General features: G+C 40.1%; 1 long non-coding RNA gene across 1 annotated transcript; it reads left to right on the forward strand.

Annotated features, from left to right (window-relative positions):
* The first annotated feature begins 16,768 nt into the window (after positions 1–16,768).
* On the forward strand, positions 16,769–31,018 carry LOC115945392 (uncharacterized). The gene is made up of 4 exons (XR_004079746.1): positions 16,769–17,210; positions 18,911–18,987; positions 27,543–27,671; positions 29,115–31,018. It is a non-coding gene; the product is annotated as an uncharacterized lncRNA (long non-coding RNA).
* Positions 31,019–72,089: the final 41,071 nt, after the last annotated feature.

A 72,089-nucleotide genomic window follows, 5' to 3' on the forward strand; every position in this document is an offset into this window, starting at 1 on the left:
ATAAAACCATTAAAAAGAAAACCTGTAAGGTGACAGATTGTGTTTTCTAGAAGTGGTTCTCTGGTCAAGCACTGCTGTGGAAGTCGGGGAGAGATTTACAATTCAACCAGGCCAACACTGATCAGTTTTGAAAACCCACTAGCACTGAGAAACATACATCCTACCTTGCCATTCTAATACAGGAAAAACTTGGAAACCGTGCAATTGTCAAGGTTTCTCCAAGGCTGTATCTAGAGCTGTTGAATGTAAATTTGGCAGCTCAGGATTTTGAAGAATGAGGCCCTTGTGAGAGGTCTCTGCCTGTTGCCGAGTGCTCTGTAATAGTGAATACTTTAATGGTGACTTTTAAACTTGGGTTTGGGAGTAAGTTTTTGTTGTTTTATCTTTGCCATCAAAAAATCCTGAAGCTGAATTAGTAGTGCATAGCACAGATAAAATGACTTTTTGGGAGCAGGATATAGCTACATTTCAGTTTAGGAGGACTGCAAAAACAAAGGATGGCTGCTCTGCTTTAAATGGGTTGGTGAATCCTGCCCAGTGTTAATGGTTAGACATTAAATTCGAGGCCAAGCCCATGAACCCATGCAGTGATGCTTATCAGGCTTTGTACATTAGTTTTACAATATCCTGGTTCTTTCACATACTTGCATTACAAAAGGCCTTGTGTTCCCCTTGAAACAAAAGCCAAAACAAGTGTGCATATCATCCTTCCTAGTGAATATGTGACCATTTTTTTTCATTTATTTAATTAGTTATTCTGCATTTTATTTGCAGGTAAAGAGAAAGGAAAACCCATGCACACTTCCTGTGCTCTGGTCTCATTAGTCGGATTTCCTCAAAATTCTTGTACTCCAGAGAAGTTTTGCCAAGTGGCTAAAAGAAATGCACACCATATGAATATTTATGCTGATTTAATGATGGGATTTTTGCAGCCATGAATAATAAAAGGTTTAAGAAGAATAGATAAAGAGATTGGTACAAAACAGTGAAGTGGTTAATATAGCAGGGGACTAAATTGACAACAGCAGGCAGTGCATGCCTCTCTACATTTCCATTTCCTTTACCACCAAAATTTGTCTGATGGGACATGCTTTCAGATAGCTTTGCATAAAGCAGGTGTTTTATCTATGCTTTGTGCTACAGACACCTCTTACATGCTTCATTTAAGGAAGCTCAAGGTTTTTGGCTAAGGACAGACCTTCAGCTTTTGAATACTGATAGTTAATTCAGATACACTCCAGCAATGTTTGCATTTAAATCTGAAGCTGCCACTTTGCTTTGTCTTTCCAGGACCAATTGACTGGCAAGTGTTTACAAGATATCAAGCCCTTGGGCTTTTTGCAAAGCAGCACGTTTTTCATGAGCTGAGGCAGGAAAGAACAATCCCCACTCCTTCGTGCTCCAGTTGAATGGTGCTGAAAGGAGATCACTTTAAGGTCTCACTTTTGGTGAGGTACAGGAAGCTGCAAAGTCCTGAAGACCAGAGACCTCTTTGCACTTGTCTATAGACACAACTACTAAAAGTCTACTATTTTTTAGTGTCAAAATGAGATGCTGAAAGGTCATGATAATGGCATGCCTATGAGGAACATTGAACATTTTACCCTCTGATGAATTCTAGAGCAAGGGTTTACGGCATGTTTACTATACCTAGGTGTGCTGGACCTGTGGGAGCAGGTGTCAGGCAATGCCCATGTAGATAAGCAATGTAAAACAAGTAAACAAAGAAACACTCACTTAAAAGACCTGTGTGCTCACCTTTTCTGTCTTAGCCAACAGCTCCCTGCACTGTCCTGTTGTGAGATTGCTGTCACTCTTCCAGTAAAAATATGCAGTTTGAGCATGGAGTGGGTCCTGAGTAGCTGCTATTCCTTTCATACTTTTTTTTCCACTTGCAGATTTCAAAATCCATTTGCCTGAATTTTGACCTTTGGCCAAACCTGTCTTTCAAGGCTGATATTCAGGGCTGTGCCCCACTACTCATTGTGATATCACATGCATTTCAGGCAAAATAAATGAATTTATTATAGTAAAACTGCTTTTCATTTAAAAAAGGAAATAAAAATTTAAACACAATAGTGATTTGAAAGAAGCCACAGTTGAGTTCTTTTACAAAGGTTTATTCTCTTTACTTGGATGGACAATCAGGAAAATAAAAGAAGACTGAATCTTCAGTGCACACTAAAATAAATGAACATAAAACTTATGTAGCTTTCTTGCTATCTTCATACGAAATTTTATTTGGTGTTGTGCCCAATACTGTGAAAGAAGAGAGGGAGAGGAGAGGGGAAGGAAAAAAGACGGGAGGGGAGAGGGGAAGGGAGGGGAGGAGAGATGGAAGGGGAAGCAAGGGGAGGGGAGAATAGAAACTCTTTCTGATTATAAACAACTCAACTATTTTTAAACTATTCTTAAAAAGTTCATTAAGGGATAATAACCTTGCTATGAAATTGGTAGATCCTTTTTTTTTGTGGTTTTATACATGACACATATCAGTATCATGGAGCAAGTTATCCCTGACAGGATTATACGAATGTCTTAAAATCATAGAATTGTAGAATAGTTAGGGTTGGAAAGGACCCTAAGAGCATCTAGTTCCAACCCCCCTGCCATGGGCAGGGACACCTCACACTAAACCATGTCACCCAAAGCTCTGTCCAGCCTGGCCTTGAACACCACCAGGGAGGGAGCATTCACACCTTCCTTGGGCAACCCATTCCAGTACCTCACCACCCTCACAATGAAGAACTTCCTGCTTGTATCCAATATAAACTTCTCGTGTTTAATTTTTAACCCGTTACCCCTTGTCCTATCACTACAGTCCCTAATGAAGAGTTCCTTCCCAGCATTGCTATAGACCCCTTCAGATACTGGAAGGTTGCTATGAAGGCTCCACATAGCCTTCTCTTCTCCAGGCTGAACAGCCCCAACTTTCTCAGCCTGTCTTCATACAGGAGGTGCTCCAGTCCCCTGATTGTCCTCAAGGCCCTCCATGTCCTTTTGATGTTGAAGACACCAGAACTGCACACAATACTCCAAGTGAGGTCTCACAAGACCAGAGTAGAGGGGCAGGATCATGTCCTTCAACCAGCTGGTCATGCTTCTTTTGATGCAGCCCAGAATACAGTGGCTTTCTGGGCTGTGAGCAGACATCGAAGCTGGCTCATGTTCATTTTCTCATTGACCAACACAGAATCACAGAATCACAGAAGCACAAGGGTTGGAAGGAACCTCAAAAGATCATCTAGCCCAACCCCCCTGCAAGAGCAGGGTAACCTAGAGTACATCACACAGGAACTTGTCCAGGCGGGCCCTGAATATCTCCAACGTAGGAGACCCCTCAACCTCCCTGGGCAACCTGTTCCGGTGCTCTGTCGCTCACACAGTAAAGAGGTTCTTCCTGATGTTAACGTGGAACCTCCTATGCTCCAGTTTACACCCATTGCCCCTTGTCCTATCACTGGATATCACTGAAAATCCTAGCTCCATCATCCTGACACCCAGCCTTTACATATTTGTAAACACTGATGAGGTCACCCCTCAGTCTCCTCCAAGCTAAAGAGACCCAGCTCCCTCAGCCTCTCCTCATAAGGGAGGTGTTCCACTCCCTTCATCATCTCTGTGGCTCTGCACTGGACTCTTTCAAGCAATTCCCTGTCCTTCTTGAACACACCGAAATCCTTCTCCGCAGGGCTGCTCTGAATCTCTTCTCTGCCCAGCCTATAGCTGTGCTTGAGATTGCCCCAACCCAGGTGTAGGACCTTGCACTTGGCATGGTTAAACTTCATAAGGTTGGCATCAACCCACCTCACAAGCATGTCAAGGTCCCTCTGGATGGCATTCCTTCCATCCAGTGTATCAACTAAACCACACAGCTTGGTGTCATCAGCAAACTTTCACTGTCTTGTCACTGTTTATTTCAACTGTTTGCTCTTTTTGCATCCTTCCTGTGAAAACTTATCCCAGAAGCCACCACAAAAGCTGTTTACTTTGTTTCAAACATAATTAAAACAAGAAAATCACAAAGGAATAAATTAAAGTTCACAGCCACTACTCTAGTTTCATCTCTCTCAGGCAACTGATAACTCTTTTCAATGTGTGGTTTAATACACTAAGGAATAATAAAACCCTTCTATTTTGAGATGTAATGCAGCTTGCTAGCTGCTTGTGCTTCAGAAGGCAGAGTACATTATAAGATCTCTGTATTTCCCTGTCCCTCTTCTGAATAAATTGTGAAGTTGCTTTTGATGAGTCCAGAATGAAAATACACACCTCTGCCTCGTGAAGCACCTGCTGTACCTGCAGGAGCAGGGACAGCTGTAATCCAGGGTAAGTCCCAGAATATATATCCAAGACACTAAATCTGTGGTTGAGGAGCTGGAAAACATGATGTTTTCAGAAATGGAAAAAGAAAATACTTGCAATCTTGCAACACAGTTTTGGGAAAACAAACAAACAAACAACCCAAAGGAAAGGAATGTCTTAATTGTGCATCCTACAGTGAAGTGAAAGAAGAAAACCATTCTTGTGGTTGAGCCTCAGTGTGTGGAGACTCCTGAGAAAAATATTCTGAAGGAGGGAGAAAACACAGAATGACTCACTGGGCAAGTAGTTTCCATTTGGAAAAATTAGGCAAGAAATATTAACACACTAGATCTGGGGGCTGTTTACGTCAACACAATACACTGCTTATTGCATATACAGACTGAGTGATACCAAGCCTGGAAACCAGCATGTGTCATCTAACCTCAGAGTATCCACTGTTTGTTGAATAAGGCAAGTAAGAAACAATGCAAGTGTTTGAAATGTAGGAATGACCAGAGAGAAACTTTATGAAGTAGGCACCTGGAGCCATGCCTGTGATCCCTGGTTTTTAATTTCTGGTCTGTCTCCAACTAAATTAAAAGAGAAGGTAGCATATCTAATAGCAATTTTGTGTGTAGGGCATGCTGGAAAGAACAGAATTTAAAACAGTATTATCACACAAAGTATGTCTTGTAGGCAGTCCTCTAATCCAGCTACTAACAAATATACTCACACACTCACATACTGTGTTTTATCTATCAAGCTCTGTAATTTGCTGATCTATTTTCAGGGTATTGTTAACTTCACCATTAAGAATAAAAACTAAAACCTAGGGGCAGAACTTGAATCTTTTGAAACAGAGTTATTGAATGGACTGGGAGGAGGAATGGGTAGGAAAACACAGTAGAATGGAGGAAATACGTCAGCTCTTCCTTGTGATCCAGGGTACTCTCTCTCTTTTGTCTAACCCTAGAAGCCAGTCATTTTTTAGTAAATAAACTTGTAAGCATTCCCTTTATTAGGTAGTACTGTATGATCAGTGGCCAGGAGAGATACTGTGACAAACGTGTTTGAGCAGAGGGCTAGGTATGGATACATACATGTGGTTGAAAAGCCTTTGCATAGGCAAAACTCCATATGATTGATATGTACTATTTTCAAGAGAGGAAGGTGACCATGACTATGATAAACTACGTATGCATGACTAAGACTGATCAAGGCCAGCAGGTGGGTTGGAACTACATGATCTTAAGGTCCTTTCCAACCCTAACTATTCTATGATTCTATGATAATGTTGTAAACAGATTGTCAGTCTGTGCTGAGGCTTGCTATTGAACACAGGAAACATCTTCATTTTGCTAAAATGCATTAACTGCGAAGGCTTTGGGTCCACTGACGATGTCCTGGCAGGGTAAGGACATAGGCAGCAGGCACTCTGGGGACTGCTGTGTTTTCAATACATTCCAACCTGAGATTTTCCCCTGTGAACCCTGCCTAGCCCTCCCTCCACACAGAAACTTGGAGGCAGGAAGGCCCCTAAGACAAATATATTTTAGCTTTGAAATCAGGGGTTGGCATTGCTCACTGGCTGTTCCCCAAACGTTTCTTAATATGCAATTCTCCTTCTCTTTCTCTTCTCCCCACCCAGCCCTGTTTCATTGGAACTCTTCATATACAGTAATTAACTCTGGCTTGGCCAGGCATTTGCAAGGTGGAAGGAAAGATGGAGCATATTATCTGTCAGGTAGCTAATTCCCAAATCATTAAGCTTTTTTTTGTAATACATATGTCACAGGGAGTAGAGGACAGACACTAGAAAAGGACAGTGACAAATAGTACGGTCTCTTTAGGTGGCCTCTAGACATTGTCTTTTGTCAATCCGAAGAGCTGTTGTTTTTTTCTCTTAACCAGAATTCATTGACCTCTCACTAAATTTGTTTACCCAGCGTGATTTCTATCAGATGGATAGTGACCTTGTTTTCTTCTTCAAACCTTTTCTCTTAAGTGTTGTTTCAAACTTAATTCTGTGTTGTCACAGCACATGCAGCTTTTGCCAGCTGAGAAAGACAGCTGGGAGGCAAAAAGTACTTGTGACGCCTCACATTCAAGAAACACTCATCTTAAAACAAATATCTCTAAAATATTCTGCCAAATGCCACCTTTGTATATCTCTCTGACATCACAGAAAGGCACACACACCAGAAGCTCTGTGGGCACAAGGAGAAGCAAACACTAGTTACCCACCTGAATCAAATCAGAAAAATTCTGTAGCTTGGAGTGCTTTACAGATCTGCCCACTTCTATTTTTATGTGGCAATATAAATCCATTTTCAATGGCTGTTAAAACTAAAAAATTTGGAGTAATAAGAATAGTGACAAAAATTAACTGAGAGTTTGAAAAATGCGACATAATTCTTCACTCATTCTGTAGGCAGTCAGATTGGGCTATTTTAAAATTACCTGTAATTTTCATAACATATTTTACTGTTATAATTCACTGTCTGTATTTATAGCTATGTCATAACAATGGAGGGTTTTCTTTTTATTTTTCCTTTTGGCTGGAGTTGACGATGTGTGTGAAAACTGAGTCTAAGAAGTCATGCACAGTTTGTTCCAAATACACTAGCCAGATGAACAGACATTGGGCTGTCGCAAGTTTAAGCACTGTTTGATATAATAATTCCAGCCTCCAAGATTTAGCCTCACTGACTTTGTTTTTTGCTTCTTAACTAAACAAAGCAAACATTTTGGAGTAACTGATAGTTTGAAATAGCCAACTATGCATGCACACTCCAGCTATAAATTAAGGCTGGGCAGAAATCTGGTCAAACAACATGACACTTTCGTCTTTACATATTCATCCAGAAACAACAGAAGGGACTGAATGCCAATGTTCTGCAGAAATAGTCAGCTATCAGGCCTGAAAATCACTACATACTACAAACAAAAGAAAAGGTTGTTATCACTGCATTTTTTATTTTGGGGGGATTTAAGTTTTCACAGTACATATAACAGAACTGCCATTTAGCAACAGTTTTGAAGCTTATATCAGCAAATATGACTGCACAGGAATTGCCAGAACAAAATTCTCAGAGGCCATGTATGGAGGCTTCAAACTGTAAAAGCTCTACTGGGGAGACATCTCTGCCTGTCAGGACAGGAAGCATAAGCATATGTTGCTGAGACATTAAAATAACACACTTCCATATGTTCAGCATGAGCTCAGCTTTTAATACACGTTTAACACAAATATGCTTTGTGAGTGGTGTCCCTCAGGGGCTGGTGTTGGGACTGGTCTTGTTCAACATCTTTGTGATCTTGACAGTAGGATTGCATGTGCTTTCAGCAAGTTTGCCTATGACACCAAGCTGTGTGGTTCGGTTGATATGCTGGAGGGAAGGAATGCCATCCAGAGGGACCTTGACACACTTGTGAGGTGGGCTGATGCCAACCTTATGAAGTTTAACCATGCCAAGTGCAAGGTCCTACACCTGGGTCAGAGCAATCCCAGGCACAGCTACAGGTTGGGCAGAGAAGAGATTCAGAGCAGCCCTGCGGAGAAGGACTTGGGGGTGTTCAATCAACGGCTAAAGGAAATCTCATGGGAAAGTGTACTATGTGGTAAAGGGGCTCAAGATAGTTGGTCAGCATTCAAAGGCCACTTCTTCCAAGCTCAGGATCAGAGCGTCCCAATGAGTAGGAAATTAAGTAAGGGAGCTAGGAGACCAGCATGGTTAAACAAGGAACTGCTGAGCAAAATCATGTGGAAAAAAGAGAATCTATGGATTATGGAAGGAGGGGCTGGCCACTTGAGAGGAATATAGGACAGTTGTTAGAGGATGTAGGGAGGCAATTAGGACAGCTAAGGCCTTCTTGGAACTTAGTCTTACAAGTCGGGTTAAGGACAATAGAAAGGGCTTCTTCAAATACATAGTGAATAAAACTAACACAAGAGGCAATATAGGCCCACTGCTGAACGAGGTGGGTGCCCTGAAGACAGGAGGGTATAAGGAAGGCAGAAGTGCTGAATGCCTTCTTTGCCTCTGTCTTTAGCCTGCAGACTCTCCCCGGGGGTCCCTGATTCCTATAGCCCCAGAAGGAGTCAGGATAAAGGAGGAGTTTGCTTTGGTAGATGAGGATTGGGTTAGGGATCAGCTACGCAATCTGGAAATCTATAAATCGATGGGTCCAGAAGGAATACACCCACGCGTGCTGAGGGAGCTGGTGGAGGTCATTGTTAGGCCACTCTCCATCATCTTTGGTAAGGCGTGGGAAAGAGGTGAGGATTGAAGGATGGCAAATGTCACACCAGTCTATAAGAAGGGCAAGAAGGAGGACCCGGGTAATTATAGACCGATCAGCCTTACCTCCGTCCCTGGAAAGGTGATGGAACAATTTATTCTTGACTCCATCTCTAGATATATCAAGGATGAGGGGGTCATTAAGAACAGCCAACAAGGTTTTACCAGGGGGAAGTCATGTTTGACCAACCTTAGAGCCTTCTATGAGGAAGTGAGTAGGTGGATAGATGATGGTAGAGTGGTAGATGTGGTAAGGCATTTGATACTGTTTCCCACAGCATCCTCGTAGATAAGCTAAAGAAGTGTGGGCTTAATGATCAGGTAGTGAGGTGGATCAAGAACTGGTTGAAAGGAAGAAGGCAGAGAGTTGTGGTCAATGGAGCAGAATCTAGCTGGAGGTCTGTGAGTAGTGGAGTCCCTCAGGGGTCGGTGCTGGGACCAATGATGTTTAATATTTTCGTCAACGACCTGGATGAGGGAACCAAGTGTGCCCTCAGCAAGTTCGCTGATGACACTAAACTGGGAGGAGTGACTGACACACCAGAAGGCTGTGTTGCCATTTAGCGAGACCTGGACAGGCTGGAGAGTTGGGCAGGGAGAAACTTGATGAAATTCAAGAAGGGCAAGTGTAGAGTCTTGCATCTGGGGAAGAACAACCCCATGTACCAGTACAGGTTGGGGGTTGACCTGCTGGAAAGTAGTGAAGGGGAAAGGGACATGGGGGTCCTGGTGGATAAGAGGATGACCATGAGCCAGCAATGTGCCCTTGTGGCCAAGAAGGCCAATGGCATCCTAGGGTGCATTAGAAAGGGTGTAGTTAGTAGGTCGAGAGAGGTTCTCCTCTCCCTCTACTCTGCCCTGGTGAGGCCACATCTGGAATACTGTGTCCAGTTCCGGGCCCCTCAGTTCAAGAAGGACAGGGAATTGCTTGAAAGAGTCCAGTGCAGAGCCACAGAGATGATGAAGGGAGTGGAACACCTCCCTTATGAGGAGAGGCTGAGGGAGCTGGGTCTCTTTAGCTTGGAGGAGACTGAGGGGTGACCTCATCAGTGTTTACAAATATGTAAAGGCTGGGTGTCAGGATGATGGAGCTAGGATTTTCAGTGATATCCAGTGATAGGACAAGGGGCAATGGGTGTAAACTGGAGCATAGGAGGTTCCACGTTAACATCAGGAAGAACCTCTTTACTGTGTGAGCGACAGAGCACCGGAACAGGTTGCCCAGGGAGGTTGAGGGGTCTCCTACGTTGGAGATATTCAGGGCCCGCCTGGACAAGTTCCTGTGTGATGTACTCTAGGTTACCCTGCTCTTGCAGGGGGGTTGGGCTAGATGATCTTTTGAGGTTCCTTCCAACCCTTGTGCTTCTGTGATTCTGTGTTGGTCAATGAGAAAATGAACATGAGCCAGCTTCGATGTCTGCTCACAGCCCAGAAAGCCACTGTATTCTGGGCTGCATCAAAAGAAGCATGACCAGCTGGTTGAAGGACATGATCCTGCCCCTCTACTCTGGTCTTGTGAGACCTCACTTGGAGTATTGTGTGCAGTTCTGGTGTCTTCAACATCAAAAGGACATGGAACTGTTGGAACAAGTCCAGAGGAGGGCCTTGAGGACAATCAGGGGACTGGAGCACCTCCCGTATGAAGACAGGCTGAGAAAGTTGGGGCTGTTCAGCCTGGAGAAGAGAAGGCTGTGTGGAGATCCCAAAGCATCCTTCCAGTATGTCCTGGGTTTAGCAGTAGCAATCATATTTTCTCCTTCTTAGTAGCTGGTGCAGCACTCTGTTTTTGACTTTTGGCCTGGGAACAGCACTGATAACACTGATGTTTTTAGTTACTGCTCAAATGCTTAGACTGACCAAGGACTTTGTGAGTCTCATGCTCTGCCAAGGAGGAAGGGAAACTGGGAGGAAGCAGAGACAGGACACCTGACCCAGACTAGCCAAAGAGGTATTTTTTATCACAGCATGTCATGCCCAGGATGTAACTGAGATTTAAACAGAAGGGCTAGGGGACTGGGGGTTGGACTAGGTAGGTATCAGTTGGTGTTTGGTTGGGCAGGGTGGGAAGAGTTATCGCTAGGCTGGTGATATTCTCTTCCCTTGTTATTTCCTTTATCATTATTATTATTGGTGGGAGCAGTAGTCATTTGTGTTATACCTGAGTTACTGGACTGTTCTTATCTCAATCCATGGGAGTTGTATTCTTTTGATTCTCCTCCCCATCCCTCCAGGAGCAGGGGAAGGGTAAGAGGGTGTGGGGGGGAAGTGAGAGAGAAACTGGGTGGCTGACTTGCCGACAGGGTTTAAACCATGACACAAAATTTGAAGGGGGCCTATAAGGATGCTGGGAAAGGACTCTTCGTTAGGGACTGTAGTGGTAGGACAAGGGGTAATGGCTTAAAACTTAAGCAGGGGAAGTTTAGATTGGGTATAAGGAAGAAGTTCTTTACTGTAAGGGTGTTGAGGCACTGGAATGGGTTGCCCAGGGAAGTTTTGAATGCTCCATCCTTGGCAGTTTTCAAGGCCAGGTTGGACAGAGCCTTGGGTGACATGGTTTAGTGTGAGGTGTCCCTGCCCATGGCAGGGTGATCGGAACTAGATGATCTTGAGGTCCTTTCCAACCCTAATGATTTTATCATTCTGTGCTTATTAACTTTTCCATAGTTTGCTGTTCTTCAGCATTCTTCTACCTGCCTAAAAAACATGTTGAAGGAGAAATGTGAAAATGCTCCTGAGAAGTTTTTGCTATGTCTTTCCTCCATTTTTCATAGAAATAAAGTTGAGAAAACTTCAGTGATGCAAGTGTGAAGTTAACAGTTTCATTTGCCCAACGGCAAAAGTACACATCAGGGTTGCTTCCTATGGAGAGAAATGTTCAGGAGGCAGACAGTCTTTCAGACTGTCTGATAAACACAGACTTTTGGTCTTATACTTCTTTGTTCCCTGTTGCCTTGATCATTCAAGAAACAGAGAATACGAAATAAAAGCAGACAGAATGACAAACTGAGATGAATACGCAGAACATTCTTATTTGGTCAGGCTTTGCCAGTATCTGACCAATTAACACTGATCCCTCTGATAATACTGATATTTGTGTGTTATGATTCCTGGCTCTCTGTTACTTGCCTGACTGGCAACAGCATAGCTGTGCTAGGGAAGAAAAAAAAAAAAAAATCACCTGAGCATACCTTCCCAACAGCCAAGTGTGTCAGACTGGCTGCTGTGTTAACACAGACGTGCTGCTGCCTAAAATTGTCTTGCTCACAGTTAGCTTTGGTGTTTTTTCATGACATTTTACTTCTATGAAGACATGCTCTTTGTTCTCTAAAGTCTGCCTTTTTTGGAAGAAGTTAGATTTGTTCTGGCAGATAAGCCTTTTGAAACCAGATGAACAAGGTTGCTTGCAGGTCATCATCCTGGTATGTCAGATGATCATTGACATGTACTAGGGTATATATGTTTTTGTGGAAGTAGTCAAGCAGGAGAGGAGATCATAGCCACCTCTAAGTCCTCCTTCAATACTCTTTTCTTACCTGAGTTATGTGGGAAGAAACATCAAGTCATTCCTAAAGTGCAATTCAAATACTGGCCCAATGGCCAACATTCTTCCTTCCTCCCTGGCTGACACACCCCACCCCCCCAATAAATAAATAACAAACCAAAACAAAATATACCTTTTCATACCAAGAGATCATTGGGTAAAATCTTAAAAAAAACCCACAAACAAACAAAACAAAACAAAAATATGCACCTCACCAAAAAAAAAACAACACAACAAAACAACCCCAAAACAAAAAATAAACAAAACCAAAACAAAAACCGACCAAACAAAACCCCAACAACAACAAAAACCGAGCATGCAGCACCCTGCCAAATTTGTAGAAGCCCAGCTGGGCATTAGCCAGTGGGTGCAGTGCAGCAGGTACTAGACCTTCTTAAGAACCTGGTGTCTCCTATGATACTGTTGTATCAAAACTCCCTCAGGATGATATTACCAGGTGTGGTGAGATGACAGTGGCTGGACCACCAAGCTGCTCTGTCATTCCCCTACTTCAGCTGGACATGGGAGAAAAATAAGATGAAAACCTCATGGGTTGACATAAGGACAGGGAGATCACTCACCAATTGCCATCACCATCACAGGCAAAACAGATTCAAATTAGGAAATTTATCAAAAGTTTAGCAGTCAGGTCAGAGTAAGGCAAAGCCAAACCTTGAAACACCTTCCCCTAACCCCTTACTTCTTCTTGGGCTCAACTTTACATTTCTCCACCTCTTACCCGTGAGCTGTGCAGGTGGATGGGAAATGCAGGTGGATGGAAAATGGGGATTGCCATCAGTTCACCACATTGTCTCTGCTGCTCCTTCCTTCTCACACTCCTTTCCTGCCCCAGTGGGGGATCCTCCCATGGGAGACAGTATTCCATTAACTTCCCTTTTGTGGATCCTTTCTAATGACTTCAGTTCTCCACAAACTGCTCCAGCGTGGGTCCCTTCCAAGGGATGCAGTTCTTCAAGACCAGACTGCTTCAGCATGGGTCCCTCAGATTCCTCCATACTCATGGTGACTTCTAGACATTATACCTTGATGTAATTCGGGATGAAACCCTCTCACTGCAACTGTGTTAATGGGCTTATAAAAGTCAGTTCAAGTATTGGGGTGGAGCCTTCTGTGAAATACAGTGTCTAGGGCACTAAATTGTTAACGCTGATCAATCTTGCAGATTTTGATTTGATCTCATGACCCCTGAACATTGGTTTGATCTTGATAATTTTGATTTGATTTCATGACCTCTGAACAGTCAAGCAAAGCACAACAGATGACATTAAGTCAAACGTGACCACTTCATCATTTGTTTGGACAGCACACATACTGACTGGGTAGAATATTCAGAAATTGGGGGTGGCTGGGAGTAGGAACAGTACAGTGTGTCAGTTCTGCATTGTTATGTGGGACACACTAAAAGATCTAAGGAGGTCATGTTTAAAAATAGAATAATAAAATTAGTACAGTGCTGTCTACCCTGAGGGGCTGACACGACCTGACTTGATGAAGCTGCACATGCAGAATGGCTTTTATTTTTAGGGCACTCTATCTGGGATTACAATGGCTCTGCTGATAGTGAAGCAGTGGTTATAGTTTGTCCTAATGACTAACACTTATGCTTGAAAAGAAAAAAATAGGGTATTTAAACTGTCAGGCCTTAATTGTTTTATTAGATGGTGGTATTTTTTACACAAAAGGAGCAAGGTAGCTGCTGAAAGAATGATGATCAGCTGTTGTCGAAGGGCACAAAGGTGCTGCAGGAGCTACTTCTCTTTCTTTATTTCTTCCCAGTTCACCTCTGACCCAAGGAGAGTTTAATTTTTTAACATAATGACTGTTACTAAAATCAGCTTGAAGAATTTCATGGGCACTGTGGTGTATATCACCCATAATTTTAGATACAAATGAAACTAAAAAAAAAAAAGTTCATGCATCTGAATTTGGCTTTTGTGTCTCCAGCTTCCAATTTATTGATGATAATGATGACTTGCATTTCTAAATGTCTCTTTTTTCCTGTAGGATCCCAAAGTGGTTTTAGAGACATAATATATATCCATGAATCACCTCACCTACCATGTGAAGTTTAGCAACTACTGGGGTGTGAACTGTGTGACTGTGCAAAGCAACACAAGAGAAAAATTTGAGCTAGAAAATAAAGAACACTAATCATACTCAAATGAAATTATTGCAGAGCACTCACACATCTGAGAGCCCTAATAACACAGGCACTAAGTGGGTGGTGGCAGCAGGAGTGACCATCAAAGCTCTGAATTTACATACTGTCAGAAAGGATAGTTTAAGAGTATACTTTAGGCTGCAAGCGGTCTGTACATATTTCCCCCTCCATTGCTGGAAGGTGTTCTGAGACAGAGAGATTTGAATCTTCCCCTCTGTAAAATAAACACAGCTAACTTTCCACTTACACACACACGGGGATTCAGAACCTCCCCAACAAAGAGGTAGTTATATTTCATAATGAAATCTGATCCCAAAGGTAGGTGTTTTTTTCTCAGTCATGTTATTCCCCCCACAGAGGGCTTTTTCCCTCAGATACAAAGGGTGAAATGTGATTAATGCCTTCTCAACTCCCACTCTTGCTACCCTGGAAAAACTGAAGGGAGGACTTTTCACAGATGTCCTTTTTTATCCCCTGGAAGGAGGATGGCAGTACTTTGGCTGCTTCTCCTGTGTGGGCTGGGCTTCTCTGCCTTTTAAGATGAGTTAGCTGATTTATTTTGCATTCCATTTTTTAATTAGCTCTCTTTAAGTAGGGAGGTATCTTCTCAGTCCAGTTTCACTCTTAGTGAAGTCAGTGCATGCAGATATATCCACAGCGGAGTTATGCAAGATTGAGAGTTCTCATCTATACTTGAAGGCTTGAATACATTGTTATGACAGTATAAACTGGTTAAAACTAACCCTAGCATTCATCCTACATATGCCAGAGCTCTGGAAAACACCTGGTTGTAGACAGAAGTTTGGTTCTTTAATTTTTGGAGGATAATTTTAAAATCGGTTGTGCTGCTTCTGGGTGGTATGGTGTGTTTCCAGCCTAGTTTCAATAGTAAGTCTCAAAAGACACACAAGCAAAGAAAATGTTCTGTTTTATAGAGTAAGTACAAGATCAGGGTGGAGGAAAGGTGGATTGATCCTGCAGCTTTCCACCAAATACCTGCTTTCCACAGAGTTAAATTCAGGGAATGTGTTTAACTCTGTTTTGTTGCTCACAATTTAAGATGAGAGAACTGAACACAGCGAGAGGGGAGGGTATCCTAGGGAAGTTTGGTCAAATGACTGAAGAATGATTTTGGAAGCCTCCTTTGACAGTGCTGGGCCTTAGAAACAGGAATTTTCAGGAAGCTGCTGCAGAAAGCAAAGCAAATAAAAGTGAAAAACTGCTGCAGAGAGAGAAACTGTTCACATACTGTAGTGGCATTAACTGTTGCATTTGCATTTACATTGAAAGAGAGCATAGGAAAAGAAGATGAGTTGCAAGAGTCTCTAGATTAGTAATACAAGATACTGGGCAGGGTAAGCTTTCTGTAATGAGCTTGCTACAATACAAAAGCTGACGTTAGTATTTTATGGCTTCCTCCACCCAGAGTTCCAAGCCACTAATTCTTGCTTTGAAGTTGAGTTGCAGTTTCTGCCAGGTGATTCATAATGATTCATTGTGTTGCCTAGACCAGTGTGATGCTCACTTACTAATTTAAAATCTTCACATCCCTTTAGATCTGCATTTTTAATGTATAAAGTATTGCACCTTATTAAGGTTTTAGGTTTCTGTCTAAATAGGTGTGAGCATTACATAGTAGTCAGGTTAATCCTAGTTAACAGAATGGTTCATGTTGTGCCATGATTAGGAAATGACATTGTTACATACCTGTATAGTTAGTGTGTGAATCAATCTATAGGCAGACCAAAAGAGCTGATAGGCTTATAGATGCAAACACATTGAAGTTCACAAACTGGAAAAGGTTGAGACATATGGTGAAAACTTGATCTTTATCAGGTTATGCTTTTTGTTGTTGTGTTCTCTCATTCTCCAGTGGCACATGGTTTGTTCTGTTTACTTCAGTAGTTTTGATTATTTATTATTTTCAGGCTGAAAAGTATTTATTTCATCTTGGACACATTCTGCGGTCTGAGTTCTCATGAGTTAGCTTCATATATTTCTGACTAAGTTCCTGTACATTAATCTCTACTGTCTTTGCACCTTTTTCTTTGCATATGTAGCTTGGGAACAATATCCATATTAAAATATCTTCATTTAGAAATCTGCGGCAGCTTTTCTACAGTAGATCTAACATAGGTGTCAACTTCAAAGTGCGTGTGTGGTTTTCTAGACTCTGCTGACTAGATCTTCATTGATTATAATGGAATTTGGGACAGTGAGGCTTCTGCATAGTTGTGACTCACATTTCGCTGTGTGTATGTACCTTCTGTCTTGGAGCCAAACTGCATTCTCAGGTGAATAAAGTTGAAAATTTGGGGGTTGATTGTGTTGTGTAATCATAGGTATTTAGACACCCTAAACATCTCCCTGCAGTGGTATATAAAACACATGATAAGGCTTGCATCCTTCTGGAAAGATAGATGGAAGCCAAATAGAATACAGCTTCACATATGAGGTGGCACCAGACATCTAAGTGATGGTAGCTGAATCAGGGACTTGGAGCCCATTGAAATAATCCCACTCAGCTGGCACTCTTTCTGGAGCTAAATGCTTTTGGTCTTCACATTTAGGTCCACCATTTACAACTCTTCCAGTGGTAGAAAAACGGACATTATTATTTTAAAAATACTTTATTCTAAGACTAAAGGCAGTCAGTGTAGCAGAGTGCTGTGTTAAAGACATTGCACAGACCATACTTCTATACAGATCATAACTCACAGCTGAATCACTCAATGGAGCCTGTCAAAATTTGAAGGCAAAAAACTGTAAACAGGTAGCTAATGAGCAATCAGCCTTGAACCTTACTTAAAGACACAAACCCTAAAAAGAATTTATTATCAGGAAAGTGGAATCACAGAAATATGTGAACTAGCTGCTTCAGGTAAGATTTTCCTTGTTGGGTGTTTTTAATAATGTATTTCTTATACATTGTATACATTTCTTATATACATTTCTTATACATACTATTTCAGTCACATATATAAAATATATGTGCATTAGAGTAAATGGGGTTTGGTTCCTCTCCAGCAAAACCACTTGTCAAGGCACATGGCACCATTTCACATGATGCAATAATTCCTTATTCCTTACATGTGAATTGCACCTGCCTTTCTGTAAACCACACCAGCTTGATCCCTGCCAATTTAAACAAAGTTTTTACCTTTAATACCAACATGAATAACCAGATACAGCCACTGTGAGACACAGAACACCCTCTGCACTGTGCGTTAAGGCTTTCAGAGTTTGGGGTTGACAACTTTCTCTGGGAAAGAGTACACCTGCTAGAGCTGCTCCATTGGGATTTCTCCCCATGTGAAATTATTTTGCAATCAGCTTCAGTTTTCTCTTTTCCTTCTTTAAATAGTCCTGAACTCCTAATTTATGGCTCCTTATATGCTGCTCTTAACCTGTTGTTCTCATCTTAATTTCACTGCCTCACTTTCAGTTTAAAAAATCTTTTCTTTCCTATATAGTCAATTAACCTTTTTCTCACTTTAAGTACTTCAACATGACATGCTGAAGTAGAAACCATCCTACAGCAATTCTGCATCTTTCAAAGCATCAGCCTTATTTTTTCTGTTTTCTCTAAGTTCTTACATCTGATCTCTACTTATCTATTTGTAAAGCACCATCTCTAGGGCTTGATAGAAATTGAATTTGACTCAGAATTTTGTAGCCTTGACAGATATTCATTGTTTAATGTGTACTTAGTGTTTTCTTTGACAGCTTAATTCTAGTTTGAAAGCAAAATTAAAAAAAAACCGAGAACATAAAAATTCAAAGTTAACCACAAGGACTGGTAAGAACTCAGGATTTTAAATAGATGAAGACATAGACATTAAGTTGAAAAGTTAAAACTGGCAAATGTGCAAAAAAGCATTTTGAGTGACGTTACAGGAGTACAATATTTTTAAAACACAACACATGGTGTTGAACTTAAACCTGATAGTTAATTACATTGTGGAGATGACCTGATACCTAAACAACTGGTTATATATGCAGAAGAGAATTGCTCTTCATTATTCTTTTGCTTTTTTAAAGTCAGAAGAAGATAGCAGTTCAAAAGAGAGCAAAAACAGAAAAAAAATATTAGAAGTTCTTTGAGTTTTTTAAAAATTTGGATGAGATGGCATGTTGCAATACATTTTTTTTCTTGTGGTTGTTTGTGATGTGTCTGTGTGTATGCATTATATATATACACTTTTCTACACAGTGCTCTGTGGTCATAGAATATTAAATCCAAGATGGTTAAAGGTCAATGAAACAAGGCCTGTTGCTTAACTGTACATGTAAATTACTGTGTTCAATGTACTTTTAAAAGTCCTCTCATACAATTGCTGATCTGATAAATTTTATAAATGTTGAGTTGAACTAGAACTCTCATGGGAATTCAGAAGCAGACAATGGGACAGCTTATTTTAGGATGGTAGAAGTGTTAGAAAACGATATGATTTTTTTGACAATGCATTTATTTCATTCTCTAAATTGTCTTCTTCCTTCTAAGAGGTAACTAAGGAGTAGCAGAGGTAGACTTCCTCTTTCTGTAATACAAAATGAAAGAAAATGTCATGCTTCCTCTAGGGTTAGGCCACCTGGAAGAGACAAGCAAGGGACACCAGTTTATGGCAGAGAAACCCAAGACTGGATTCTTGGATCACGTAAGTGCCCCATCTCTGCCTTACCTGGCAGTGAATGCTTAGCTTTTTTCAGCCATTGAAGCATTGCTGACTCCTTTGAGGCATCTAACAAGACTCCAAGATTGTATAGCTGAAATTAATGTCTGTGTTTTTCATAGTAGCTTAAGATGGACTTGCCAGATTTAATATCCAGCATTCATATTTTTCTCATGTTTGGTCAAAGTTTTCTCTTGTTTTTCATTTATTATTTTCTGCACTGAACTACTCATAGATTACTGAACACTTTGACTCCAGAAGAATAAAAAATTTAAAACACCTTTGTGGTGGAATATTTATGAAAAAAAGAGACCTCTCAGCCACAGTATACTATGCATTGCTCTTTATGTTTTAGTCCAGATTTCATACCACCCTTTTTGTCAAATCAAACTGGTCTGAAAACTGGATGGTATCAAGATTCTTTGCCTTTTCGGACTGTATGAGCTTGGCTGAAGCACTAAAATAGCACCATGCCAAATTGAAACCTTTCCCTAGGTCTTCAGCAAATAAAATTCATAGTTACCTGGAAGGATTTTTGTCTTAATGAGAGCTACATGAAGATCTTGAGTTTTGGCTCTTAATCAACACAGAGAATTACAGGTAACAGTAATTAAGTTCCTGGCTGTCTGAGTTTAATTTGTGACATTCAGTTGCTTTGGCCTCCCAGTGATTCAAACTGGAAGAGAAAAACCAGCTCTTCCAATACTAAAATGCTGCAAGCATAAGTTCATTTCCCATAAGATCTATCTGCAGTTATGAAGAGGAATACTAACTGAAGAATTTTAATGCAGCCAGCAGCAGAACTGTTGAAACACACCTACAAAATAAAGGCTGAGGCAGTAAAGCCCTGTAATAACAAAAATAATGTTACTGTGAAGAAACATTTATATTAATGCAAATAGTAGTGCTTTCTCAAGTAGCAAAATCAGTAGAAAAAAGATCTTTCTTCTCTATTATTATTTGTTTTTTTCCTAGCAGTATCTTCTTAGCAGTAGTAAATGAAAATTCAAAAATGTGCTTTAAAGACTTTTCTGTCTATACTGTCATCTGCAGGAAGCTATTAACCAGCCTATACAGGCAGCTAAGCAATGATAATGATCAGATAAGGTAAACTTATCACCCAATTGTGAAAATTCATCATATGGATGTGATATGAATCTCCACAACAGATTAGATAAGCTTATTTTTTTTCCTCCCTTGCTTCTTAAAAATTAAAGAAATCAGGCTGAAATTAAAACCAAACCAGCAAAGAGTTCAGACTAAAACATCTAACTGCCCCATGATAAAACTTCCCTTCATGAACTTTTATTTTTTTTTGTTTCTTCAAATACTTCTTGATTGTATTGGGCAAGAAAAAAACTCAATATCATCTCTTTGTAAGGAAAGATAAGCACATAGCTCCAAAAGATGCCATTTTATTGGATTATTGCATACTGTGTTGCTGAGGTGTACTTCTAGCGTGTTATTGCTAAACATGAAACTGTCTTAAAACACAAATAAGAAAAAAACAGATGTGTGTAGACCACAAAGAGAATTCTACACAGAAGAAGCTTCTAAAATGTGATCTGTTCCAGGTCTGACAGTATGGTTCTAATTTTCAGAATTTTCTCATGTTAAGCCTCAGGTAAACAATAATTTTCTTCCCTGCCTATTCATTCATGCACCCTGAAATTCTCTGGTATTTAGGTATCATAACTTCATTTGAAAGCTTCTTGTGATTGAACATTTAAGTGCTCAGAGACCTGAAAAGCATTTAAATGTTGTAATGATTCCTTATAATTAGATTTATTATTTTTAATCAAAGATGTAAAAGAGTATGCCTTGCTCTCAATGAGGCTTCTGTTGAGACAGCAAATGTGTAAACACAACTGAATTTGATTTTACTCATTAGAAGCTCTGCATCTCACTTGAGTAGTTCTTATTATTCCCTAACATTCTTCTTGGTGAATTACTATTTTTAGGGATTATTAAACACCTACCTACATACACACACAAACACACACGCACACATGCACACACACATATTTTTGTGTATGAAAATCTCCTAACTAAAATTTCAGCTAAGAAGAATGTCAGCAGAGCAACAATGTGACTGTGTAACATGAAGAAAATTATGTTTAAGCAAGCAAAAACTGTGCGGAAAATGTTGGCAAGAAGAGCAACATGATTCTTTTCAGAAATTTGGAGCAGCTTCTAGCCATTGAATTTGCAAGATTCAACACCAGTAACAAGGAATGCAGCAAAAGCAGGATATTAGAATGCAAAATTTTTGTTTCTTTTAGAGCTGTTATAGACTCAGTGTCTTTCCTAAAAATATTTATTTTAGCTAAAATGAATTTGTCAGTTTCAGAAACCAGTTTCCAGCTCCAGAAGAAAAATAATCTTGTTTTGATTTATGTATTTAATATTTCACACTGAAAATGTAAAACTGCAGCAGTTGTTTTGTAATGACTGGAATCAGGAAATATTTGGGTACTTTATTATATTTATTATTTTGCTTTATAAAACTATAAATCAACATTATTGAAAATTAAATGTACGTGTAGGTATAATGATGTTTTACATATGACTTTTGAAGTTATGATGTTTATCTGAATTATTCATGGAAATCTTAGATTTTCCTTTGACTTAATCAAATTAATAAAATAATTCCACTTCTGCACCATATTAATGTGCTGCAGGAGGAAAGCAACAGTAATAAATTTCTCTTTACTATGTTTGCTGTATTTTGTTTTGTGTAGGATTGTACACAAACAAAGGAAAATGCAGTAATCATAAGGACTTTATACTTTCCTTTGTAGTAGAACCCAATCATAGGGCTATTGTTCAAGATCTGTCACTGGTCATGTTATAAGCTCTAGAGTTTAGGAATTATTTCAGCTGTCAAAATTCATCTGGACAGAAAGTGCAATGGAAGTCTCAGATCAAGAGAAATTTTAAAATTTTTAAAATCAACTGATAAAATCCACATTCATTTACAAATGTCACTATCAAACTACAAGAGTTGCTTGGTTGGTTCAAGTGTTCCACTGCTCTTTTTTTTTTGTTTGTTTTGTGTTAAACTGTGAGAGTGTTTTACTATCTTAGTAAAGAAGCAATATAAGTTACCAAACCAGCTCATCCTGTGCTGTCCCAGACTTAAATGAAATATTGCCAATATGTTTTCAAATCTGGCCTGCAACACTCAGGCCATTCCAGTAGTAAGTTTCTTATTCTTATGTACTCAGACACGCTATTTTTCTTCCCTGTACATTCTATACTGAAGTTAGGTCGAATTTGAAACTCTTTAAAATGGACCTCTAAAAATCTCTGCAGATGGAACTTTGCTGCATTGCCTCTTTCATATGTTATCCTGCAAAAGAAAGGCATATCCAGGAGTATAGCACATGATATTTTTAGCCCATTTTAATTTAGTAGTCTACGTTTGGGTATTCTATATTTTAAAAAATACTAATACAATGAAAAGGATCACAAGTATGATTAGAAGAAAGATGTCCAAAAAAAAAAAAAGTGTCCCACATTAAACTTCAAAGTTTACACTTTGACTTCAGGACGTATATTTACCTAAATAAGAGAGCTGCTGGGGATTTAAATACTGGGAAAAAAAAAAAAAAAAAAACCAGACTGCTCATTTAGATGCTTTAGATTCAGTTTTGCAACCTCACTGAGAAAACCAGGCTGAGCAAGAAATGGATTCTTCAAATACCTTCCTGTGCTCTAATTGACTTCAGTAGAAGAGAAATTATTCCTCAGTCATTTTGTCAGCTCTCCTTCATCACATCATCGGTTGTACTCAAATGTAAGGTTCCTTTTGGCACAAGATCTGTACTGCAATCTCTGAACCAATAATTAAACTTGCATTACCAAAAAAAATCCACTAGTTGCAGCATGTTTTGTAGTTTTAAGGGACTTATTTCAACTTCTGATCTTGTCGTGGCTGCTGGAAAACATAAGGAAATGGATGATTAGCTACAGTCTTCCCAGTAATTTAAAAGCATTGATGAACACTAGCTTAAATTTAGTGAGTACTAGAGGAAGTGTAATATATTGAAAACTTGACTGTTACTTTCAGTGCATGTTAGAAAAACCGTAAGTCTTCTAGGCTAGCTTCTAGAAGTTGTTTAGATTAATCATCTAGAATGAATGATTAATGAATGAATGAATGAATGTTAATCATCTAGAATGATGCTGGAGGGGAACTCCTCATCATAGACAGTAATGATAGGACAAGTAATGGGTTCTATCTAACAAGTTATGGGTAATGTGTTTGAACTTACACAGGGAAAGTTCAAATGGTCTGTCTTTTTATATAAATCAAGTTTCTAATACTTAAAAAGTTTTTGTATTTCTGTGCAAAAAAAAAGAAATCATAACATTATATTTAGAGCAGCCTATGTAATCCACCTCTACAACCCTCCTGTGGAATCTTGAAGGGGAATGGTGACAAGCAGAAGTTAGTCTAGGTTTGCTGGGTTATGGGCAAACCTGAGTTCTGGAGAGGTACAATGTGTAAGGGACAGTCTTTGGAAGCGCACTTGGTTCTGGAGTAAAGTGGTGGAGAAACAGCTGGCTTTGACTCTTCTGATCTTTTCCTTTCACATACAGTTGGTGGCTTGTGTGCTGCCCCAAGTAGAGTTGTAGGAGTTCAGGCTGAGACACAACTCTTGGTTTTCTCTCACATCTATCTCCTGTTTCAGCACTAGTGAAGAAGGCAAGAGCTTGTGCCTTTACTGGGGTTATCTTGCCTCTGCTGGCAATATGCTGCCTAAACAACTTAATTTGCCTGCAATTTTACCTTTTTTCATTCTTCACTGAAAACAAAACTCTTTCCTCTGTCTTGTGGAATCAGCTCTCATTACCACAGGATACTGTTGAGACCCAGAATTCAGAGACAATTTGGGATTAAACACCTAATCTGATACAAATACTAAATACAAATCAAAAGGCAGGGACTTAATGGTAATAGAAAATTTTATGTATCAGATTTTATTTCTGGGTATCAAGGTTAGAATATAATCTTGATTGCCAGGAGGAGGTGAAGAAGATACTCTGTTATGGGGGAGATACTCTGACAGCTGCCTGCCTCTGAAGTTTCTGATATTGACCACTGCTGGAGACAGAATACAGGGGTAGATGGACCACATTTCGATTTTTTTTTTATGTGAAAGTTCCTAAATTCTTCTGATATGACAGAGGAAAATTTAATTATCTAAATACAGCTGTATCTGAATAAATATTCAGCATAAAACCAAAATGTACTTTCATACAGTTCTTTGAATAACACTTTTTGTCCTTTTTCTTCTCCTAAATACGATGAGATAAATAAACCCATTTGGTTAACTATTACCACTAGTCACTGTTACAATGGAAGAACTATTTTGTCAGTGACATGCCCTGAAGTAAGATCACGGGTGGAGTCCTTCTGTATACTGTAATGCTACTATTATCATAATAGTAATGTCACAGAATATTTTCCTATTGATGAGTTGCAGACATATTTCTATGCATTCTAGTACTAAGTCTTTGCTTTTTTCTCAAAACCAGGGAATTGATGACTCTTGCAAATGGCTTCTGGAATTAGTCAGCATTTTCGAAGTAAGGGTATTTCATACTTTCATTCTGTAGGAAAAAAAAACAACCCAACTAGCCAAAGAACAAAGCAAATGAATGGCAAATTCCTTCAAAGTGCTTGATGAAGAAACAAAGTGAGGAAACTCCTAATTGCCTCTCTCAGCTAGTCCAAGCATGCTTTGAAATTATAGCATGCAGATTGTATTAAGCATGGTTCCAAGATTTCAGACTACATGGAGGGAGTCTCAAGATCTTTGTGTGTACATATGCTTTACAAGCAAATGTTGAGCAGCTTTGTTGTGGTTTCAGGCCCCTGTTATAGCAAAGAAAATATTTTCAAGTACACGCTGAAATAGAGTGACTAGCTGTAAAAGCTACAAGTGGATTTTTTTTTAATCATTTTGCTCACAGAGTAGTTTTCTAGTTTGATTTTAATGAAGGTGACAGCACAACAGGATTTGCATGGCTGTGCTGCCTTAAGGCTTGTGGAAAAAGAAATTCAGAACAAGGTTTGGAGGCTGAGGTTCTGCTATGCACCTCGTTCATTCAGGCTCCTGAAAGATTGCTTGTGGGGAGATTCCTAGTGACTGCATTCTGCATCTATATGGCTGTTTTTCTCCCTAGAATTTCCCTGCTGAATACTGACCTGAGACAGCTACTCGGATTTGCAGTGCAAATGAATGGAGAATGTTATTCCTGCTACTATCCTTTACCCTACATTATGTAGTTCAAATGAAAAGGAGAACTTGCTACTGACTTTCTGAACTAGATAATTTTGACTCTTTAAATATCCAAAGAAGAAAAAGCATGTGAATTTCCCCAAAAAACAGGCCATTCTTTTTGACTGAAACTCTGGATAAACTGCCAGCCATGGAAATAACACTAAGGGAGGCAAATTTAACTGCAGCCTAGGTGAGAGGTGAGCTATGTAGGGTCTGAACAAATCCCCTAGCCAATAACCCTAATCATGGTTTATCCATGCCTCCGTTTGCTTGTTCTTCATTATTTATATTACATGCCCTAGTCCCATGGCAGTGGGATAATGAAATCCTTGTATTGGATTGACTGGTGCAAGGGAAGCATGAGAGAGCATCTAAAAATGCTCTTAATCAGAGATTTAAGACAGATAACCTCCGAACTTCTATTGCTTCTCACAGGCTTCCTGTGATCTCTTCACCAGGATACTCTGGTACATACCAGTGCCTCTTCTCGCACATTAGATACATTTGAATGAAGTTGACCTGCTGCAACAATGTAACCACCTACCTGGTATAGTACTAACCAGATAAATACAATTATAGCAGATTTAGAACACTTATTTTCCCCTCAGAGATACATATTTTTTTAAGCAAAATGCTAGAGTATGGAGAAATCTATCTTAAGCCATGCCAAACAATACCAAGAAGAAAAATGTGATAGATCAGCTATCAAGCAAAATGTTGCACAATGAATTATTCTTTTCTTTCAGGCCAATCTGACTCCCTCTAATTCATCTCATGTTCATGCGGTGCTGAACTTTTAGGCCTGATTTTCAGTTTCCTCTAATCACAGTAAGCACATGGTGATTTAAGCCAAAACATCTGGTCTTCTTGGTCTATATAATTTAGTCATCAAACAACTGATACTGAATCATCTTCTTTAAGAAATCAATGGATTTGGGAAAAGCCAGGGCAGAGCACTGGCAGTTCTTGGAAAAGTATTTCTTAAACAGACAGAGACAATTTGCTAGCTGATACACCTCCACTGAAGAAAGATGCAGTGTTATTGACTAAACCCCAAGAATATTAAAAAGTCCAAGTATATTAAAGTCCCCAACATAAAATGTCAGGGAGCTGTTGGAGCAAGTCCAGAGGAGAGCCATAAGGATGACTGTGGGGCTGGAGCACCTGCCATACGAAGGCAAACTAAGAAAATTAGGTCTGTTCATCCTGGAAGAGAGAAGGTTGTGTGGAGACCTCATAGCAGCCTTCTGGTATCTGAAGAGTGCCTACAAGGATGCTGGAGGGGAACTCCTCATCAGGGACAGTAATGATAGGACAAGTAATGGGTTCTATCTAACAAGTTATGGGTAATGGGTTTGAACTTACACAGGGAAAGTTCAAGTTAGATATAAGAAATAAGCTCTTTACTGTGAGGGTGGTGAGGTACTGGAAGAGGAAGTTCAAAGCTATTCAAAGAACTGCATGAAAGTGCATCTTTGTTTTATGCCTGAGAAAGTTGTGAATATCCCATACCTGGCAGTGCTCAAGGCCAGGTTGGAGAGAGCCTTGAGCAGTCTTGTCTAGTGATAAGTGTCCCTTGCCTGTGGGACTAGATGATCTTAAGGTCTTTTCCAATCCAGACCATTCTATGATTCTATAATATACTTGACTGTATCTTTTGTAAGTTTCACTGCTCTTTTGTTTCACTTTAGCCTTAGGAGGATATACAAAAAAATACTCTTTTTAGGGACATTGTTTGTTCCCTAAGGGTACAAAAAGAAAGCCCTCTTCTTTAACCTGATCATGTATTTCCAGAGGGGTATATTTTCATCTGCTCTGCCAGATTAAATTATTGATAATCCATTATATTATTAAGCAAATAATCAAATGCCTCAAGTAAAAGCTTGACTGTGTTTATTGCCTTCTGAGTTCAGTAAGCCTGTTTTATTTGTGTCATGTACAAAAATATTTGGTCAATAAGTAACTGCTAAATAATATTTTAGGAACAAGTAACATCTCTAACTATTTTCCAAAGCCAGGCTCCTTTACTTACTTCCGGAGTTGGTGCCAGGAAAGGCAGGCTGATCAGGGGAATGGGTGGGTGTATGTCATTAGTAGTAACAAATAGGCTGCCAGAGCTGATCCACCTTTGTCAAATCTGTACTTGTTCATGATGGGCAAGGTACTGGCTCTTTGAGAATATATGGTGAAAAATGGCAGAGAATATAATCTTCCCTTCTCTATGGTCTCTTTTTTTTTATTTTACAGATTTGAGCTGCAGTGGACTGGCAAGGCAGATACAACTATGCAGCCTGTAAGACTCAGGACTGCTGCAGAAGGAGGAGGAGAGAGGAGTCCTGTTTTTCTTTCATTTAGATTCACTGCATGTTTACCAAGGTGAAAGGATTAGTGTCTTGGAGATCATTTGCTTTCATAAGCTTTAAACTAGAGTAGAAAAAGTTTCATGTCTTGATTCTCTTCCAACAGCTCTCTCTCAGCAAGGCATATAAGAGCAAGCTGAGACATATTGATTGCCAGCAGGCTCTTCCAACAAAATTGCCCTGTTTGAATCAGTTAAACTGGGTGGGAAGAGATAACTTCTGCCAGTTTTCTCCCATCATCACTCCTAGTATGTGGTGAAGCACCCAGGGCATTATTTAGTGCTTTATAATCAAGACAAAATGCCCAAAATTTCTCTATCCAAACAATGTCAAAACTTCAACCTAACTGTAGCCCTACTTACATAGCTTGTAGCCTGTTTGTGTTTTATACAGACTTGCTGTGAAATATTGATTATTTTCGTGTTTCATGGATGAAAAAAGGTTTAAAACCAGACAGGAAATAGGAACTTTTATTTTCATATTGTTCTTTTTTAAAACAAATTTTAAGGTTAAGTAATGATATATAAAACTTTGTTCTCCTGAAATATATTTCTGGTGGGATGTCCTTGTGTTCTGTGTGATCAAGATCGATGCAAAAAACACAAAACAACAAACCCAATTCACAAAATCTATCTGACTCATGAAACTAACTCCATCCAGACCACACTGACCCCCAGAGCAGAAAACTTTAAACTAGCTAAACTTAACCAGAATGCTTTCTCAAACGTTTTCAGAAAATTAACAGAATGTATTTTCCGTTATGATAATTTTAAAGCAACAGTCAGTAATGAAGATTTATTTACTGATTTGGAACAAAATACCATGGAGGCATTTAAGAGACAATGAGAGGAATCTCCTGCTTTACTAGAGAATAATCCAATTTCCAGTTCCAAAGTGGATTAACTACCAGCATGAAGGTCAGATATTTCACCTAAGCAAGGTTAATTGATCACTGCTGAGGAAATCAAAGCCATCTTTCTGCTTTTGATCCTGAGGATATCTGAGCTGCCTTTCTGATCTCGGCACAGTATAGTGGCTCAAATTCTTCTTATTAAAAACAAAATTAAGATTCCTTGCAATCAGTTTGCCTATTGCACTTAAAATACTCAATGATAAAACTAATTTGGTTTTTCATCCACTGTGGCAGAGGGAAAACCCCAAGACAAGGGATCTGGAGCAAGAAACAACTTTTTTAAAACAAGCCATCACAGAGTGCTGTTCATTAGGCAGTTTGGTCCTGGCAGCAGGGAGATAGGAGTTTCCAAGTCCTGATTATAATTTTGCTACTAACTTGCTGGGTGCCCTGAGCAAGTCATTGCCTCTCTGCTGCTCTCTGTGCCTCTCTAGAATAACAATGACAATGCTTAATTGTCCCTCTATAATGTTAAGTAGATTAATTAAATGCTGTATTAATCTGTTGCAATGACTCAGTCTGACCAGCTCTTTCTTGTACCAACAGTTCCAAATCACTACCTGATTCAAACCTGGAGAAGTATACTGAAAAATCTTGATCTCTGTAAGAGACCTGTGCTACCATCTGGTAGATTCTCACAGGGATGAAGGATACCTGCCTCCTACTTTCTTGAGTAAAGGAAAGAGAGTATTGTAGAAATTAATGAAAATTATTTTTCTAATTAACTCTATAATAATGATGGAGCACCTTTTCCTATGAGTGCATTCATGAGCTGGAGATTGCCCAAAGACAGAATTTGAGTGGTGTCTTTTTTCCTGTTTTGTTCCTTATTTGTAATTTTTTAGAGAATTCTGCTTTAAATGTGATCATGGGAGAGTTTCCACAGCTTGCCAGGTCAAAGAGTATTGACTTTTTATCTAGTATGTAGTTTAGCTTCTTCATTACTGTAGAAACCCCAGAATTAGACTTGTGTAGAAAGATTCTTTCAAAAGCCCATGTAAATTACATTAATGCTGAGCAAGACTAATGTAGCCAGGACAAAGCACATTACTGTAGACAAAATATGGTTTTATTTAAAATTACTCATTGCAAAGACCTCCCCTGCCACTTAATTCTAACTAGTTTGTTGTGTATCAGTTCTGCATTCTGAATAGAGAAATACAATAGGGATTACATTATTGTTTTATGTATAAGAATAGGTACTAGAGTCAGCAGATATTTAAACCCAGGGAGATGTTTTCTCTACAGAGAAGTTAGATGCTGCAAATACTTCTTTAATTTCTCTTAAGAAGATGTTAATGGAAACTTCATGCTGACAATTATTTGCATCACGGTTTAAACTCTGCTAGACACATTAGTGGTTTAAATGTCATTGACTTATTACTAAAGTGGCAATGGTGTTGAAATTTCAGGATGCTGGATTACCCAGAGTTATTCAGCCAATATTGAAGCATAGCTCTGTATTTAAACCTTTATATATTTTTCTTAAATGATTATGAAGGTAGTATTACTGTGTAAATCAATATGCTCTGGTTTTGTTGATTCCACAGTCAGAAGAATGAAACAAAAGGTGTGAATTTACCCTATTCATCTTAACAGGTTGTTAATGACTTCAAAGGCTGGTTGTGACCATTTAAATGTGAATGCTATTAATCAACAGGATAAAACACAAACACCCAGTTTAAGTCTTGGAAATGTAATTGCATAGGGCAGAGGGGTCCAATTTTGGTTACTAAATGAAGATGCATGTTTAGAAATAGAAAAAGGAGAGAGCTGGCAACCCCTGCTTCTCTGCTTTGACAAAATTAAAGGGAAAGCTAATGCTTCACTGAGGTCCTAGAAATCTATTTCTACCACAATCACAAACTAGGTAGTCTGCAGGAAATTATTAACTCTCAGCAGTGCTGTCATTTTGATTATTGCTACAAGACAGCAACTTACAAAATTAAATTTCTTTCCAAACAGTTCTCCTGTGTACTTTGACTGTAAAGTTCATTGTAATACCTGCCTTCCCCAGAGCCCTCCTTTTGGGATTGGTAACGAAGGCTTTACAACCCATTATTTGTGTGGTAAATTTTTATGCCATACAGTCCCAGCCGCTCCAACCTGTACTACGCTTGTGACACCATATGATTTGGGAGAAGGGGCTGGTTCTGATATTTTCTCTTTGTGAATTTGGATATGCAGGGTGTACCACTTTTCAAAGGCAGCAGTATTTGGAAAGTTTTGAGGAGGGCAGCCGAAGTCAGCAACTATGCTGACACAGTTGCTTAATGCATTTACTGGGGCTATTCCATTCTCTTCTGTGGTCCCTGCTTCTGATTCTACTTCTTGGCCTGTCCCTGCTTTGTCCCTGTGACACTGTTCACTGGCACAGAGGGGAGAGAGCTAACTGGTCATTGTGAGCTCCACAACAGTGTGATTAATAAAAACAACTATACGTTTCATCCTTCTTTTTCTTGCCTATATTCCTTTGTTGTGTAAGCTTGGTTAAATCATGCAACTATTTCAACTTTGTTTTTCTTTAAGCATAACACATCTGTCACAGTTTCAGTATTCTGCAGAAGCACAGCCTTTTTAAAGGAACAGAATTGCAATTTTTAAGTGGTAAGGTGTGTATTCTGCTTGCAATTTAGGAAAAAGACTAAGAAAAGGCAGAGTCACGTACTCTGCACAGATTCTAAGGCAGGGTTGCTACATGAAGAGTAGGGTAGACCAAGGTCCTGCTTTATCTTCCTCACAGGCTTGTTTGAAAGTGAGATAATCTGTTGCAATGCAGAGCCATGAGTCTTCTGCACGAACAGTTCCTACCTTTTCCTTTTATTTTTCTCATGGACAGGATTTACTTTGCGAACACTCTGCCTGAGCTCCTCAGTTCACAATGTAGCTGACCTATGCACAACTGTCCTCAACATGGGCACTCAGAGCCTCTGCTCCTCTCTATGATTACTTATGCACCCTGTTTAGTGGGTGCCCTCTCAGTCCCCCTCTGTTCCCTTTACCTGGGATTTTGCTCAGCCTCTATATGAGGTTTCTAGCACCAGTTTTACCAAGACACTTCCATTCTGACATGCTTCTTGTTTCTCTCACTAATGTACCACTCCTGAACAAACATTTAGTATTATTTTTGGTCTGGAGCCAGGGGTATTGCAAGAGAGATTTGCCTGAGAACTCTGGCATCATCTTCCTCTTGTCAGGTTTACACCACTGTCAATATTTATCTCCATTAATGTAGAAGTCCAAAATCTATTGACATGCTTTTTTTTTTTTGTTTCTGTTAACTGAATCTCAGTTTCAATCTTATCAAATATTATACTGATCTGTCTGTAGTACTAAATGAATTTTCCATTAATGCTTCCTACATTGTTATATTGAACTACATAAAACTGGGAGGCAGTTCTCCCTATTCCTTTCATTAAATAGTTTGCCAAATCCATTAGGTGCTACTGTGGGGTATATTGGACATAAGCAGCATGACTGTCAATCCACACCAAGGTAGCTGCAGGATGGACACTGTAAGTTCCAGTTCAGGGGTTATCTGTAAGTAATTTTTTATGACTGCCTTTAGGAAATAGGAGAAGTTATGAGGAAGTTATCTGTTTTGTAAAACAACAGCAACAACAACCAAACAAAACCAGGGGACTGAGGGAACTCAGAAAAAATCCATATAGATACACACCTGCAGAGCTTTAGTTGGAAGGGAAAATAATCCACAGTTTAGTTCCAGAATACATCTAGATTATGGATTCCTGCTTTTTGGGTCTTCAGCAGAGCAGGGATTTCTTGTAATTTTCTTTGGCTTTAACTTTCATTAAGGTGTGCTAAACTTAAATGGAGGTCTTCCATTGCAGGCAAGATTTAAAGGAATAATGGTAGTAAGGACATTCACACTGCCAGATATCATCAGGCTGGTAAGGCTGATATGATGTACTTCAATCAGCCTCTACTGCCTTTCCAGCCTAGAACCACATATTCTCTTCCCATTCATCCCAACTAGAAGGAAGTGCAGCAGGAGGGGCACGAGACCTCCTTGGATGGATAAGGAGCTGCTGAGAAAAATTCACAGGAAAAAAGAGGCTTATAAAAGGTGGAAACAAGGACAGGTGGCCTGGGATGAATACAGGGATGTTGTCTGGGTAGTTAGGGACCAAGTTAGGAAAGCTAAGGCCCAATTGGAGCTAAACTTGGCAAGGGATGTTGAAGATAATAGGAAGGGATTTTATAGGTATGCAGTGGCTAAAAAACAGACTAAGGACAATGTAGACCCCCTCTGGAAACTTTCAGGAGAACTGGCTACACAGGACTTGGAGAAGGCTGAGGTTCTGAATGGCTTCTTTGCCTCTGTCTTCACTGGCAAAGGCTCTGACCGCAGCACCCGAGTCTTGGAAGGCGGATGCAGGGACTGTGAAAAACTAGACCTTGGGCCCAGTGTAGGAGAGGATCTGGTTCGAGACCATCTTAAGAACCTGAATGTACACAAGTCCATGGGACCTGATGAAATCCATCTGCGGGTCCTGAAGGAGCTGGCAAATAAAGTTGCAAAGCCACTGTCCATCATATTTGAAAAATCGTGGCAGACAGGTGAAGTTCCTGACAACTGGAAAAAGGGAAATATAACCCCCATTTTCAAGAAGGGGAAAATGGATGACCTGGGGAATTACAGACCAGTCAGTCTCACCTCTGTGCCTGGCAAAATCTGGGATCAGATTCTCTTGGAAGGCATGCTAGAGCACATGAAAAACAAGGTGCTTGGTGACAGCCAGCATGGCTTTACTAGGGGAAAATCCTGCCTGACCAATTTGGTGGCCTTCTGTGACGCGGCTACAAAAGTGATGGATGGGTTGGAGCAGTTGACGTCGTTTATCTGGACTTGTGCAAAGCGTTCGACACTGTCCCACATGACATCCTTGTCTCTAAATTGGAGAGACATGAATTTGATAGGTGGACCACTCGGTGGATAAAGAACTGGCTGGATAGCCGCACTCAAAGAGTTGTGGTCAACGGTTCAATGTCTGGCTGGAGACCAGTAACGAGTGGTGTCCTTCAGGGATCAGTGTTGGGACCGATCTTTGATCAAAGTTGATCTTTGTCGCTGATGTGGACAATGGAATTGAGTGTGCCCTCAGCAAGTTTGCTGATGAGACCAAGCTATGTGGTTCTGTTGATACGCTAGAGGGAAGGAATGCCATTCAGAGGGACCTTGACACACTTGTGAGGTAGGCTGATGCCAACCTCATGAAGTTTAACCATGCCAAGTGCAAGGTCCTACACCTGGGTGAGAGCAATCCTAAGCACAGGTACAGGCTGGGCAAAAAGGAAATTCATGGTAGTCCTGCGGAGAAGGACTTGGGGGTGTTAGTCAATGAGAAAATGAACATGAGCCAGCAGTGTGCACTCACAGCCCGGAAAGCCAGCCGTATCCTGGGCTGCATCAAGAGGAGCATGACCAGCAGGTCAAAGGAGGTGATCCTGCCCCTCTACTCTGCTCTTGTGAGAGCTCACTTGGAGTACTGTGTGCAGTTCTGGTGTCCTCAACATAAAAAGGGCATGGAACTGTCGGAACAAGTCCAGAGGAGGGCCACGAGGATGATCAGGGGACTGGAGAACCTCCCATATGAAGACAGGCTGAGAAAGTTGGGTCTGTTCAGCCTGGAGAAGAGAAGGCTGCGTGGAGACCTCATAGCAGCCTTCCAGTATCTGAAGGGGGCCTACAGGGATGCTGGGGAGGGACTATTCATTAGGGACTGTAGTGATAGGACAAGGGGTAACGGGTTGAAACTTAAACAACAGGGGTTTAGACTGGATCTAAGGAAGAAATTATTTACTGTGAGGGTGGTGAAGTACTGGAATGGGTTGCCCAGGGAGGTAGTGAATGCTCCATCCCTGGTGGTGTTCAAGACCAGGTTGGATGAAGCCTTGGGTGGCATGGTTTAGTGTGAGGTGTCCCTGCCCATGGCAGGGGGGTTGGAACTAGATGATCTTGAGGTCCTTTCCAATCCTAACTATTCTATGATTCTATGATCTGTCTTCTTTGTTTCCCCCACTCCCATTCCCAGAGGCTTATTGAAGGAGTGGAGTGGGAATATGGTCATCTGTTCCACCTGAGCACCCTGGTTCCACCCTTCCACCGTCTTTGACTATCCCCAGTGAGGAGGCTGCCCTGACATTCCAGGGAGGTTAATCAGCCCAGCCTCAAAGCCTTTGAACTAAAGCTCTTCTACACATTAGTTCTGAATTTGGCCTTACGATATTGTCAGGTAGCCTTGAGGTAAAGGACAGTCAAGCTTGTACAAGCTCTTGTTGAATTATAATCAGATGGATCTTATTATTAATTTTTCTGGCATTGCTGACATATTGGTTTTGCATGCCTTAAAAACATCAAAGCTGACAAATGGGCAAGAAACAGCAATGCCGACAGCACCACTGAAAGGAACAGGAAAAGGACAAATTAAAGAAATCATGAAGGAACTGGTACCAGCAAGCAAGTCAGCAAAACGCATTGTATCTGACAGGTTTCCTGCTTCAGCATTGTTCTAGAGAACTTCCTGCTGCTTGCCAGGCTGGGAGTAAGGCAAATCAGTAATCCTCCACATTACTGTCCCTCCTGTCTAAGGTATGGTTTCCTGTTACTGCCTCACTGCTGAGCTGTATGCAGCTGTCAGTGAAAGCAATGGAGGCTTTCCACCTTGGGTTAGAAAAGACTTTTGTTTCAAATGAAAACACGGAAGGAATTTCTAAAAAAAGTTGATCCAATATTTTGAAATAATGTGTTAGGAGTTCAAGTATAAGAAGAGCTGAATAGCTGTATTGTAGGCCCAAAGAGCAAGAAGAAATAAACACTTGTTGTAAAGTGATAAAATAAATAAGGGAGGCATAAACTGGAAATATGTTTTCCTAAATGGGACTTCTTCTCTTATTTCATGAGAAAGTGATAGAACAACAGTATTTACTTTCCATGTCAGTCTGAAGAATGATGAAAACTTGTAGTAAAGGTTAAATAATGACTCACATTAGTGACCAGTCTCATGAGATTTACCATAAATAGAACTAAGATTATCAATCACTATTACAAAATATAATCTGTATGTCACACACATATATGAAAACAGATAAAATGAAACTGAGTTGAAATTAAAAATGTCCACCAAAGTGCACAGGGATAAATATCAAACCAAAGGCTTGGTGCAAGCAGTTGAGAGTTCAGAATCTGGTCTTTTTATGATCAAGGGATATAAAAAAGCCTTCAAATAGTCAAGATATCAGTATATAAAGTGGATGCTACCAGTATCTTAAGGAATGGAAATGATCACAGAAGCGCTCATCTGTCGGCCTGACCCGGTCTCAAGGGAGGTGTGTTGCCTACCTGGGGCACGGATCAGGGATGTTGCGGAGAGGCTGCCTGCTCTAGTAAGTCCCACGGACTATTACCCGCTTCTAGTGATACATGTGGGTGCTAAGGAGATAGATAGTAGTAGCCTGAGGAGTATAAAGAAGGACTACAGAGCTCTGGGAGAGGTGGCCAGGGGTTCTGGAGCTCAGATGGTCTTTTCAACAATTCTCCAAGACACAGGGGAGGAACTTCCAAAGGCAAGGAGGATTGGACAGGTTAATAAATGGTTAAAAGGGTGGTGTCACAGTCAAGGGTTTGGGTGTCTTGGACATGGGGGCCACATTTGTAGGCTAGGCCTACTGGCGGCTGCTGGAAGTGCTCTGATAAAGAAAGGGAAGAGTGGCTTTGCTGGGAGGCTTGCCAGACTTGTCAAGGATGCTTTAAACTAGTTGTGTTGGGGGAGGAGAGCATCATTCCATCCCAACACACCCAGTCAGTTGCCAGCACCTATAATAAATACTCTGAGCAATGTAGTAATATTCTAGCCGCTCCAGCCACTGAGCTGGCTTCATTTGGAGGTCGGATCAGATGCCTCTATACAAATGCCCGTAGCATGGGGAATAAGCAAGAGGAATTAGAGATGTGGGCGCATCTACGTGGCTATGATATAATAGGCATCACCGAAACATGGTGGGATGGCTCCTTTGACTGGAGTGTTGGAATGGAAGGTTACAGGCTTTTTAGAAAAGACAGGCCCAGTAGGAGGGGAGGGGCAGTTGCCCTTTGTCGTGGTTTAAACCAAGTCCCCCTACTCCCGGAGAGTTAGGAAGGAAAATCCAAAGAATGTAGCCCCCACGGATTGAGATAAGAACGGCTTAATAGCTAAGGCATAACACAAAACCCCTACTGCCATTTACTACTACAAATAATAATGATACAGCAAACACCAAGTGAAAAGAATACAACACCCCACCAGCCACCTACCCATAACTCACTCCACCCTGCCCGGCCGAGCACCATGTGCTCCCTCCTCCATTTTCCTCCACCGCTCTCCCCCTCCAGCCTTCTCTTTCCCAGTATGCATCCTGGGCATCACGTGTTATGGTATGGAATACCTCATTGACTAGCCTGGGTCAGGTGTCCTGTCTCTCCTTCCTCCCGGACTCCCCCTGGCTGGAAAAAACCTTGAACAAAAACACCCTCAAAACATGCTCAAACCATGACATTATCCACCCCTTATTCCATACCATTCACGTCATGCCCAGATCTCACATTTCCAATACACAATCACTCTTAAGTCCACCCCTCGATCATGAGACATCTCTATGTTGCATCTCTGGACTGATGGCCTGAAGTATCTGGGCCCAACAGGCTCAAAATCATTCACTGTCCCCTTCAGCAGTTCTACAGCTTGCTGCTGGGGACTCCATACAGCTGCCTTCCACCTCCAATGCTTCCAAAGCACTGGAGGGGCCCAGTGGATCAGATACCTGGCCATACTGTCCCACATGCCCTGCCACTCATGACTGTCCAGCCTTGGGAACAGTCTACTGGTGCACCTATGTACTTGTCTAAACTTAGACAAGACCCAGACCTGACTCTGCTTAACTTTTGGGATCAGACAAAATGGTTGTGGATGGAACACACTCTGTGTGTGTGCCACCATGCCGAAAACCATCACAATCAGCAGGCAGGTCCCAAGGGCACCCAAAAGCCATTCAAAACCATCAGAACTCTCAAATGATGCTGCTGCACTTGTCACTGGGGCTGATGTAGCTGCCGTGCTTGCCAGCTCTCCCACTATCAGCTTCTCTTCTCCCGAGTCCAGATCTTCCTCCTCTGCCTTGCTGGGAAGTGCTGCGTGGTCTCCTGTATCCTGCTGGGGCTCGGCGGGTGACTTCCGGGGAATATTCTCGGATGCTGCGGGGCTCGGAACGGCGGCAGGACTCGGTTCCTCCTCTGCCTTGCTGGGAAGTGCTGCGTAGTCTCCTGCATCCTGCTGGGGGTCGGCGGGCGACTTCCGGGGGACACTCTCGGCCGTCGGAGGGTTGGGAACGGCCGCAGGACTCACCTGCCCGGCTGCCTGATCCCCCTGCTCAGCTACCGCCCTGCTCCGCTCCTCCCCCGCCTGCTCCCGCCGCTCTGCCACAGCCGTTTGGCTCCCCGTGCCGCTCTCCCTGGCAGCCTCAGCTGCCGGCAGCTCCCGGGGCCGCTCCTTCCTGGCTTCACGCAGCTCCACACAGACGACGACGAGGATAAGGACAAGGACAGCGAAGAGCAGCGGGACGGCCTGGTACAAGTCCAAGTCCACGGCCACGTCCATCCCCCCCTGCTGCCGGAGCCCCACCGTATTACAAGCCTCCGACACAAACACAAACACATCCAATCCATACACCAAGTACCCGGTAAAATCCCGAAACAGCGAGATCCAGAGAAAAACCTCTAAGAGCCAATAAATCAGCATTGTGACAAGAGACCATAAATCCGCTCAGATCTGTTCTTATCTCAAACCCTCGGGCCCCACGTTGGGCGCCAAAAATGTGTCGTGGTTTAAACCAAGTCCCCCTACTCCCGGAGAGTTAGGAAGGAAAATCCAAAGAATGTAGCCCCCACGGATTGAGATAAGAACGGCTTAATAGCTAAGGCATAACACAAAACCCCTACTGCCATTTACTACTACAAATAATAATGATACAGCAAACAGCAAGTGAAAAGAATACAACACCCCACCAGCCACCTACCCATAACTCACTCCACCCTGCCCGGCTGAGCACCATGTGCTCCCTCCTCCATTTTCCTCCACCGCTCTCCCCCTCCAGCCTTCTCTTTCCCAGTATGCATCCTGGGCATCACGTGTTATGGTATGGAATACCTCATTGACTAGCCTGGGTCAGGTGTCCTGTCTCTCCTTCCTCCCGGACTCCCCCTGGCTGGAAAAAACCTTGAACAAAAACACCCTCAAAACATGCTCAAACCATGACACCCTTTATGTTAGGCGATAGGCTGGAGAGTATGGAACTCTGTCTGGGGACAGGTGATCAGTTAACAGAAAGCTTGTGGGTCAGGGTTAAGGGGAAATCGGTGATGGGACACATTACTGTGGGGATATGCTACAGACCGCCTGATCAAGAGGAACCTGTGGATGAAGAACTCTACAGACAAATAGGAAAAGCCTCACGCTCACAGGCTTTTGTTCTCGTGGGGGACTTCAACCACCCTGACATCTGTTGGGGCGACGGTACGGCCCGGCACAAGCAATCCAGGAGGTTTCTCGATTGTGTGGAAGACAACTTCCTTCTGCAAGCAATAAGGGAGCCGACGAGGAGAGGTGCCCTGCTTGACCTCGTGCTCACCAACAGGGAAGGGCTCGTTGGAAATGTGACTCTCCAGGGAAGTCTTGGATGCAGTGATCACAAGATGGTCGAATTTGAGGTCCTCAAGACCATGCAGTAAGCTCACTGCCCTGGACTTCAAGAGAGCAGACTTTGGGCTCTTCAGGAACCTGCTTAGCAAGGTTCCATGGGATATAGCCCTAGAGGGCAAGGGGGCCCAAGACTCTTGGTTAATATTCAAGGATCACATGCTACAAGCTCAGGAGTGTTTCATCCCGGCCAGAAGGAAGTGCAGCAGGAGGGGCACGAGACCTCCTTGGATGGATAAGGAGCTGCTGAGAAAAATTCACAGAAAAAAAGAGGCTTATAAGAGGTGGAAGCAAGGACAGGTGGCCTGATCTGAAAGCTGACCTTCTTTTAACATGCATGTGAAGAGCCCTGGTTTTATATGCTGTGACTTGTTTGTGCCTCACCATATCTGACTCAGGAGGTTGACAGACAAGCCCCAGTGTCAGCTGCATGCATGACTGCAGCTTCCCTCTGCTGCTATGAGTACCCCTGCAGGAGAGGCACCTTGAGTGTATATGTGCCAGACGCCTCAGCTGGCACTTCTTGGCGGCTGGTGCCCAAACCACCTTTAACTTCAGTTCAAGTCAATACGTTGAGTTGTAAACCACAGCTGCTGACAGTCTGGCTCATATCAGCTTCTGGTAACTCCAGCAGAAGTGCAGGGCAAACATCTGGAGGAGGGTATTAATATATAAATAATAATTTTTATGCTTATTTATTTGTGTTTTTCATTTGTTTATTTATAAATTTATATATTTATAAATCTGGTATATAGAATAAATACATAAATTTATATAAATATATAAAACAGTTCCTATGGCAAGACTGAAAGTTCCCACAGATTAAAAAAAAAAAGAGAAATTAATACATGTAAATAAATAGATAAATAAATAAATGAATAAATCCCCAAACCGATAATATGTTTGTCAATGGTGGAATCATCAATTAACTAGAGGCTGATGAACAAGGGCTGAAGAGAAGGTGGAAACTAAATAACAAGGCTCCATTGAGTTAAGCATACTCTGGCAGCTACTAGATTTCTTCTTCCTCAGTTCTATAACCCCATTTTCAGATTGTAGCTGAAAGAAACTGCAAAATTTATGAACTGATGTATTTAATAAATTTATATGAAATCATAAATATGTTGGATGAAACTTAAGGTCTCATCATTAATCTTCAAGACCACTGAAGACTTCCCTGAGAGGACCTCTCTATATATTGATGACATCTTTGACAACTATGGTCTTTCAGAAACTATGAGCTCATCAGCCTCAAGGGTGAAGCTCCTGGGAGCTGGAGATGGGGCTTCCTTGGCACCAAGGCAAGTGGTTTGGATCTCATTATCGGAGGAAATAAGAAAGACCACAAATCACACTGCCTTCAGAACAAAGTCTAAGGCTCACTTTTTCAACTTCACTGTTCCAAAGCTGCTGCTAAAAATACCAAGGAAGAAGAGGAAAAGGCACAAGGATTAAAAAAAAAAAAGGAATATCAAGGGAGAGAAAATCACCTGATTGTGTCTCTAGCTGCCTGTTGAAAGGAGGAAAAAAAATTGTTTCTATTGTGATTTACTGTGAATTTAGTGATAATTTGTTGTGAGTTGTTTAACAGTTGGTATGGACAATTTTATAATAATCTAAATAGGAAACTGTGTACAGATCCATAGTGATTTCTTTCTCACTTTCAGTTCCATTGTTTAAACACCCTTATCAACCAAGTAGCTGAAGGAGTGACTGGTAATTACAGATTAGCTACATGAGAAATTACAATTTACAGCTTTATCAATGGAGACTGAGGGCAACTTTCATTGTTGGACACTGGACCTCCTTCATGATTTTTCACCTTACTGATACATTTCTGTGTTACTGCCACTATAAAAGTGGCATAGGCATGGTAAACTATGAGATGAATTTGTGAGCACTGTCAGCCTTATCATCCTGTCTCATTGTAGCAGGTTTTTAATTATTCCAAAACATTGTCTTGGTTGATGATTTAGAGATATCTTTCAGCTTTCATCTCTCAAACTGAGAAGTTTGTTGAGCTACTGATCATACCTGGCTTAATATCCAGACTTAGTTACAAAGCATCTGTAGATGCTTGGAACATATGCATTTCACAGTGGAGCCTGGTCCAGTCACACCCAAGATAATATGATTAAAATAGGACTGCATCCAAAAAGAGCATGGTCCTCTCCTCCACCCCCTGCTGTCAGTGCAGCATTACACTAGTGGTAATTATACCTGCTGAGAAGTAGGGCTGATGGGTTTGGACATGATGCCACCTAGTTTGTGCAGAATCACACCCTCACCAGGTGTCTCTGGTAGGCCCTGTGCCCTGCCTCTGCAGATGCCTGCTGACATATTTGAAATACAGGCATCTTCCCATCCAACCCAACAGGTTCCTGAAGTTCTTTACATGTAATTTTCTACTTCTTGGCATATGGGTACGAGAAACATTCATGTTTCATGTCCTTAACTGCTTGCTCACTGGCCTCTCCTCATGGCGTTTCCTCCTGTCAGGAAGAGATGATTCAGCTTCCAGACCTTTGTGAACTTCATTCACCTGGATTATACACAAAGATCCTCTCAGAAATGGAGATTCCCAAGGCAAGAATCATAAAATATCAACTTAAAAGGGGTCCTCAAGGATCATCTGGGACAACCTTTCCCACCAAAAGGAAAATAGGCAGAAAATTATGGCACATTTTTAAAATTTATGTATCCTACCATGGGGACTAACTTTGATTCTTTCTGGACATAAAGTCTTTCTGGAATAAATATGCATTTAAAACTAGTTGGGCCAGATTTAATTTTGCACACACAGGTAGGCTTCCTTGATTTTGCATATTTGAATACGGCTTTTAGACTTTATTGGCTATATGTGGGTGAGTACAAAATAATAACATTAGACAACAGTTATTTGTTTCTACAGAATTTCCTTCTTCATCTTTTTATTATTATGAATACCATGAGTTGCCCCAGCTAGAAAGCATCTTCATAGAGAAGTGTGTGGGGGTTCTGGTAGACACCAAGTTGAATATGAGCTGACAGTGTTCCCTGGCAGCCAAAAAAGCTAATGGTATTCTGGGCTGCATTGAGAAGAGCACTGATAGTAGGTCAGGAGAGATGATGCTTCCTCTCTGCTCATCCTTGTGTCCAGTTCTGAACACCTGAGTTCAAGAGAGACAGGGACATACTGAAGAGAGTCCAATGAAGGACTACAAAGGCGATTAAGGGACTGGAGCACCTCTCCTATGTGGAAAGGCTGAGAGAGCTGGTACTGTTCAGCCTGGAGAGTAGAAGGCTCAAGGCGGAGATCTCACCAGTGTGTATAAATATCTGAAGGTAGGGTGCAGAGAAGGCACAACTATTCTTTACAGTGGTGTCCAATGACAGGATCAGACACAATAAGTGCACACTGAAACACAGGAGGTTTCTCCCCAACATCAGGAAATGCTTTTTCACTGTGAGGGTGACTACACACTGGCACATGTTTTCTAGAGGGGTTATGCAGTTTACCTCTTTGGTGATATTCAATAGTTATCTGAACATGGTCCTGGGCAACTTTCTCTAGCTGGCCCTGCAGATGACATTCAAAAGTCCCTTCCATCCTCAATCACTTTATGATTCTGTGAATCTATGTGTGTACATGTGTTATATAAACCCCCACATTAAAATCGATCAGTTAATTTTCTAATGTCGTATAAGGGCCTAAAGAAAACCTTTCAAGGACTATCTGAGTGGCTAAAAAGGTGTGATTGGTCTTGGAAGAGCAAGGTATTTGTCAGGCTTTTGGCAGCTTTTACTGTCATTAACCTACTTTCTTTCTTTGAACATAACTAACTAGTATTTCTGCATTTATAGCATTATTCTTCTAAATGCTAGTTGTTTTTGCCAAGAATCAAGCCTTTGGTGTAAAAATCTATAGCCTTTGGAAATATGGCTTTGGTTTTGATATAAATTAAGACTGTAAGATGAAGGTAAATGTATGACGAAACAGGTATCTTGCTGTAACCTGATTTTATTTGATGTTGCTTAGAGGCATGTCTTTCATTTGCAACCAAGCTTAGAAAAGATGTATTACTTTACTGTGATGAAGTTCAGGAAGTTTATCTAGATATTATTAAAAGCTTCAGTTCCAGAATAGTTTACCCAATGTTTAAAAAGAGATAATGTCAACTGAATATCTACATAGTTTCGCTGACTGTTGTATCTGTCTTCATCTTAACCAGGACCCCTTAATTCATTGTGAACTGACCTGTAATATTTCCTCTTATGAGGAAACCATTTAGCAGAGGAGAGACATGTTTTGGGTCTCTCAGTGCATCTGCCTCAGGAAAGTGGGTGGGTCTGGCAGAGGTGGAACAGGTATTTGCACAGTTTCTTTTGGAAACAGCTATCCAGCAAGCATGGAGGTGGTCAGTTAGGTATTTTTCCCAAGCACAGAACCTACCTGCCACCTTGTGCTGAGGTGGAAGCTCCAGTAGCCCAGAAGACAAACTAAATTTTAGTTACAAAATATTACAGTCTAAATTGAATACAAATTTTAGAGTTACCAGAAACAGGACACTGACAGTAAATTTTATATTAATGTTTATCTGTTTCAACACAACAGCTGTCATCCTTAAGGAAGCGCTTGTTTCTTCTGCCAGTCATGACAAATATGTTTCTTTTCCTAACAAGGATCAGCAAAAAATTTCTTTCATCATTAGGTATTCTGTGTATATAGAAATTGCCTTCTGAGGGTAATAACAATGCTAATACTGTGTTAATAAAGACATAAAACATAATGTTGCAATAAATATGTCTTGCTAGTTGCAAGGACACTAACTGAAGATTGTATCAAACAACCTTAATGCTACATATATGTTACAGCTGCAGCATTAGTAAAAGCACATTGCTAATGGGACGTCTATTAATGAGATTTATAAGAATGTTAATAGGTAAATCTAAATCAATGGCAAAGAAAATTAATGCAATTCCACCTCTTTACAATTCAGGATTATAAATATTCATAATTGTCCTGTACTCTCTTAGGTATAAGTATTTATGAGCATATTTATATATTCATTACTTCCATCTGTTTGCAAAGAAAAAACATCCAAATATATGTCTGTCTTATGCCAATTACGGAGATATTACACCAGCTCAGTGTACAAAGATTAAATCATGTCACTTCAGTTACTGATAAAGCAGACTTTAAACTTTATATGTATAGTAATGTATACTTATGCCCCACAGTGGTATTCGTGTTATTAAAACCTTTTTTCACTTGCTGCACATAGCATTACTATCTTTTCTGTTGCCTATTTTTCTTTTTCCGGTTCTTAAAGAGATGAAAATGAACTAGAAACTTGATCTTAAAGGCACTGGAAATCAAAACAATATCAGAAAGACAAAATATTTAATGGTTTCATGTGGTCATAATATGGTAAATTAATGTAAATTTTATGGTGATAATATCAATATATATAATATTATGCTCATAATATGTTACAGTGTTACACAATTAAAACTGATCTAGTTTATAAATATCAATTGAATATCTGCAGTATTACAATCAGCTTTACTGACCTATATTTAAACTTACTATCTGCTCAAACGACAGAGAGTGCTCACTTAATAGGTATTTCAGAGCACTGCATCTGATAGCTTGGGTTTTTTTTTTTTAAACAGCACTAACTGAAGGGCTAATTTTAATCCCATTTTTCTCTCTGTGGAAGACCTTATGCATCAGGAAAATAGGTGGGAATTTCCATTGTCAACAGTGCAGCCTCTATCTAGTTCTGATCTTACTGAAGTCATTAGTAAGTAACTTTTCTTCCAAATGCATTTTTAGTGCTTTTCTTCTGTTACCAGTTTCAGATTTTCTCAGAATTATGTTCTTATTTTGCAATAAGCATCTGTCTGATAATTTCACTGCAGAGGGCTTTTTCTTTCACTTTCTTTTGTTACTCTTTTTTCCAGAAAAACTCATTTTTCATCTTCCATTTGCTCTCCTACTTTGTGCACCCTGAATTTCTCACTTTTGTCAAGGTCAGCATTCTCTGAACTCCTAATTCTCCTAAACATTGCAAAAGATGGTAGTTCACCTCTTAGGATCAGCAGCTTTGCCCTGAGAATGCTTAGCAAGATAATGCAGCAGGACACACATAATTACTTCTATATAATTTTATTGAACTGAGAGCAAGGAATATATTCTACTGCAAAATGGCAAGTTTTTTTTTTATGGATACATTTTTGTGTGTGTGTTTTTGTTTTTTTTTTTTTAATCTTTTTAGCCCATTAGTAGCTTTAAGTCACAGCTTTTCTGAACCTCTTCAGGAAAACTTGATGTCTAGATGGAGAGCTAAAGACACTGTGAAGACTCTCAGTCAATGTGTGATATCCCCAGACCACTACTCCCATACATCACACATCTGCTGTAGTCTGAATAAGCTCAACAGTACACAGATGTACACAGAAACAATTTTAATCATTTTCTTTGACTGTCTTTAACTATTTCTGTTAGGGTCGTTTAAGCAGCACACAGCAGCAACAATGAATCAGAAAAGAGCAAAGAGGAAACCAGTAATGAGATACAGCAAGAAAACCCACAATCAGCACCAGCTGTTGCCCAATTAAACTCAACAGTTCACAGGTGTTCACAAGAGGATACACAGTTCTGCCTATGCCAACATACCTTTCTAAATAACCCTTATGAGAACAATACAGAATGAATTTTATATTATTAGCCATTTTACATATTTTTAAAGCTTTAAAATTTTTATGTGTCAATAGTAACAATTTTATAAACCAAACATCTTAATCAAAAGAAAAAAATCAAAATTAATAGCTGAAGTGTCTATTCAATCACGCTTGTCTTCGCTCTTCTCAACTACTTTCACTTTTCTATTCCTATTCATAGTTAATTCCTTTCTAAGTAGGCTTTATGACTTTTGCTTTGTGTGGATAAGCCTAGTCCTGAAAGTTCACAATCCAGCTGGATTTCTGGGCATGGAAAGTGACTTAAATTGATGTGCTGCCTATGTTCAGATACAGCCTGATTTTTGAAACAGCAAATTCATGAATAGTACAATCCTGTCAGGCTTTTGCACATGGGTGTTACTGTTTACATAGCAAAGATGCATCAATGCTGCTTTGTGATATGCTTGTTTTGTGATTACACAGAGGACCTTCGTCTCCATGACTGGCATTTTTATACCTCTAGTTAACATTTTAAAACATAAAAGCCAAGAGCAAAAATTGGAGACAAACCTGATATTTCTGTTCCTTCTATTAGTTCCTTTTCAGCAAAACCTTCTAAGTCATGGAATTTTTCTACAGGAATACACTGATATGAAGGTCATAATATAAAATTATGGGCTTCAAAACTAAGAGGTTTGCACTTGATCCACATAGCTGTGTATTTACAATTATGTATCCTTAAAATAAAACAAATTTAAACATGAAATTATTATTTGCTTTTCTTTTTGCAATCCAAAATTACCTTACAAAGTTCCTTGGCAATTACAATATTTTGGCTGTCAACTAGCTGTTTAGGCCATGGCTGGGACATTGGAAAGCCCAGGGGAGTCTTATCTCTCCAGTGTGAATGAGATGCATATGATGTTGGTGCTCTAAAGGTTAAACTTGAGTTACAATGCAACAGAGCCCAGTTCTCAGATTTAATCTACAGGGAAACATTTATGATGTTCTCTGCCTCAAATTTATTTTAATAACACTTAATAATACAACCTTGCTCTTAACCAAAGTAATGCCTTTCATGCAAAGATCTCAAAGTACTTTCTGCACAGGAATTAATGTTCACCACACCCTAATGAGAACGAGAAGCAGAAATTACCTGCTTGTAATTTCTCTTTATTAAACTTACCTTTAGTCTAATATTAAGAGCTTTAAAAGGCCATGAGAGTTTGTATTTTTATAAGCTAACTTTCACTAGCTCTGAACTGGGTATAGTTCTGATGTGTTTTTGTGTCTGGAAATTATGGGTCTTTTCTAGAAATAACCAAAATAAAACTTAAAAGTTTGGCAACACTGAAAGAAAGCAAGAATAAACAATGAAATACCTGATAAAATAGAATGGAATAACTTGGGTTTTAGATAGTGATATTTTTTTTCTTTTTTACATTTCAAAATAAATGCTTTTTTGAAGTCTTTCCATGCTGAGTTTCAGAAGGTTACCTTAGTGGTAGCCCAGGTTTTAGACATGTTTTTCAGTGAAAATACTTATGTAATTCAAAACCTTTCAAAAATTTAGTGCTTTAGGTATTTAAAATCCTGGTGTGATACATGCAGAGCACAGAGTAGTAACAGTAGGCTAACAAAAATGCAGCCTATTTGCAAAGGCGAAAAAACAACCTTCACAATTTAATAGAAAATTATTGTGGCTTCTTATCACTTTCTTCTCTTTTTTCCTCTCATTTTTTGCCTCTAGTCACATCAGGATAACATCTGCTCTCATATAGGGGCAGAAATTTGGCCTATAATACATGTGTACAAAAACCACTCATGTAGGGTTTGGTATTCCCAGGTGAAGTACTTTGCTTGAACAGAAAGTCAGAGTGCTTACTGTCAACATAAGGCAGATACCTGTGTAGGGTTTTGAGGTAAAATGCAAATTCCTAAAACAATTACTGTTCAGCCCCTTGGAGGGATTATTGTACCCTGTTACCTGAGTAATACTGGTTGCTGCTTCTCTGCATGGTCAGGAGGAAAACAGAAGTCAGCAGACATGACATTTTTTTACTGTATCTGTGCTTATGAGTAAACTTCAGCTCTTGTCTGTTTAGCTCTTCAGCCTAGCCTGAGCTATCTTATAGCTATTATAAGTTACAACTGGACATTTTTATTTCTCTAGCTGAATCATAGGTTTGATTACTCCATGACGGTTTTTCTCTGCATTAAAGGAGAGTAAGAAAGGCCTTATTGCCAAGAAAAAAGGGGTTCAGTGTTGAAATAAAGAAACCAAATATTCAGGCATGTCGTGTATCCAAGCTAAATAAAATTTCCCACATCTCTTGATGTTAGTTCACTGATGACTTGTGCTATTAAAATAAAGTCATTTATTATGCATATGTTCAGCACTCAAGTAGGGCCAGCAGGTAGTATGATAATCCCCTCTCTGGTCTGCTAATGAAAGGCTGATGAACAAGCTAGGTGTTTTCAAATTTGGTAAGAACACAAACCAGGAATCCTAGAAAAGACATGCAGGGGAAAAAGGCTGTGGGTATGACAATATCAGATACAAGAACAGAAGTGCCAAATTGTGCTATAGTCTCAGATGGGCTTCTGGTTACAACATTTCTCTATTTGCTGGTTGTTCCTGTCCACGCCATTGAGCTTTAATTGTTTCTGTTGTTTCATGTTGAAAATTTTCTTTTTCCCCTTCCCTTTTAATTTCTTTTTTCTTCCCTTTCCCATTCCTTTTCCTTTTCTCTTTTCCTTTTCCCTTCCTTTTTCTTTCACTTTCCCTTTCACTTTCTCTTTCTTTTCCTCATTAATAAAATCCTAAAATGACAAATGAAAGGCTGTGCTATCTTCCCTGTGGATTTCTGCTTCTAAAGTATGCACTGGCACAGGGTAAAATATATGTCAGTGAAGAGACCCTGACCACTGCTGAAATCCCATCTAAGCTTCTTCTTCCTCTTCAGGTACTCTGCAAGGGAGTGAATTATTCTTGCTAGTATTGTGATGAATATACTAAAAATGCATACAAGAGGATACAGTTTTCCCAAGAATAAGAAGGACCAAAGTTTTTAAGTGAGAATTGGCTGTGTCCTAAAAGATGTTATTCTGATTCATTAAGTGTCAGGTTTTATTCAGGCCTCATTGGGAGACATTCTTTACAGCCTGTGGTGGATGAAAATGGATGATCATAACTAATGATCCTTTCTGGCCCTAAAAATCTGTGAATTTACAATAATACACTAAGGTTGGATACACCTGAATAGAGCCTTTAAAACATGATCCAGGTCCCAAGGAGCCTCAGTAACTGCTAAGTACTTTCTTGTGCTTTTGGATTTTACACTTCCTTCCTTGTAACTGACTCTTAGAAGTCTGAAAAAAAAATCATTTAATTCCCTGCTGCTTATTTCCTTTGGATTTGGCAGGCATTCAGGCTTTTCTTCCATTTGTTTGCATACAAGTATGCAGAGCTACAAGCACCCACACAAACAACATGTCACTTAAAATGGTAGAATGTGATTACCAAAATTAATGCAGTTGCTCTTTCTTAATACAATTGGAGATGCAAAAATTGCTAAACTGAAGTGTTAAAATGCAAGAATTAAGTGTCATTTGTAGCTAGAATCAGATTTTTACTTTTGTTACTTTTCCTTACAGGCAGCATATGGATGGCAATTGAATTAGTCTTCCTGACATGGCTAAGTGTCAGTCAGTCACGGGGCTTTTGCCCTTCCTTTGCTGCTAGGTTAGGAGGATGGTGATTATCCTGGTGCCATTCCCATATGCTCTGAGTAACTGGAGGCATGGAAATCTCAACTGGATGGGTGTTTGATGCAAAATTGGTGCAAAGCTTTTGGTCTGTTTTATGCTCATCTGCAGCATCTTGCAGTTGCTTATTACTCCGTAAGCTTCAAACAGTAATAGGTAGGATTTTACTCTGTGCATTCAAACTGGCATGAAAGAGTGGGCTTTTTTTCCTTCTTACATTCCATTCCTTTGGTTCTCACAGTGGCAATGTACTCATTTGCTTTAATATGAGCTGTGATTCTATTTGGACTACAGATCTGGTCCATTTTTTAGTATTTGTGCTTTCCTGAGGACAAGTACTAAATTCAATTGCATAGCTTTTCAGTCTTCTTTTTGTTTTGTGTGTATTTACTATGAAAATATAAAACAACAAAAGCACCACTAAAAATCATGTTGTGTAATGCAGGACACAGAGAGCAAAGTTATTCCTTGCCCCCTCACCTCCACTTTGCCTGTATTTGGAAGAAATATTGCGATTTCCAATTTAGAAATCAGAGCATGGACTGACTCTTCATAGCTGCATATAAAGGCAGTGCTGCCATGCTCTCCTGAACACTGTAATAAATCTCTCTTCTCTTTTTACAGTTCTTAAGTGACTGATTTTAGATCCTTTTAGAGTATATCCAGTGGCCAAGACTATCCTCAAGTCCTACTTAGCCCACTCTGTCTCTTTGATGTTTGTGACACAATTGAATGACTCATGTAGATGTGAATCAGACGCTATTAGCTTGTCCTTCTAGTGGAACCTACTGGAACCCCTTCCAAAAGAAAGGTTAAGCTGTGGAATTTTTCTGCGGTTGAAGATTTCATGTTTATTATGAAGAGAACAGTTGTGTTCTTGATGCTTCATCTTCACTGTTAGGAGGAATAAGACACATCTCTAAATTAACTATAATTCACAGAACTTTATGTAACTCTTTCATAGGTTTTATAGCTTGTGCTGAGGAGTAACATAATATATAAATTATAACATATATGCATATGCATGTTTAAAAATAATTCTGATAGCTAGCAGGGAAACTCGACATATGGGGCTGTATTTCTCAATGTTTTGTATAGAATTTCCTGCTGTCATAGTCTTTGGCATCAATAATAATGTTCTCATCAAGCCTCAGGTAGAGTGTGGTAGCAAACTGCCTTTTGACTCCAGTGGAGATCTCTCCACATTGAGGGGTCAGAACTAGAGACAGATGTATGCAAGACAGCATCCAGTCATAATTTACAGCACCCTTCTCCCCAGCTGGCACTGAATTGCTTTCATGTAATGTTTCAGGTTTGATCTGCCTCTGTTTATCAATGAAACACATGTTTGGGAGAAATACCTTGAGGGTATGTTACAGCTCTCATAGTATCTCTATTTGGTTTTTCATTCAGTGCATTAGCTGCAGAAATAACAAAAGTGAAACCCTAGCTCTTTATTTAGACTACAGCAGCTTCCAGGAAGCACTTAATAGACATGACTGTAATGCAAAGAAAATGGTAAAGATAATGTTATGGAAAGGAACACTTGCTGCTTTCTGAGCACTGCCAAAAGATACCACCTAAGAGTCCCCAGCTACTTTTGCCTGAGCAAGTTTATTTTGGTTATAAAACACTTACATCAACTAAGTAACAGAAGTGTACCTCAGTAAGACATTTATCTATACCCTATCATAGTCCTAGTTGCTTATGAATGACACAGCTTTACACCAGCAGAAAAGTTACGCAAGAACTCCAGATCTCTGAAATACTCATATAAGTAGGAAAACCAAACTCACTTGGCTTATTATTTTATTCCAAATTCAGGCCAGATATTAACCAAGGTTCAGAGAGGTTCATGACTTCTTCCAATAAAACTTTGAGGGTTTTGCATTGCAAAGAGAGGTAGACTTGAGGTGTTCTTAATCTATACTTAATTTTTTCCCATTACACAGTCAGGGATTAGCTGCGCATCTGATATTTTAAATTTTATTTTGCCAAAGGGAGAAGATAGCTTTCTTTGTGAGTCAAGATGACTAAAATGTCCTTAAGCCCACATGGTATACAGCTGATGCCTTATAAAGGTATATTTGTGTTTCTTTTTATGTGGATTTCAGCTGTAAATTGTGGATTAAAAGTTGGTATCTTGTGTAAGAAAAAATACTGATTTAACAAAGAACAAAAATGAAGTAAACATGCCAATTTTATTTTCAAATGAAGGTATTAAAGATTCTGCTGACTCTTCAAAGTCTTAAAAATGTAATTTCATATAACAGAATAGGTGTGTCATAGCTTACTCATTTATGAATGCTTCCTGTCTGTCAAGTATGTTTTACCTTTAGTCTCTCCTTTTCTATTTTTTTTCAATTGGGTGAATAGCTTCTTAAAAATTTTGCAGTCTCCCTTATTCATTCATATCTGAATGTAGGGTTTACAGTGTCAACACTACTTACATAAGGAATACTGGGCTTGTATTACCTCTTTTTTCTTTATACTGTAGAAGAGGATTGTAATGCTTTCAATATATTTGAACATTTGTGTATTCTTAATTACTGCTTGTAATCAAGTGACTCCTCTGCGAAGAAAAAACAGCAAAGATTCAAGCATAATTTTTTAATCATTGGATATTTCTAGTTGTACTAATTCACATAACCAAATCTTTACAGTGTGCTCCAAGCGTAAAACATCGATAGACCTCTGGGTAACTGGTGAACTTGTGCCCTTTTAATTGTGCCTCTGTCACACAGTGTAGGTGGGCTGGGGTGTGGGACTGGGTTGGTCAGCTGAGCATCTGGCACATTATAGTTCACTGTATGCTAGATGTCTGCCTTTCACATTTTATTTCCTCTCCAAAGCATAAGGAGACCAAATAGCAGAACCACTTAGATATGTCAATGTAATGTAGTGCTGTGCCCCACAATAATATCCTGAATGAACTCACTGGATGTCAGGAAGCTGCAGCCTTGTGTTACTGTGGTGCCCTGCCTTGGCATGTAGAGCCTATCCCTGGGATCAGCTCCTTAGCCCCTAAAAACCCCAGCTAATGCAGCTGGCCTGCTGCCAAAATCCAGCGTCCTTAGAGCTAACATCAGTGACCTTGCTTGGCACTGCAATTTGTTATATAGACATATTCCAACTGAGAAACCATAATGCACTCCTCATCTAGCTCTCTATTAGAAAGTGAAATCTCTTGTTCTGCATAGTACCATTTTTGGAAATGTCTGAGACACAATGGTATCTGTGATTGCCTGTTTTTTCATGTGTTTGTTTTCAGAAAATCTCAGGAGTCCTAGTTAGCCAAGACTCTTAACTCTGACATAAATTATAAACCCAAGTGAAGTGGTGACAAAACACTGTGGAGAACAAAGCCCACTCTGTACTGATGCATTTATGATTATTTAAGTTTTAATACACAGAATATGACTGTGATTTTTAAAATTGAAGTATTTGACCTTCTGGTTATGTTGCTGACATGAAATATAGGTTACTAGAGAAAAAAAAATTAAGTAACTGTAGACACAACTGCTGGTTTTGCCAGAAAAATGATGTGCTAAAATGTCCCCTCAAAAGCTGTCCTACCTAACACAGAGTGCAAAAAGCAGGGAAGATGAGGCAAGAATATGAGGACAGGAGAAATAACTGAAGGAATGACCTTTGTGCTTGGTATCTATAGGTTCACAATTTTTTTTAAAGAAATTGCATTTTTTATATACGCAGAGCTTGTGTCATGGTTAAGGACACAGATAAAAATGTCCATTAGGCCATCTGGTACTGACTGGGTTAGGAGGAGACCTGAGATACCCTTGGCCAGTGGGGAAAAAGACTAGAATGAACACACATCTGGGACCTGTGCATTTCTTTGGGTGGCAGAAGAAGTGAGAGAGGAGTCAATAAAAAAATTCCTTGTAGGAATCCCACCAAATGACAAGAGCAGTTGCTATAGACACACAGAGCTGCTGTTTCTACTTGCAGTTTGAGTGAATGTTTGAATGTAATACTGAAATCTGAGGAAAAGCGTTAACAGCTTTACACTGGTAGAAGGCTCTTTGGAGACAGGGTACAGAAGATGAGGACCTGTGGGTGGCTGAGCTGCAACCAGAGCGAGAGGCACAAGAGACACGGAATGGGAGAATGTGTGTACTTGTCACTGAAAGCATACACTTATTTGTCTTTCCACATGCTCCCAAGTGCTTTATCATTCTTTACATGTCAAGTTGGATCATCCATGCACTGGGAACAAAGAGATTTTTTATTAAGTGGCTAGAAAATACTTTAAGAACAGATACTGGCAGTATGATGTTAGTCCCTCAAGGGACCATCTAAGCAGTGAAAAAGAACTTCCAAATTTTCTAGTAGAAGTGTTGTATGCATTGAAAGCATGATAGAATAAAAATTTTGCAAGTAGAATTAATTACTTTCAAAAATGAAGAAAAAGGTATGCTAACAAACGTAGGTATTCAAATTAAAAATGAATCGGTTACTTAAACTACATGACTTTGCAAAAATAATTCTATATATATATTGAAAAAATTTCTGCATAGTACATATAAATCTTGGTAAAAAATAGATTTGTCAGGCTAAAAGAGCTTCAGTTGGAATAAGCAATCTAACTAACTGCAGAGCAGAATTTGACAGAAGCTTCGGGTTTATTTTAGCACAATCACCCTTTGACTGCTGTCATAATTGTGCTATAGCAAACAAGCCTTTTGTGGTTTTTGAATTTCAGGAAAGCAAGCTCTATTTTACTTTCCTGGAGAGAAGACTTTTTGATGTTGCTCTTCAATAAGGTCTGATAGCAATATCACTTTGAGGAGGCTGGCAAACTGTGATCCTACTATGTCAGAAAACTTGGAGGTGCTTCAGATTTCCTATATTCTTTGAGTATATTGAACCCTACCCACATATCCCCTAATATCATATACTTGATATATCATTTCCAGTAAGAAGGTTATTTAGCTTGATAAATGAATTCATCCCAACTAACAAAGACAAGAGTATATAAATATATTCTAACAACATCTCTGTGGACACAGTATTCAAATTCTCATGCATTCTAGGAAGTATATTTCATAACTACACTTTTAATACATTTTTATAACTATATTTTACAAATAAATTTATAAATAAATTTTATAAAAATTTCCTTTTTTTATAACTACATTTTATAGGTACACTTAAGTATAACTACTAAAGTTTCTGTGGTTTTCCTGCCTGACTGAAAAAAAAAAGGGCCAGTCTTGCTACAGTAGTATGTTATATCAGTGCAGATATCCTAATGCAGATGTAGTTATACTAGGACAAAGAAGATTTTATAAGTTAAAAAAGCACAACACAGATCACACTGAAATAGCATTACTTCTTGTAGCGTAGAAATAAATATGTCTGAGGAGAATTATGAAATCCTTCCTTGTACCTGGAGAAGAAAGGTAAAAGTGAGCTGACTAGTGAGATGAGGTAGGAGCCCAAGGGGGAAAGAAGAGCTTAAAAGGAGAGAAACTTAAACAGCTTCCACAAATTTCCCATAGGCCTCTCAGTGCCAAGCTCTCCGTCTTGTGTTCCCACAGGAAATAGCTGCTCTGCTACTGCTGCAAGATTGCTTTTTCCCTCTACCTTGAAAGATGCAGCTGCCTCAAGATGGTTTTGCTGAGAGAAACTGAGAAAAAATGATTAAGCACGTGGGATTCAGTTAAACCTAAGTAAGTGTTTGTTGCAGATACTGGGAGGCACTAATAAACAACCAAATGAGGCACTGCTTGGGTTTTGAAAATCTGGAAGAACCTGGATGTGATGGTTTTCACCCAGTGCAGCGTATAGAGACTATTCAAAAACGTTAATCAGAATTTGCAACACTTTTTCAGACAGTTTGTTAGATTAAATATCTGTAGAAGGTGAGTGTCAAAATGCAGTGCAAACCCTATCAAGGACATTTAACTTGCTTTCACTTAGGTGAATATTTCTGGTGTTTTTTTGAAGTCCCTCAATTTTAGTAATTGTAGACTCGAGCGACTGGCTTTATGAGTGTAAATGCAATCACAGGAAATGCTCCCATAAGCAAAGGTATGCACAGACTTTTGTAGATCCAAAGAAGTTGTGGGGTGCAACTCCACTAACCCATAATGACAAAGTATTTAGACTACTGTATGGAAAATATGACTCACACCTGTGGTCTTTCCCTTATTCTCCAAGTATCCTGAGACATGAATGGGTTAGAAGGGACATTAAAAATCATCTGGTGCCAACCCACTGCCAAGTTGCTCAGAGCCCCATCCAACCTGGCCTTGAACACTGCCAGGGATGGGGCAGCCACAGCTTCTCTGGGCAACCTGTGCCAGTGCCTCCCTGCCCTCACAGTAAAGAATTTCTGCTTAATAATACCTGATGTAAATCTCCCCTCTGTCAGTTTAAAGCCATGCGCCATTGTCATGTCACTGAATGCTTTTGTAAAAAGTCCCTAAGTCCTCAAGATTTTTGTAGGCCCCTGTTAGGTACTGGAAGGCTACTTTAAGGTCTCCCTGGATCCTTCTGTTCTTCAGGCTAAGCATCCCCAACTCTCTCAGCCTGTCTTCCCAGGAGAGAAGTTCCAGCTCTCTGATCATCCCTGTGGTCTTCCTCTGCACTCACTCCAAATGTCCCTCTTATGCTGGGGGCCCCAGGGCTGGATGCAATACTCCAGGTGGGGGGATACATCAGCAATAACATACAGACTTTTTCTTGTATACTGGATTATGAAAGGCTCTAGTCTGCCAATTGTCATCTTTGTTATTACCCACAACTTTGTCATTATGGTTCAGAGACATAAACAAGCCTGTTCACCTTCAGATAAATTAATTTTTTTATTAGTTGGTGTAGAGTAGATTCATACTACAATGCTATTCTGGCAATGAAGGCAACAAACTGAGCACTGCAGTTGGCAGTCCACAAAGGTGAAAAGGAGAGATATTTTACTGTTTAAGATAATCCTCTTAATTTCAGAACTATGGGAAGAACATTGTATATTCTATTCTATTCTATTCTTATTCTTATTCTGTTCTTATTCTATTTTATGTTATTTTACATTTTATTAGATTTAGGAAGTTGACTTGTCCATGTCCATTTGGTAGACATTATCAGGAAACTCTTGGCAGTGAAGAGTGAAGAATCATTAATGTGATTTTCGGCAAAAGCAGAGCTGGGAAGTGGTAAGGATATGCAGGCAGCAGAGCTTGCTCTTTGGGTGTTGACTTACAAAAATCTCAAATGTTATACAAGATTAGTATAGTTACATTTAAAATGGCCACTACATGTCATCTTATAGCTTGACTTATAGACAATCCTTTCATTCTCTGACACTTCTTTGCCTTTGTTATGCCAGGATGCTTACTGATGGCTTTTGTGGGCACCACTAATTACAGACTTCACATTCTCTTTTGATTTACTCCTACCTGTGGCTTTGTCTGACTTCAGTTAAGTAGGAATGCAGTCATTCTGCTGGGTGTGCTCAGTGGACAACTTTTCAGGCATGTCAGTGCCTAGCTATCAGCTGCTGTTAATCCAAGTGAGTGATCTGTGATGTTCCTTCTGAGAAAAATGATTGCATATGGTTGTGTAAGGGAAGGCAGAAGGAGAAGAACCAGCCAAAAAGTATTTAATATTAACTTATAACTTTTAATTATTAATTTAATTTTATTTAACATTTAGTGAACTTATACCTAAAAGGATGCCTAAATACTGACCTCGTTGCCACTGGCCTCATGTTACAAAACTTTGTCAATAAACTACAAGATCATAGAATCATAGAATAGTTAGGATTGGAAAGAACCTCAAGATCATCTAGTTCCAACCCCCCTGCCATGGGCAGGGACACCTCACACTAAACCATATCACTCAAGGCTTCATCCAACCTAGTCTTCAACACTGCCAGGGATGGAGCATTCACTACCTCCCTGGGCAACCCATTCCAGTACCTCACCACCCTCACAGTAAAGGATTTCTTCCTTATATCCAGTCTAAATCTCTGCTGTTTAAGTTTCAACCCGTTACCCCTTGTCCTATCACTACAGTCCCTAATGAATAGTCCCTCCCCAGCATCCCTGTAGGCCCCCTTCAGATACTGGAAGGCTGCTATGAGGTCTCCATGCAGCCTTCTCTTCTCCAGGGTGAACAGACCCAACTTTCTCAGCCTGTCTTCATATGGGAGGTAGTCCAGTCACCTGATCATCCTCGTGGCCCTCCTCTGGACTTGTTCCGACAGTTCCATGCCCTTTTTATGTTGAGGACACCAGAACTGCACACAGTACTCCAAGTGAGCTCTCACAAGAGCAGAGTAGAGGGGCAGGATCACCTCCTTTGACCTGCTGGTCACGCTCCTCTTGATGCAGCCCAGGATATGGTTGGCTTTCTGGGCTGTGAGTGCACACTGCTGCTTCATGTTCATTTTCTCATTGACTAACACTCCCAAGTCCTTCTCCGCAGGACTACCATGAATTTCCTTTTTGCCCAACCTGTACCTGTGCCTAGGATTGCTCCCACCCAGGTGTAGGACCTTGCACTTGGCATGGTTAAACTTCATGAGGCTGGCATCAGCCCACCTCACAGGTGAGTCAAGGTCCCTCTGAATGGCATTCCTTCCCTCTAGCCTATCAACAGAACCACACAGCTCGGTGTCATCGGCAAACTTGCCGAGGGCACACTCAATCCCACTGTCCATGCCACCGACAAAGATGTTAAAGAACACCGGTCCCAACACTGATCCCTGAGGGACACCACTCATTACTGGTCTCCAGCCAGACATTGAACCGTTGACCACAACTCTCTGAGTGAGACCATCCAGCCAGTTCTTTATCCACCGAGTGATCCACCTATCAAATTGATGACACTCCGGTTTAGAGACAAGGATGTCATGTGGGACAGTGTCGAACGCTTTGCACAAGTCCAGGCAGATGACGTCAACTGCTCCACCCCTGTCCATCACTTTTGTAGCCCCGTCATAGAAGGCCACCAAATTGGTCAGGCAGGATTTTCCCCTAGTAAAGCCATGCTGGCTGTCACCAAGCACCTTGTTTTTCATGTGCTCTAGCATGCCTTCCAAGAGAATCTGATCCCAGATTTTGCCAGGCACAGAGGTGAGACTGACTGGTCTGTAATTCCCCAGGTCATCCATTTTCCCCTTCTTGAAAATGGGGGTTATATTTCCCTTTTTCCAGTTGTCAGGAACTTCACCTGTCTGCCACGATTTTTCAAATATGATGGACAGTGGCTTTGCAACTTTATTTGCCAGCTCCTTCAGGACCCACAGATGGATTTCATCAGGTCCCATGGACTTGTGTACATTCAGGTTCTTAAGATGGTCTCGAACCAGATCCTCTCCTACAGTGGGCCCAAGGTCTAGTTTTTCACAGTCCCTGCATCCGCCTTCCAAGACTTGGGTGCTGCGGTCAGAGCCTTTGCCAGTGAAGACAGAGGCAAAGAAGCCATTCAGAACCTCAGCCTTCTCCAAGTCCTGTGTAGCCAGTTCTCCTGAAAGTTTCCAGAGGGGGTCTACATTGTCCTTAGTCTGTTTTTTAGCCACTGCATACCTATAAAATCCCTTCCTATTATCTTCAACATCCCTTGCCAAGTTTAGCTCCAATTGGGCCTTAGCTTTCCTAACTTGGTCCCCAACTACCCGGACAACAACCCTGTATTCATCCCAGGCCACCTGTCCTTGCTTCCACCTTTTATAAGCCTCTTTTTTCTTGTGAATTTTTCTCAGCAGCTCCTTATCCATCCAAGGAGGTCTTTTCTGTGAATTTTTCTCAGCAGCTCCTTATCCATCCAAGGAGGTCTCCTGCCCCTCCTGCTGCGCTTCCTTCTAGTTGGGATGTAACACTCCTGAGCTTGTAGCAGGTGATCCTTGTATATTAACCAAGAGTCTTGGGCCCCCTTACACTCAAGGGCTATATCCCATGGAACCTTGCTAAGCAGGTTCCTGAAGAGCCCAAAGTCTGCTCTCTTGAAGTCCAGGGCAGTGAGCTTACTGCACGCTCTTCTCACTGTCTTGAGGACCTTGAATTCCACCATCTCGTGATCACTGCATCCAAGACTTCCCTGGAGAGTCACATTTCCAACGAGCCCTTCCCTGTTGGTGAGCACGAGGTCAAGCAGGGCACCTCTCCTCGTCGGCTCCCTTATTGCTTGCAGAAGGAAGTTGTCTTCCACACAATCGAGAAACCTCCTGGATTGCTTGTGCCGGGCCGTACCGTCGCCCCAACAGATGTCAGGGTGGTTGAAGTCCCCCACGAGAACAAAAGCCTGTGAGCGTGAGGCTTTTCCTATTTGTCTGTAGAGTTCTTCATCCACAGGTTCCTCTTGATCAGGCGGTCTGTAGCATATCCCCACAGTAATGTGTCCCATCACCGATTTCCCCTTAACCCTGACCCACAAGCTTTCTGTTAACTGATCACCTGTCCCCAGACAGAGTTCCATACTCTCCAGCCTATCGCCTAACATAAAGGGCAACTGCCCCTCCCCTCCTACTGGGCCTGTCTTTTCTAAAAAGCCTGTAACCTTCCATTCCAACACTCCAGTCAAAGGAGCCATCCCACCATGTTTCGGTGATGCCTATTATATCATAGCCGCGTAGATGTGCCCATATCTCTAATTCCTCTTGCTTATTCCCCATGCTACGGGCATTTGTATAGAGGCATCTGATCCGACCTCCAAATGAAGCCAGCTCAGTGGCTGGAGCGGCTAGAATATTACTACATTGCTCAGAGTATTTATTATAGGTGCTGGCAACTGACTGGGTGTGTTGGGATGGAATGATGCTCTCAACCCCCAACACAACTAGTTTAAAGCATCCTTGACAAGTCTGGCAAGCCTCCCAGCAAAGCCACTCTTCCCTTTCTTTATCAGAGCAGTTCCATCAACCGCCAGTAGGCCTGGCCTACAAATATGGGCCCCATGTTCAAGACACCCAAACCATACTCATCCATCAGTAAAAAAAAAAAAAGGATATAACATGCGAAGTTTTTTAGTCTATTATCAGAAATCTATAAGTTTCCTTCTAACTTGGAAATGGAATCTGTAGTGAAGAAATCATATGATTATATTACTGATTTTTGTAAAATCAGGCAGATGTACTACTCAGTTTTAAGGAAGAAATCATGTGACCTATGTGAACACCCTTAAGGAAAGCTCTTCTTGTATTTCACACTTAAGACAGATGCAGAGGACTGAAAACATGTAATTCAATCTGGAAGTTATTTGTTTTGTTTCAAAACCTAATGCATTCTGGTCTGATGTACTGAAAGGACCTTAAAAGTGAGTTCATCTATGGCATTTTTTAACATGAAAAGTCTAGACATAAAATAATGTTGGATTATAATAAAAATATATATACAACTAGCTGCGGATTTATGAAATGGTGAAGTACAAAGACTCATGACAGACATACAGTTTACTTCAGCAGCATTGGATTTGCACTTAATCTGTTTTCCATATACGTTTAAATAATCTTTAATTATCTGCAAAAATCTGCTTTTGTAAACCTCATAATTTATCAGGGATTGAAAGAGGAATGTTTTGACAATGTAGCTGTTTTAAGTGCAACTCATTATTTGTATATCGTTAATCCAAATTGATTAGCACCCAAATTTTCTGACCCTGGTAAATGTATCCCAGCTGTTTACCTTTGGGGAAAGTTAGATTTGTTTGACTAGGCCTGTTGAAGTTCAGGACTGTCTTATGTCATATAAGCATGTTTTGGAAATTGTTTTTGTCTGTATCTTGTGAGAGGAAATGTTTCATTGCTTTTTTGGAATAATTATGTTTGAGTGCAAATCAATCAGCATGCTGTGACTGATTTCAGAAACCAAAAAGAAACCTCCTGAAAAATGAAGTGGCTGCTTATCCTTGAATTACAGGTCCCTGGGAGACAGGGGAGTGATATTACATTATTTACTCAAGAGGCTTACTAAATAATAAAATAATGCAATTTAAAAAAAAAAAAGAGAGGTGGAAAAATTCTGTCTAGATAATTGTAATTTTCTTTGAAGTCAGCATTTGGGAGGAGCCTGTGTTTAAAGAGTTCTCATTTTTATTTTCTATAGGAACTTGATACTATCAGGTAAAAAGAGACTTTTCCAACTGCGAGCTCACTCCAGTTACCATTTAAAAAAGTTCCTTAACAAAGAAGCTTTCTTCAGACGGATTAACAAGATAAAGTTTTGAAGGACTGCTTATGATTTCAGCATTTTAAATTTTGAAGTTGCAGCTTATGAGTCCTGAAAAACTTGTCAGTGTTAAGTTTTCAGCAATCACAGAATGTTATTTAGTATCTTAAGCTGAACATAAAGAAACTGAAGAACTTAAACTCACTAGTTATTTTTGTCCATGCAACTCATTTCTTACATATGCATTTGTGTGGCTTTTATCTTACCCTCTTACTTTTATTCTGTAAGGAAATAAGTGTAACAAATGCACTATTTCATTATATGATGTGTAAGTGTAAAATACATTGAGAAAATAGTGTCAGTCCTCAGCCTCAGCTGACTGAGGATTCTGCACTGTTTCACCTTTCAACAATTTTACTGTGAATCCAAACAGATAATGTAGTTTGGGACAACAATTTTGCTGGACACTAGGAAGATAGAATTTTTTCTATTATATTTGAAAGTATTGTAGTTTCCTATACAAAAATAGAGACTTATGCAATATTCCATATAACTTCTGGTTAACAATCCCCCTGAAATCTACTGTTTTCCAGATTGGCAATATCATCCACAAAGGTTGATACAGCAGGGATCCAATTTTATAGTATCTGTTTTCTCTGGGTATTCAGTTAGTTGCCCTGTTCTTTCCTAATGTTTTCTACAGAGCAATCTGTGGTTTTCAGTATCCTGCTGGCACTATTTTTTCATATACGGCATACAAAATTTTAGATAATAAACCATTTCCAAAAGATCAAATCAACTTGTCTAACATATCATACCTACTAGTGTTTTTAGTATGAGTAATGTGTCTTTGTTTTGTGATTTTAGAAGCATTTGTAAGCTTGTTGTTTGGCTCTGAGTATTCCAAAGATTATTCAGCAATGAATATGGTGACTAGCCAGAAGAAAATTGAAAGTACTGTCCTATCTGTTGCTATTTTTACAGTTTTTGTTGTTACACAGAGAAATTAAAACATATTCCAAGTTATAACACATTATAAGCAAGGCTCAAAGTTCTCCTTTCTTTCTGCTAGTGAAGTCTACCACTGCCTGAAACTTGCTGTGTGTAGGGTGCCCTTTCTAGATGGATGCCTTTGGTAGCCAGGAAATTAGCACATTACAAGCAAGCTTAATTGGCAGTATGCAATAGCAGAGATATCTGGAGGATGGTGTTCTGTCACTACCTGGCATAGAATAAGCAACTGCAGAGACCATGTTTAATTGCTGACATATCTGAATTTTGTTTGTCTCACCATCTCAATTGCATCAATTTCAGTTTTGCATTTTATAGTACTTTCTAGATTGAACAGTGGTGACACTGATAACTCAGCAGACTTGCAATATGCAGGGCAAAGTATTACATTCTGTAAATATTTTTTTTATTCTCAAAAATATTGCTCTTTCATTGATATAGCTGTTTTATTTATTTAGAACATTTTAAATTGTGGTAACATTTTAAAAAAAGGACTCCCCCCCCCCTGACTAAGTATCTAAATCAAAGCTCAAATTGAGCCAGATATTATGGTATAGCTTTTTGTGAGTCATTGTAATAATATATAGGCTATTCTGGTAATTGTAGTGTGTTTTTAAGAGTGTGAGGATGAAAATCTTGTCATTATTCAATTAAGCAAAAGGAAACATTAAGTAGTTGAAGAATAGCTCCCACTCAGTTGTATTATCTCTTGTATTGGTCACACTAGTTCAACTTTATTAAAAATAACTGTCCATCTTAGAAGTCTAATACAAGAAAGCAAAATATCAAACATTAAACCAGAAAAAAGATGTAAATAAAAAATTCAAAGGGAGTGAAAGAAATATTGTTGAATGAGTGGTGAAAAAAGGCTCAATAAAATTGTTTTAATCTTTGGAATAAAAAAGATAAAAGGAAGCTAACAAGCAAAAAGAGGCAAAAAAATAAATAGTAAACCAAAACCAGCTTGATAGCTACAATGATGCACAGCACAATTAAAAAAAATACTCTTTTCCATGCTATATTCTGATCTGTAAATTCTTGTTCTTCAGAATAGACTAAGTGAAAAGCTGCAGTATGATGGAAGTGATTATAGAATGAAGCGCTTAGAAAAAATTCTTTGGAAGCTAGTGGACCAAAGAATATACTGAAAGATTTCAGCTTTATGGTGAGCGGTAACAACTTACCGTAAGCATGAAAAAATTGTCAAATTATCCATTCTTCCTGGTGACCTTGTTCTCAGACATGGTATGCATCGCTATGAAATTAATAGGAACTTCTGCTAGAGTAGGCTATCTGACCTTCACTCTAACCATCTCAAACTGCATTTAAATATTAAGACCTTACTTCCACTAAGTTTGCAAAGAAAGTTATGACTCACAAAGAAAAAAAAAAGAATGAAAGTGGAAAGAGCTGAGCCTTAAGACATGCCAAGGGGAACCTGCACTGGACAATGTTTTTTCACAAATGATATTAATCATCTGTGTGTGGGTTCCAATCTTCTAATACTAAGCCCTGAATGGCAGGTTATTTTGGTTTAACCAAAGCAGGGCCCCTCCTACAAAGCCCCTTCTATAATGACCAGGAGACAGAGAAAAGATGTCTCTGCAAACTTGGAAGCACTTGGACAGCCACTGTGTCCCCCAGTGCATTCCCTCAAGTCCCTGTAGTAGTATACAGAGACCTGTATACTCTCTTCACTATTTCAGGTGAAGTAGTTGGGTTTTAAGCAACTGTCACAAAATCTGGGCTATAAGCATACATAATTTATATGTTCTTTCAAATGCAAACTTGTAATATAAAACAAGATCTGTCAGTTATGACTGGTGGAGATCATCAACCATTTTCACTACTAATAAAAATCTGTCAGGAGAATGATCATATAAATAGTGACTTTATCAAAAGTATAAAACCACTCTGAGAGGAGGAACAGGATCAGCAGTAGAGGAGAAATTGAACTAATCTTAAAAAAAAAGACGCAAAAAATCTGTTGATTTTATTACCATATATTTTGACACTCATGTGGATGATTGCAATTGATAAGGTCACTGAATTCTCACATCTGTTCTTAAAACATTAAAATGTGTTTTGAAGAATGTTTCTATCACCTGTTTCTTTGTACTCTCCTGAATCTGCCTGATGGTATCTACCTGTACGCTTCTGTAAGCTGTGTGGGGTAGTGATTCTGTCCTGCCCTGTGTTTATGTAGAAAATAGGACACTAAAATTTGTCATTCACTGCCAGGATCCCTATGGAGTCCAGCAAAAAAAAACTGTCTAATACTTCATATTATTTTTTATGGTTTATATTAGTTTGATGTAGAAATACTGCACATTAGGCATAGGATGCTATGGTTCCCTTTTCTTCAGCATCACTGTCTGAAAAAACAAAAGGAAAAAGAAAAAAAAATCTTGCCACAGGGAACTTGGGACAACTGGTGAATCTGTATGTGAATGTGAGAATTACCATCACTGCTTCTTTTTTTCCCAAAATCCATGCAACCTGGAGATGAGATGTATCTATGTCTTGGTATCCATGCACAACAAACCTGAGATCTCTATTCTTTCTACTTTTCTAATATTACAGGAATTTCATCAAATATTAAAATAAGTTAAAAATTTTTAACCCCTTGGAGACTGCTATAGTTTCTCAGGATAAATAAATACATATCCATGTCCTTACTGCCAGGAATTTCCAAAAAAGTAGGTATAGCAGGGAAAGCAAAATTAGACATCATCCTAGGAAACATTGCTGAACAAGAATAATATACCCATATTTAAGTAAAACAGTGACAAACCTCATGTTCCTACATCACAAAGTGATTCCCTGTCCTGGGTTCAGTAGTAGCAGACATTTTTTCTCCTTAGTAGCTGGTGCAGTGCTGTGTTTTTGACTTTCAGCCTGGGAGCAATGCTGATAACACCAATGTTTTTAGTTGCTGCTCAGAAATGTTTACTCTGATCAAGGACTTTCTGAGTCTCATGCTCTGCCAGAAAGGAGAGGAAGCCAAGAGGAAGCAGAGACAGGACAGCTGACCCAAACTAGCCAAAGAGGTATCCCATACCACAGCACGTCATGCCTAGTATATTGTCATGGGTTCAGCAGTAGCTCATGCTCTGCCAGGGAGGAGAGAGAGATAGGGTGCCTGGTCTGGGCTAGTCGGGGAGGTATTCCATACCACAGCATGTCCTGCTCGGGGAGGGGACTGGAAGCTGGCCAGTAGGGGAGGGGTTAGCTCTATCCTCCAGGCTGGGCTCGGAGAGGGAACTGGAAGCTGGCCGGGGGGGGGGGGTTAGCTCTCTCTTCCGGGCTGGCCTCGTGGCGGCGGGTGGTATCGTATTCTCTCTCCCTGTTTGTCCCCTCTAACATTAATTTGTTTTTGGTAGCGGTGGTGAATTTTGTTGTACCTTGATTGCTGGACTGATTTTACCTCAATCCGTGGGAGTTGTATTCCTCTGGCTCTCCTTCCCATCCCTCCGGGAGTGGGAAGGTGAGAGGGGGGGGGAGGGGAAACAAAGGGGGAACTGTGCAGATTTAGTTTAAACCACGACATATATAAACTGAGGGAGTTACATGGAAGGGCTAGATCACTGCTCAGGTCAAGCTGGGTATCGCTTGGCAAGTGGTGAGCAGTTGTATTCTCTTCCCTTTTTATTTTATTACACAGTGAGCTCAAATAGAAGATCCCAGTCATCCAGGAATTCTAGAAGTCTTCATGGACTGTCCAGAGGGTAAAGATTTTGAAATGTCATCAGAGGAGGAGGTGGTGATGTGTGCTGGAGAGGCCCCACCATATAATAAACTGTCAGAAAGTGAAAAGCAGTATGCCTTGTTTATTGATGGGTCCTGTCATATTGTGAGAAGGCATCGGAAATGGAAGGCAGCTGTATGGAGTCCCCTACAAAAAGTTGCAGAAACTGCTGGAGGAGAGGGTGAGTCGAGTCAGTTTGCTGAGGTGAAAGACATCCAGCTGGCCTTGGACGTTGCTGAATGACAAAAGTGGCCAGTATTTTACCTCTATGCTGACTCATGAATGGTGGCAAATGCCCTGTGGGGGTGATTGCAGCAATGGAAGCAGAGCAACTGGCAAAGCAGAGGTAAACCCATCTGGGCTGCTGCACTGTGGCAAGATATCACTGCCCAGCTGCAGAAGCTGGTGGTGAAGGTATGCCATGTAGATGCTCACATACCTAAGAGTCTGACCACTGAGGAACACCACAATAACCAACAAGTGGATAAAGCTGCTAAGATTGAAGTGGCTCAGAAGGACTTAGATTGCCAACACAAGAGTGAATTATTTTTGGCCTGGTGGGCCCATGATGCTTCAGGCCATCAGGGCAGAGTTGCAACATACAGATGAGCTTATGACTGAGGGGTGGATTTAACAATGGACACTATTGCACAGGTTATTCATGAGTGTGAAACATGTATTATAATTAAACAAGCTAAATGGTTAAAGCCTCTTTGGTATGGAGTACGATGGCTGAAGTACAAATATGGGGAGGCCTGGCAGATTGCTTGTATCACTCTCCCACCAACCTGAAGAGGCAAGAGCCATGTGCTTACCATGGTGGAGGCAACCGGATGGCTGGAAAGATATGCTGTGCCTCACGCCACTGCCTGGAACACTATCCTGGGTCTTGAGAAACAGCTTTTGTGGCAACATGGCACCCCAGAGAGAACTGTGTCAGACAATGGGACTCATTTCCAGAACAACCTCATAGACATTTGGGCCAAAGAGCATGGCATTGAGTGGGTATATTCCATCCCCTAGCATGCACCAGCCTCTGGGAAAATTGAACTGTACAATGGGCTTTTGAAAACTAGTCTGAGAGAGCAATGGGTGATGGAACTTTCAAACATTGGGATGCAGATTTACCAAAGGCCACCTGGTTGGTCAACACCAGAGGATCTGCCAACAGGGCCGGCCCAGCCAAGTCAGAACTTTTGCATACTGTAGAAGGGGAGAAAGTTTCCATAAAGAGTTTGCTGGGAAAGACAGTCTGGGTTATTCCTGCTTCAGGTAAAGGCAAGCTCACTTGTGGGATTTCTTTTGCTCAGGGACCCGGACAGACTTGGTGGGCAATGTGGGAAGATGGGGAAGTCCGATGTATACCTCAAGGCGATTTGATTTTAGGTGAAAACAGCCAATGAACTCAATTGTATGTTGTTGCTTGCTATGTAGCACTTTTATAGCCCACCAACTAGATGTCTTCAGGTCACCAGCAGCTGGCCCTGATTTCCTTCTGACTATCATCCCAAGAAAGAATGAACTTTGATGAAACCAAACGAGTTCAGTTGTGACCAGACAAGTTCTGTGGTGTCATTGGCAGGCAACAACCCAACACTGCACACTCTCCTTCCTGCTCTGAAAGACTTTTACAAGAGATGGAGCCCAACATCATGGACCAGATGAGCACAGCAGCTTTATAGGAATTGTTCCATGCACTAAGAAATGATATCTCTGTGTGTGTGTGTATATATATGAGTCAAGAGTGATGGTATATTGAAAATGTGGGATCTGAGCATGAAGTGAATGGTATGGAGTAAGGGGGTGGACACGGTCCTGGGTTCAGCAGTAGCAGTCATTTTTCTCCTTCTTAGTAGCTGGTGCAGTGTTGTTTTTGACCTTCATCTTGGGAACAATGGTGATTGCACCTATATTTTTAATTGCTGCTCAGTAATGTTTACTCTGACCAAGGACTTTCTGAGTCTCATGTTCTGACAGGGAGGAGGGGAAGCTGGAGGAAGCAGGGACAGGACAGCTGACCCAAACCAGCCAAAAGGGTGTTCCATACCACAGCACGTCATGCCTAGTATATAAACTGGAGGGAGTTACCTGGAAGGGCTAGATTTCTGCTCAGGTTGAGCTGGGTATCGGTCAGCGGGTGGTGAGCGGTTGTATTCTCTCCCCTTGTTATTTCCCTTGTCATTATTATTATTGGTGGTAGCAGTAGTGGTTTGTGTTATACTTTAGTTACTGTACTATTCTTATCTCAACCTGTGGGGATTACATTCTTTCAATTCTCCTCCCCATCGTTCTGGGGAGGAAGGGTGGGGAGTCAGTGAATGACTGCATGGTTTCTGGGTTGCCAGCTGGGCTTAAACCACACCATTCCCCAAAACTGCATTGCAGAAGCAATATATTTGACTTCTTTCACATTTGTATTGTAAAACATACTACCTGATGGGACCCAACAGTGGGACCAATTTGCCAAATTAGAACAGATGGATTTGTTCATTTTATTTATTTAGTTATTTAATTTTAAAACTTTTAAAGTTGATGTTCATATAAAATTTTATAATTAAGAGCTGCAGGAATTCATGCTGGCTTAAAATATTTCTAAATGCATTTCTAAATGCTGCAAAGGTGCGTATGCTTTCTGTAGCTTAGTTAAACCTGCTGCTTCATAGATAGATGCACAAAAATTCTGCTATCGTTTGCATAGGGCTGAATTTGACCTGAATTGCTGTTAAATGAGTTGCCTTATTGCACCTATTCCTTTTTCAGCACCTTTTTTTTTTTTTTTTTTCCCAGAACGTGTCTCAAAAGTATTTTAAAGTTCAGGGATTAGTTCAGGATTCCTCAGAACAAGGGAGAGAGGTGATACACCTTCTCGTTTATCATAATAGGGCCCAGATACATATTTAAGAAGGGAAAAAATGTTATTATTTCTGCTACTCATAGCAGTTAATATATAATTAAAGCTGCACAAAATTACCTTTGTAATGTTTCCTGCTGTAATTTTTTAGTAGGCTCTTAAGGATTTGATGAACAAAACATCCCTATTCATTCTCTATGTCTTTAAATGGGCTAACAGCTATTGGATGTATTTCAGCCCAGTTCTCCTCTTTTGTGTGAAATTGCATGTCTGAAACCAAAAGCAGGAGCCGCAGCTCCTCCTGATTCCTATGTAGTACATTATCATTCCGATGGTGATAATGATTTCCTGGTGTTTCACTGAGTGTGATACAAATGAGACTATACCAAAGATCACTCTGTCCTTATGTCTTAATCCATACCTTTCAGAAAGCCAAAGCATTGGACATCACAAGTCTCTTGAGAAAGAAGGACATCCTCTGCATGATTAGACAATAGATAGATGACCAGTGCATCACAGAACACTAATCTCTATGACTCTTAGCTGTCCAGCAAACTTGACATTGTAAAACACTGTCTTTCTGTTAAACAGTGATTCTCCCTTAGAGATTCAGGCATAAACCATGTATTTGATGTAATACTGGGTTATTGAATTTACTTTTAAGTATGGTGGGGTTCTTTTTGTAGTTCTTAATTGGATATTTTAAAACCAATATATCTTCTACCAGCTGTATTCTTTTACTAACAGCAGATCTTAGAAGTTTGGGACTGAAATAGGAAAACACAGTGATAATGCAAGGTGGAGGTGTTTTGTAGGTACCAATTAAATAAGTATGGAACCCAATGTAAATTCTGGTTCTTAAAATTGGAAAAAATTAAAGTCAGTTATCAAGAGCTTAGTTACTGTGTTGTAGATGTCCATATTCTCTAGTGATTCTATGAAAAGATCAGCCATTTATTGCTTAAAAAAGATCTTACATGGCATCTTTGAATTTCACAGGTTTTTCTCTGATGCATAACAGAAATCAGAGGAAAAACAAACCTGTTTTTTCCTTTTATGTATTGTTGTTTAATATTGTTTGTTGTTTGATGAACATACATTTTTCATATCTTTGATGAAGTCACTGTGTACATAAATGCCATTTCAGAAGTGGTGACCTAAGTCTTGCTTTCAAAGTTTCAGTTTCATTTCACACTTATGAGTGATTTGCTTATGTAAGTAAGTGAGGGAAATCAAGAAAATGGATTTAACTTCAGTACAACCTATTGTAGACACCAGGCCATCTTACAAAGTCCACTATAAGGTACCCTGAGAATACTTTGAAATCTTTTGCTTATTTGATGTGTAGTCTTCTCCTGGGGGAAAAAAAAAAAAGACTCATACACACAAAAGTGAATGACAGTTTTATAGTGTGATATAAACGGTTTTTCCACTTTCAAAACATTTTGAAACATTTGTAGAACAGCATATATGACTGGTAAGATTATAACATTGGAGTTCAGTCAGACAATCTGAAATACAATTTATTTGAGTTCTTGAGTATGCTGTAATCTGTGTAGCTTCAGAAAAAAATAACTTTATTGTATCAGTATTGATGTAACACTGTAGCAGTGATATGTAGCATATCCCAAATACTGACATGTGGCCTGATTAGATTTGTGTGTTGTCTGATGCTTCATAGGTACAGATTAGTATTATATTCAAAGACAATTGCATATCTGTCTGAACTAATGTGTAAAAGTAAGTGTGTTCTACACTCTTTATAATCCATCAAAGTAAATATCAAATCAAAACACGAGTGGTTTACCAAGTTGTTATATGCCAGCATGTAAAGGGAAAATGTCCTAATTTTTTCCCCTTCTAATGAATATTGGTTTTGGTTAAACACTCTAGCAAATTATGGTAAAATGTCTGTAAAATAGCATGCAACTCTTTCTCTGAGCTGAAGCAAATAGGATTCTGACTGTGCAGATGGAGTTTATTATTAGTTGACCTTAGAGGGAATCTAGTAGTTGGAATATCAAAGTGTAGTATAACACTTTTTCAAAGCCTTGCTTTAAGTGGACATGAAAATAAAGGTGACCATGAAAGCTCACATTTACTGTGAATTCAAACAGAGGAAAGATTAGGAATAAATTTTGGCAGTTGGCATACACGTGCAATTCAGTTTCTACTGTTCTGAGTACTCATTGTCCCTCTAAGTCTGTATATTATTCTGAATAATGTAAGGAAACAGTGAAAGAAGCCATAAAAATAGAAGAGGAAAGGTGTAAAAAGACTGCATTATATATGAAAAATATTCAAAACTCTATTCTTTTTCCAAGAATGAATGTAGTTTGAGGGTCTGTATCTTTCTTTGTGTATCTTAGGTACTGCAATGCAGTCAGAAGTGCTCTGTGCTTGCACTAGTCAAAGCATCCCCAAGCTTGTGCTGTGACTTTTCACATCTACAGTTTAGCTGAGGACTGGTTTGTTCTCTGTGATTTTATGGTGAAAAGCAAAAAAAACTTATGTGAAGCTATAAAACCACCTATTGTAGCTGAGGTACTGTTCTGTCATGGTCACAACTGGATTACTAAGGTGTAGGGTGACATTTCC

Source organism: Melopsittacus undulatus, chromosome Z (assembly GCF_012275295.1).
Source record: "Melopsittacus undulatus isolate bMelUnd1 chromosome Z, bMelUnd1.mat.Z, whole genome shotgun sequence".
NCBI classification, from domain to species: Eukaryota; Metazoa; Chordata; class Aves; order Psittaciformes; family Psittaculidae; genus Melopsittacus; species Melopsittacus undulatus.